Consider the following 57,807-nt stretch of genomic DNA (forward strand, 5'->3'; position numbering starts at 1 on the left):
TTGATCTAAGACACTTTAACAGTTATGTGGTCAAATTTAAGTTGAAGTATGAAGATCTTCGCTCTTTAACTCAAGTCTCGAGGAAGGCCACGGTTTTTTTACATGGGACCTTAAATTGGGGTAGAACCACGTGGGTATCTGTTTAGAGCATCAAGCGTTACCTCGGCTTTGCGTGGTCAATCGATAGCGTGTTCACTTTTTTTTGTGTGTGACAGTTTTGCCTTTCGGCCTTAGTGGCGCTTGTTATTGTTTTACCAAATTGTTGAGTCCGTTGATGAAATGCTGGCGTTTCACTGGGCATACCAGCTTTGTTTATCATGTCGACGGTTTTCAGTGGAAGCCAGCCGGATGTGAGTTCTGCTGTCGCGCCCGCAACTTATTCAGAACAAAGAGCTAGATTCTGCAGGCCTTCTTGTCAATGAAGAAAAGTCTACGTATGATGCACGATCCTCGCAGTTGAGAGCGCTATTTATGCAATAGCGAAATTCAGACCTGAAAAAAATCAGGCCTGTTCGGGATTCGAACCACTGACCTCTGCGATACCAGTGCAGCGTTCTACCAATTGAGCTAACAAGCCAACTGGGAGCAGGCCGTTAAGTTGATTCGTAAGAAACCCGTGAAAGTGATAAATCAGTTATGATGAATATATGAAGTTCATATGTTTTGAACTGCGGTTATAGATACGTATGATGCACGATCCTCGCAGTAGAGAGCGCTATTTATGCAATAGCGAAAATCAGACCTGAAAAAAATCAGGCCTATACGGGATTCGAACCACTGACCTCTGCGATACCAGTGCAGCGCTCTACCAATTGAGCTAGCAAGCCAACTGGGAGCAGGCCGTTAAGTTGATTCGTAATAAACCCGTGATGATAAATCAGATATGATGAATATATGAAGTTCATATATTTTGAACTGCGGTTATAGATACGTATGATGCACGATCCTCGCACTAGAGAGCGCTATTTATGTAATAGCGAGAATCAGACCTGAGAAAAATCAGACCTGAAAAAAATCAGGCCTGTACGGGATTCGAACCACTGACCTCTGCGATACCAGTGCAGCGTTCTACCAATTGAGCTAACAAGCCAACTGGGAGCAGGCCGTTAAGATGATTCGTAATAAACCCGTGATGAGAAATCAGATATGATGAATATATGAAGTTCATATATTTTGAACTGAGGTTATGGATACGTATGATGCACGATCCTCGCCTCACGGGTTTATTACGAATCAGCTTAACGGCCTGCTCCCAGCTGGCTTGCTAGCTCAGTTGGTAGAGCGCTGCACTGGTATCGCAGAGGTCAGTGGTTCGAATCTCGTACAGGCCTGAGCTATTCGCTCCGACGAAGGGCTAGCGCTCGAAACGTCAGCTTTTGTAATCGTTACGGTGGCCAATTTACCATTTCAACTTTGTTGACATATCCAAATGATTTTTTTCAGGTCTGATTTTCGCTGTTGCATAAATAGCGGTCTCTACTGCGAGGATCGTGCATCATACGTATCTATAACCGCAGTTCAAAATATATGAACTTCATATATTCATCATATCTGATTTGTCATCACGGGTTTATTAGGAATGAACTTAACGGCGTGCTCCCAGTTGGCTTGTTAGCTCAATTGGTAGAGCGCTGTACTGGTATCGCAGAGGTCAGTGGTTCGAATCCCGTACAGGCCTGATTTTTTTCAGGTCTGATTTTCGCTATTGCATAAATAGCGCTCTCTACTGCGAGGATCGTGCATCATACGTATCTATAACCGCAGTTCAAAATATATGAACTTCATATATTCATCATACCTGAAGAATAGTCTCTTTAGCAACCTATGCAGATAGGCGAATGGCTGAGTTTTGTAATCAATACAAATGCAATGACTTTTCAAATTCCAGAAAAGAAGGTCCTCAAGCATAAAAATCTTTTGGGCACCGCAATCACGGACGAGTAACTTTCATATCGCAAATTAGTCAGAATAGTGGGCTCCACAATTTCGGTTTCCATAGCAGGGAGTTCTATTTCATGTTTTTTCACTAGACAAATGCACCCGGCGATCGAGTCTCAGTCAGGATGGGATCACGCCTATCGTTTCCCTGCTGAGCACTTTTGGAAGAGTTGAAATTCTGGTACTCGAACATTGATTCATTTAATGGTTACTTTCTTCGACCTCCGGCTAATACGTCTACTGTGGACGCCCTAGTGCAAGACTGGAGTGGCGATAACAACTGGATATGTAGCTCAGTCAACCTCGTAGTCGATTCCGTCCATCATCTGACATAATGTGCCGGTTGCGGAACCTCGATCATTCCAGAATGGGCCTCGTCGTATTTTTGGCCTTTTCTACGCTAGGAATGTCAAGTTAAGCCGTTCGTGGTAGAAGCTTTCGCCCTCCCAGCGATAGAAGGGTAGAAGGGCCCGGACAGAGGAAAATTTATCTATCCGTCGGTCTTTCGCGGCTGACCAAAATTCAGAATGTTAGCACCACGTTTAGACTTTCGGTGAGTTTCCTTTCCTGTATCCACATAGCATGTAAACGTGTCTTAATTGGCGTGCTTTTATGATTTTTTTGCAGTTTTTGAAGCATGTGTGGGCCCTATTTGGTCTGTGTCCTCGGCCTGATTTGGCCTGTGTTGTTGGCCTGATTTGGCTGATGTTTTTGGCCTGATTTGGCCCATATTTGTAGCCTGATTTGGCCCGTGTATTTGTGACCTGATTTGGCCCCTGATTTTGGGCCTTGTTTGGCCCTAGTTTGGCCCATGTCTTTGGCCTAATTTGGCCCACGATTGTGGCCTGATTTGGCCCGAAGTTTGAGCTGGCGTGGTGTTAGCAACCTTGCTAGTTTGGCTCAGTGGCATGTTTTTTGAACGTTTGGGTATTTTTTTTCTCTGGCGTTGCATTTTATCGCGTCATTGTCTTCTTTGGGATTAGTGCGATATTGTTTTCTAAATGTTCATTGTTCTACTACATGTATTATTTATCATAATTTGCTGTTATTATCGATCGCCTGTTCAAATTAAATGGTTTTGAGACGGGAGTCTCGTTGTTTTTGTTTCAGACGTTCTTCTTTCCGGGATCTGGTATGAAGCATCAGGACCAATCGCTTCGTCGTTTGGTTCCAGGCCTTCTGCATTTGCAGCCAGGATCAAAGGCTCCATTAACTGTGTCAAAGTATAAGTCAGGCTGATTATGGGTGTTTCCCCCATTGAAGTTGCCCTCTACGGAATTAGATGGGGTCATACTACAACCGGAATGGAGTTGTGCCCCACTAGTCATCCACTCGTGAAGTCATCTGCCGAGGGAGCAAAAAGAAAGCTTGCTCGTCTACTGTAGCCCAAAGAGTCTTTGTCCGTCGAGACAGCGCAAGCTATCGCTGAAGTTAATGTTAGGAGTAATTCTCTCTTTTACGTCTGCTTTTTATTTACTTTGCTGATTGGATTTTAAGGATTTTCTCGTGTTGACGAGATCAAAAGTTTAAGTTTTAAGGACCATAATACTCCTATCATGTTTAAACTTCTCTGGCTACCGTAAAGCTATCGCATACATTTTAAGGTATTACTCTTGTGCACAAGCGCCTTAATGGCTTGGCACCAACTTATCTATCTGAACTTTTACACTACCATAATAGTCCACGTTTACTTTCGTTCTAGTTTTCAAAATCTTTTAGCTGTGCCTAGATCCAGGTTAAAGACGAATGGTGATAGAATTTTTTCTGTAGTTGCTCCTAGGATATGGAATCAGTTGCTTCTTGAAGTCAGGAGTGTTACCTCTACTGACCAGTTCAAGACGCAGTTGAAGACATACTTATTTACATTGGCTTATGATGGCTAGTTTTAAGTAGCGTAGTTTAGTTAATTTCATTATGATAATTAGTAGCTTTTGTAGATATGGTTTAACCATTGTTGTACAGCGCTTTGAGCAAGTAGTGGACTCAGCGCTCTATTAGTATTATCATTGTTATTATTATTAAGCTGTGTGAGGCGATAGCTACAATGGCAAAGACTCTATGTACTCATTACATAGATCCTTCGACCATAGAGCCATTATTAGCGAGTCGCCTCATCCCTCTAGATAAGGGAGAGGGTGCTTTGAGGCCAATAGGAGTCGGAGAAGTGATCAGGAGAATGTGCGAGAAATGCGTCATGATCATAGCCAAGCGGGACGTTGTTGAGGCAAGTGGCTCGTTACAATTGTGCGCGGGGGGCAGAAATCAGGGAGCGAGTCTGCAATACACACTATGCATAGAATCTTCGAAGCAGATGACACCGACGCGGTCCTGCTAATTGATGCGTCTAATGCATTTAATGCCCTTAATAGGGCAGCGACTCTACACAATATCCGCGTGCTTTGTCCTGTAATTGCATTCTACGCCATAAACACCTATCGCCATTCCGCCCGGTTATTTATCACCGGTGGTAAAGAGATAACATCAGCCTAGGGAACAACTTATTATTGCTATCATTGGTGATCACATGACAATTTATGTTGCTGAGCGCAAGAATGACCAATACCGAGGTCATACTTCCTATCATTCCAGATCAGCAGTCTACTTGTCCGGTTGCCATAACCGAAAAGCTCATTAAGCTCTTGCCGCAGTCGTGTGATTCCGGATATCTACTTGTGAGTCGTATAGATAAGGCTACGTCTCGCGAGTATTTCCACTCTAGCAAAAGGGTTTCGGTAACTACGCTTGGAGATTAATTTAAAAGCACATAGAGCCTTTCGTGGACGGTGTGTCCGAGTTTGGTATGCTTAGTATTTTAATACAAACATAAAAAGTTTGGTGCCGCGTCCGACATGTACTACTTTACTATATTCACGAGCTAAAAAATCGAAATTATGCTTCTCTCCAAGAGGGATTATCGTATTTAAAGCTTTTTCAGTTGTTTACTCTCTAATAATTAGCACACTGGTTAACGTGTTTGTAAATTAAATGACAAACTTTTTTGCAATAAACTTTTCTACAGGATTGCTTATGGTGGCTCAAGGCTCTGCTTGCCCTCTCACGTCTCGGTGGTTGCCTTTGAAAGGTCGAACATCTTTTTTCTGTGGATTTTGAAAAATAATTCAATACAATCAAAAAAATTGGACCTACCATAATTATCAAGAAATGTTGGCAAGAAATGTTGGCAAGAGCTGCTAAAGTCAGTAATACAGACATTATTGGCATAATCTTAGGGGAAGTAGTGCGGTTGACAATGTACGACTTCTTCCGGGTTTGGAGGACCCGAGTGATTTATAAAAGTTATTTCAGGCAAGGAGGCCCACGTCTATAGAGTCAGAGTCCCACTTTCATACAAAACTATTGTGGATGACGATATTAAAGCACAACAAACTAGCCAAATGAATTAAGGAGAGTGAGTCAAACCAGAGACTTTAAAAATTTCCTACAAAATCTTAAGTCGATTTCTAATAAGAACACATCACAGAAAATGTTGATGCACTCCACAAAAAACTTTACATGGAATGCAATATGTTGGCGCAGATTCCTTACCTGCACCCTTTCCCCCTTACACACACCTCTGACAATTACAACACAAATGAAAACTCATGAGAGAAATAAAAGTGACTAGACTGTCCATATTTTACAGACTGCAGAAACAAACAATTTACAATTAGTATTAACAAACCTGTCTTAAGCTCTGCAAAAAGACAATGTTGGTCGCAGAATTCAAAAGAAAAGAAAATAAGAATTACTCACCTCTCCATTGGAAGAAGATTTTGCTCTTACAGTCTCCAAACCCTCAAGCAATAAAAGTTCATCGTCATGAGCTGCACCTGAACTTAAGGGGACACTACGAGACAGAAGTGACGTCACTTCACCAGAAGACACGCCATTAGCAGCGCAGACAACCTTTAGCAATTTCTCTACTTTGTAGTCTTGCTTTGCCCAATCTCGTCTCCAAATCTGCTCCTCTCCTTCTCCCCCCTTGTGCTAGTATGCATGAAATAATGATCATAATAATTAAACTTACGGTTACTGTGAAACTTAGAAACATGAGAACACCACAGACAATATGGAATGTAGCTATCTTTCAAGTAAAAAAAAAAACAATCAGATGTTTGAATCAAATCAATGTATCAGTGATTTTATATGAAGTGTAATTTATTCGTGCAAAAATTCCTCTCCCCTGGAAAATCCCACCCCATAAATAATTTCAAAAATACCGACCAGTAAAATTCCTATAATGAAAAACTATTAAACAATTATTCCACTCGCGCTTGTTGGAGATGAGATGATAGATGGCCAAAGAGGCGCGTAGCGCCGAGTTGGCTATAATCATCTCATATCCAACAAGCGCTAGTGGAACAATTGTTTTATTAAAAACGCCCCCAAGATATTAAGCAAATCTTTATATTATACAAATTTTTTAGCTCCCTTTTAATTTTAAGCTGACGCGTACGCTTACCACATTTGTAGATTATGGTATATTGGTTCATATACCATAATGGCTAAGCCAATAAAAAGTCTTGAATTGCAGTATCCAATGATCCAGTTTTTAATAAAGACGATTATACTATATTATAGAAAGATTTGATCTTTGTATATATCTGCCTCATGTTTGAAGGGTAGAATTACGGTCTTTTCGTCCAGAAGTCTTTTCGTCCAAGTCTTTTCGTCCAAAAGTATTTTCACCTAAGTTTGTTCGTTTACTTGTTAAGTCTTTTCTCGAAGCAAATAAATAACTTTTAGAAGGCTAGACAAGGCTATAGAAAGAACTTGTTACGAGCTATTCACGTAGTGACGTTACACTTCGTTGACCTTTTACGCTCAATAGACGCTTAACAACAAGCCTACTATTCCCATTTCTTTCGCGCGAAATAATTAAACGGCAAGCAAGTCTTTACTTTCGCCACTATTTAATATAGTATTTTGCGTTACAACTTCATTCATTCTCTGTGTATATATCGTAAAATTCATGACGTTGAATTCGTAAACGAAGATTGGTGACTAAAGATATCGGTACCAAAATGGCGGCGGCTCGCAACAAGTTCTTTCTATAACCTTATCTAGCCTTCTAAAAGTTATTTATTTGCTTCGAGAAAAGACTTAACAAGTAAACGAACAGACTTAGGTAAAAATACTTTTGGACGAAAAGACTTGGACGAAAAGACCGGACACCGACGGAGAATTGAAGAGTAGCAGCTACAAATTTCAAGTTTAGACCATCATGTACATCAATGAACCTGGTTAAATTTCAAGAGGTCCCACCATTAAGGAATGAAAGAGAGAATTTTCCACCTTTCCTGTCTTACTCCACCAATCTGTATCTCTTTTCCTTTACTCTCTTCCTTCTATCATGGCTCTTGCAGACTCCACACTATTAAGCAATGTAAGAGTATCATTGTGAACAGTGTCTAACGATTCTGGACCACCAGGAGACAGAAATGGCAAGCCATTAGCAGAGCAGATAGACTGTAGCCAACCCTCTACTATTTCATAGGTCGATATATTAGTTGGTCTTAGGTCCTGACCTCCTTTTTTCTCTACCTCCTCAACAAGAAGGGTGCTTTTGCATTCAGAGCCTTGCCCTGAGGCTTCAAGCTGAGAGCTTGCAGTGGAATCCACAAGACTGGTATTGCATCTTGGGTCAGAGTACAACTCAGGTTCATCACCATGTGTACCACCATTGCCTTCAAAAAAAGAAAACAGCTTAGTGCCCCCAGATGATGCAAAAGAGGCCTTATTGAAATTTATAAATAAAAATGAAATGCCACCAAAATGGTTAAAAAAAAAAAAACAATAAGAAATGGGGAGTTCTAGACCCTCGTACTCTGCAATGGCAAAAACATGGTCAATATTATTCCACAAAAGCTGAATAAATAAAAAAAGAACTTCACTTAAAATAATTGAAACACATGACCACTGTGCAAATTAAATGTGTTAAACCATAAGTGGAGGTCAAATGTGTAGAATGAGCAAATCTGTAATAATATGGTAAGTATACATATGCATGTGAATAAAGGCTGATAGTTTCGAAAGAAACTGTTTGGGGCTGCGTCGGTGGGAGTAACGAAATAACTTGGATATATCAACAAAGTTGAAGTGGTAAATTGGCCACCGTAACGATTACAAAAGCTGACGTTTCGAGCGTTAGCCCTTAGTCGGAGCGAATAGAGGAATTGTGGGTTGTGTGTGCGTTACGGTGGCCAATTTACCACTTCAACTTTGTTGATATATCCAAGTTATATATATACATACATACCAAATGTCATTTCTTTTTCATGCTACGCTTTCCTTCACCTGTGTTCTTCTCTGACACTTCCCACTTTTTACACTAAAGTTCTTTTCTTGTGAAGGTACGTTTTTAATGTTTCACTTTTTTAAGCTGCTGCCATTTACAAATGTCCAAAATAATTGTTGAAAGGCTGCAAACAAGAACATTGAACTGATTTCTAGATAATTCTTTCAGTTGCTACATATATTGCTGAACTTTTTTTGGCAGGTTAAATGGACTAAGTTTTCAAGAAATAAGCTCTACCAAATTTTTTTTCACATCCCAAGCAGCAGTTTTTGGGATATTTATTCTTCACATACAGTTATTATAATTATTGTTTGTGTTTGGCAGAAATCCCTTACCATTGAATGATCCACCACAGTCCTTTGAATCAGACAGCGAGACACTGTCAAGGTGAGATGACTCGCGTGAAGAATTCTCTGCATCCGCAAAGTAGTTTTCTTCACTTTCTCTACAGAGTGCCAGATGATCATGTAGAAGAGTCTGCTCATATCCTGTAAAAGATGTAACAAATGAACTTCACATCAAAATTCAAGTGTCCAAGGAGACTCAGCACAAAGTTTTCACTTAGAATTATGAAAAAGAGATAGGAGTAAATGTACTTATCCACATAATTATTTTACGGTCAATTTAGAATCTAAAAACCTGCCAAGAAAATTGAATGTCCACTAGTTATGAATTTCAAATGGTGAGCATCTAAATAACAACCATCCAATCTAATATTGTAAATGATGGAAAAAGACCAAATGACATATTGCTGTTCAGATGAAACATTGCCACACATTGTGTCAAACATTGTGGGCCAAACATGCAATTCTAACTGGTGGCAATTTAAGAATTTTTCACAAGTGAAAATTTTGTTACTAAATTCACCACAGGTAACCCAACTTAAAGTATTGAATTATAAAATCAACACTAAGGTTATTTGTTTGAGGAACCATGAGTGGATTACAATGATGTAAGGTTCTTGTGAAGAAAAAGATACAGTTTTCTCATTGAGCACCACATCAACTTACCCAATTGTCCATATATCTTACAAAGAACTCTTGAAAGTTGTATCCACTTTTCTGGATAAGTGGAATGTTGGCTGCAGTTTTCTTCTAACAAACTGAAAATCAACATAAATGCGAGGAGACATTGAATCAAAATCTTTCAGCTTCTTAGGAATTTTGTTAATTTTAATCCACTACCAACTATCTCTGTCTAACAGACAGCTTCCCCATGTCTGTCTTTCTTCGTTCAACTGTCTTTTGGCTGGCTGTCAAACTAATTGGCATAAATTAAAGTAGTATAGTAGTAATCTTTAATGAGGATACCAACATCACAAAGTGGTTTACAGAGGGGTCCTCAAAAGAATACTAAGTTTAGATTAAGAACTAGTTAAATACATAAAAATGTAAAAGATTTATAAAAGTATATACAATCACCAAGCATCAAATATAACTAGTTAAAAATACAAGAATTTAAAAGATAAAAAGAATATACACCTGCTTGAGTGTCTCGTTGAGAAGAAAAAAATACCTGACTGCAACTTAAACTAATTTTTAAATTTTGACCCAAGCAACATTGTGGTGTGATCCATTTACTAACAGTTGTTTAGAGTAGTCATTTATCAATGAGAACCTATCAAAGCATCATTTATCACAAGTCAAAACATGTGTGGTTGAAATTAATTTACCATTTCATCAAATCAAAGAGCTGCATCAGGTCTTAAAACCCATAAGCCAATAGAGGGTCTTCAGCAAAAGGTTTGTCCTCACAGCCATCATTTAGAGCATCTGTTCCTTGTCCTGATAATGCTTCAAAGAACACAAATCACTTTACATAATACCTTAATGTAAAGTTTTCTTTATCTGTTCCACTCGGGAAAAATCACTATTAAGACTTTCACTCCAACTAAATGCAACAAGGAAATTCAGACCTATTCCCTGGCCCAGACCAGTTATGGGTTCCTCTTTAATAAGTAATTTCAGCCACTAATATCAATGCCATTGACAAACATCTGCTCCTCTTCGCCAATTGATGATTACATGTTAATTCAAATTATCTATATTCTCAAAGCAGAGAATGTAGTCCTTTCTAATGCATTCAAACCTCACTTTTTATTTTCTGGTATGTATTGTAAATGAAAATCTCTGTTTGTGACTAAAATCGAGACCTGATATCTGTAAGAAACAGCAAATAGAGGTTTAAACGTTTTTTATTAAAAAAATCACACTGCCAGCACGACCGAACTACGTGCTCTCCACGAATGACACAAGGTCCCCGCACATGCCCGGACAATGACGCATACAAAAGCTGATTGACAGAATCACAATAGAGCATTATAAAAAAGTCACGCAACTTGTCACATCTTCCCTTTTTCCTAAGAAACGTTAAACGAAACAACAACAACAAAAAAACATTAGGGAGTGACAAAGTCTTTGAACCAATGGGGTGGCTTCACTTCCCGTTGTGACCGCCTTGGTCCAACGTGAACTTCAGATGGAGGGCAGTTTCCGGGTGGGACAGTGGCCTCGGGCTCAGGGCTTGCTCCTGCTGACTGATCCGGAATAATAAGTTCTGGGACATCTTTGGGTTCCCCTGCGTCGATTAGCTGCCGTCGATTTCTCCTATACACCGTCTGTCCTACCTGTACCCTGTAGCTCCTTGGGCCAGCTGTAGCCGTGCATGTTCCTGAACTCCATGTTTTCTCACCAGGTAGTTTCATTCGCACTGTTTCTCCCACGCTGATTGGGTCTAAAGGTTTGGCTTGCTTGTTGTAGTAGTGCTGTTGTCTTTGCTTGGTTCCTATCAACTTGCGAGTGTCCTCCTCAGTGGGAAAGTTGGGCTGTAACAGTGAGCCTGCTACCGGCAGCAGTGTTTTACAACGGCGACCCATGAGGCGTTGGGCGGGGCTGGTGCCAATTCCTGCCGTAGGTGTGTTACGCCAGTCTAAGAGCGCCTGAAACTCTGATGCTCCAGACGCCTTGCACTTTGTAAACAAATTCTTAACTGTCCGAACTGCATTCTCTGCCTTTCCATTCGACTGAGGATAGGCCGGCGAGGATGTCTTGTGCTCGAACATCCAGGCCCTGGAGAAAACTGAAAACTCGGCGGACGAAAACTGTGGACCATTGTCTGTGACCAGAGTGTCTGGAACTCCAAATCTTGCAAACATGGCTTTCAGTTCCCTAATGATGGCTCGGGAAGTGATGCTGCTCACGCGGGCCACTTCAATAAAGTTGCTGTAGTAGTCGCAAACAACTAACAACACCCTGTTATCGAATTCACAGAGGTCATCGGCAATCTTTGCCCACGGGCGTGCAACGAACTCGTGTGACTGCATTGGCTCCTTTCCTTGCTCATTGCGATGGGATAGGCAGATATCGCACTTGGAAATATATTCTCTCAGTTCTGTGGCCATACGTGGCCAGTACAGGGTTTCTCTGGCCCGGCGCAGACATCCCTCAATACCAATGTGAGACGCGTGCTTCTTCTCCATGAGTTCCTTTCTCATCACTAAAGGAACAACAATCTGCTGACCTTTGAAGATAAGCTCGTCCTGGATAGTTAACTCATCGCGCACGTCAAAGTAAGGGCGAACACATTCGGGTGCTTGAGCTCTATTTTCCGGCCATCCGCCTCTGGTCACTTCCCGTAACTTCTGCTGTACTGGGTCATCTGCGGCTGCATTTTTCAGCTGTTGCCAGCGGTCAATGGTCACTGGGAGCCAGCTACGGTGGTCAACGTCTTCCAACTCTCTGGAGAACTCGGTGGCATTCACTTCTGGTAGGTAGGCGCGACTTAAGGTATCTGCCAGCAGCATTTCTCTTCCTTTCTTGTATTTCACTTTGAGACTGTACTTCTGCAGGCGCAGCAACATTCTCTGGAGTCGTTTGGGGGCTGATGCCAGTGATTTCATAAAGATCGCCTCCAGGGGTTTGTGATCCGTTTCTACATTCAACAGGTCTCGGCCATACACATAGGCGTCAAAACGATCGCAAGCAAAGACTATCGCCAGGAGTTCTTTCTCAATTTGGGCATAGCGTGTCTCGGCCGGTGTCAGGGCTCGTGAGGCGTATGCGACAGGCTGCCCATTCTGCATCAGAGCGGCTCCTAGGCCGGACTGGGATGCGTCGCACTGTAGTGTAACTTCTTCCTTGAGATTATAGTAACGCAGAACTGGGGTGCGCGTAACCATTTCCTTTAACTTCACAAATGCAGTCTGTTGAGGTTCATTCCAAACCCACTGTACGTCATTCTGTGTTAAGTCCCTTAGAGGCTTAGTTGTATCGGAGAGATGTGGAAGAAACTTGGCCAGGTACTGAGCCAGTCCCAGAAGACGTTGTACTCCTTGTTTGTCTGTAGGGGGTGGCATCTCAACGATAGCTCGGACTTTGGCGGGATCTATTCCCAGTCCCTAAGCAGTGGCCATGTGTCCAATGAAGAGTACTTGTGGCTGTCGCAGCTTGAGCTTTTCTAAGTTTAGGCGAATATTTCTTTCCTTGCATCTTTGGAGGAAGAGCAGAAGATTTTTGTCATGATCCTGAGCCGCTTCTTCAAACGTGTCACCGTAACCGACTGCAATAAAATCGTCTGCCACCACCTCAATACCCGTCATGCCTTCAATAAGCTCGTGCATTTTCCGTTGAAACACTTCCGGAGCTGATGAGATTCCGAATGGCATGCGCCTCCAGCGATACCGACCGAAGGGGGTCTGAAAGGTCGTCAGGTATGAAGATTCTTCATCAAGGTTGACGTGCCTGAACCCATTCCTGACATCCATAATTGTGAAGACCTTTGCTCCATGGAGGCGTGTCGCAATGTCCTCAACTGTCGGAAGCTGATAATTTTCTCTCTGTATTGCACGATTCAGATCTTTGGGGTCCAGACATATGCGCAACTTTCCATTCTTCTTTGGTACTGCGACAACGGAGTTTATCCACCTGGTGGGCGTGGTCACCGGAGCTACGACACCCTGTGCTTCTAAATCATCTAATGCTTCCTTAAGCTTGGGCCTTAATGCCACTGCGATGCGACGTGGAGCATGCTGTACTGGGGGGATCGTTTCATCTAACTTAATCTTGTATTCACCGTCCAGTTGGCCTAGGCCATCACCAAAAACGTCTGGGAACTTTGACATGAGCGCCTCTTTGCTTAAAGGTGAACGCGGGGCATCCACTAGAAAAACCGAAGCACTTCCAGTCTCAGGCCTGTGGATAAGGTCATTATCTTTGTACTGGATAATACCCATAGCTAAGCACGACTTGATGCCAAGGATAGGACGTAGTTTAGCGTTGTTGACTAAACGGCAGTCCAGACGGAATGACCTTTCGTTTCTCCAGACGCGGATGCTGACGCAACCAATGACCTTAACTTTCGAGCCCCCATAGGCGACAAGCGATGCCTCGGTGTGAGTTACCTTTTCAAGTGTTTCGTCTTTGGATGCCTTCTTATAAATATGTAGTGGCATCACGTCACACTGAGCGCCAGTGTCCGGCTGAAAACGAACGAAGTTACCCGACTCTAATTTCAATGTGACCAGTTGTGAATCATCAAGCTCCACGGCTGCTACGTCTGTTTGGTACATTTCGCTGGCCTCTTCGTCTTCTAAATCGGAGGCTTTGACCTCCTTGGACTTGCATTTCGCTATGAAGTGATTCCTCTTTCCACACTTCAGGCATTCCTTACCGAGTGCGGGACAGGATTCCAAGTTTTCCATATGTTGATATCCACAATTGTTACACTCTCTCCAGTTACGTCCGCGTTGACTTTGCTGTTGTCTTCTCCGCATATTCTTCTTTAGTTTTCTTACGTTAGAGGTACGCTCTTGATCTACTTTGTTGGTTTCCGATTCGGTGGCATCTCCAACAACTTTCATTTGGGCATGCATGCTTTCGGCGGCACGACAAATCTCGTCTGTTTTGGCTAAGGTGAGAGCAGCCTCGCGAAGTAATCTCTCCCGGACTTTTGTGTCGCGTATGCCAAAAATCAAACGGTCTCTGAGTATTTCGTCCGGAGTTATGGTATTGAATTCGCATCCCGCGGCGAGTTTACGAAGTGCGGTCTTGTACTGGTCATATGTTTCTCCTGCTTCTTGTGATCGGCGGTTGAATCGGTAGCGCTCAAAGGGGACATTTTTTCGCGGTTGGCAATATTCGGCAAACTTCGTCAAAACCGGGGCAATCTCGTTCTCGTCGCCCTCCTTGGTCCAATCTGTAAACGTGGAATAAACATCGCGAGCCTCTTCGCCTATGACTGTGAGGAGAGTAGCAACTTGGACTGGTTGGGCTTTCTTGTTAAGTTCCGTAGCCAGAGAATAGCTTGTCCATGCTAAGTGAAATTTCTTCCACTTCTCTGCGGCGTTTTGATCGTGAAGTTCTAGGGGTGCCGGCGGCGGTAAACTAAATCCTGATGCCATACTAGTAGTCTTCCGTCCGTATGGGTCCTGTGACCGCTGCCACCATGTAAGAAACAGCAAATAGAGGTTTAAACGTTTTTTATTAAAAAAATCACACTGCCAGAACGACCGAACTACGTGCTCTCCTCGAATGACACAAGGTCCCCGCACATGCCCGGACAATGACGCATACAAAAGCTGATTGACAGAATCACAGTAGAGCATTATAAAAAAGTCACGCAACTTGTCACAATATCCAAATCTAAAGGGCTGTACACGTGAGGAATGGTTAATATTCCTAAGGAATAACTTAATTAGCCCCAGGACTCCACGCCATTACCGGTTTGTCATTGACCGACGCGTCAGTGTCATATGATCATTTTGTTTCGCCCGTTCGGTCGTTCGAGTTGTTTTGTTCATTTCGTATCGATCCTGTTTTTACCTTCTTCTGCATGGCTTCTGCCGCCAGTAAACGCCAAGGCAAGGCACCTTCTTTACCGACGGGTTTTGGTTACGACCTACCTTCACTAAATCGGCCGCCTCACAGCGGGTAAAGCGTTCATGTTAGGTCCATATCATGTCCCAATAACTAATACACATCAATACTACGTATTATTACGTTCATGTATGTACCACGATATGTCCTACATAATCTTGTTCTATCAGTTACCTTTGCTCTCCCTCATTAACCCACACCTACCCTAATTTACCCATGTTCTACTACGTTCACCCCCATATACCCTTGATTAACCATGTTCTACCGAGTTCACCCTCATCTACCCTAGTTAACCCATTTTCTACCACGTTTACCCCCATCTACCCTTGTTTAGCCATGTTCTACCACGTTCACCCTCATCTACCCTAGTTAACCCATGTTCTACCACGTTAACCCCCATCTACCATAGGTAACCCATGTTCTACCACGTTCACCCTCATCTAGCCTACTTAACCCATGTTCTACCACGTTTACCCCCATCTACCCTTGTTTAGCCATGTTCTACGACGTTCACCCTCATTTACCATAGGTAACCCATGTTCTACTCCTTTTACCCTCATCTACCCTAGTTTAGCTTTGTTCTATCACGTTCACCCTCATCTACCCCAGGTAACCCATGTTCTACCCCCTTCTATTGCCATTTATCCTTGGTTAGCCATTTTTCTACCACGTTCACCCTCATCTACCCTAGGTAACCCATGTTCCTTATTTTGAAGCCGTGTTACACCTCGTAGGAATGATGGCTTATTACTTATCGAAGCCCAAAAAGTAATGGATTAAGAGGCGCATTGAAGAACAAGTCGACAGCCTATAAAGGTCACTTGGAATCTTGAAAAGGCTGAAGGGATCAGAATTACTATCGTCGACAGGAACTCTGCAAGTACGTGGAACAAGGACAAATTTTTATTCGTTGCTTTTTACAAGTGTAATCAAAGTTACAAATCTAACTGATGTTGAGCTATCTGCTGGAAACAGATACCTTATTAACCAAGCGCGAGGGCCCTACTGGGAGAATATCGGACCGAGGTCTTGAGAGTACGGACCAAGCGTAGCGAGGTCCGTACAAAATAGACCGAGGAACGATATTCTTCCAGTACGTTCCCGAGCAAGCTTGGTTAATACGAGATTTATTATATGACTGAAGTTCGAAGGGACACAAGTGCGGTATCATTAGGTACTATTCGGGAAAATGCCCTTCCAATACTGAGTGAATATTTACCGGCAATAGAGCATTTTGATTGTTTGATTTTAGTTATTGGCCCTCTGACTGCCCGAGTCTTGTAATAAATTTCCTTATTATACACTTTTGTAATTAGTTCAAAAGCATCATGACAAAAGCCCTTTAATCTTTCATCTGGATAAGCTGCACAGATAGCTGCCAAGTTGACGCACAAACCAAAAAACAATTCAGTGTACGCTCGTCTCAATTCGGGCTTACATAATAAGTGCTGTGCTCGATTGATTTTTCCGCTACGATGCCTCTATCTGCTACGTTCGGTTCATTTACAACCTTAAGAATGACCCCCTCGCACCACTTAAACTTTTGAAAATTGGGAAAAGAAGCGTTAAGTAGCGCTTCCAAAGTAGATTGAAAATCCCTTTACATATTCTTTCATTTTCCTCTGAATGGAAGGAGATAAAAGCCACGAGCAACCCTTCTAAAGCTGTACTTTATTCATACTGTTCCTATAGACTTAATGCTATCTTTTTCACCCTGTACATCTCCGTTGCTTCTTTCTCTCCAGCGTAACATCGCTCGTTTATCGTTTTATCTTGTAAAAAGTTCTTGAAGTAAAAATTTGCCTTGATTGTAATACGTTTCAGGTTTTGATGGACATTATAAGGGACTAGATATTCGATTGATTACGCACTTACAAAAGCATTGATTAATTTTTTTTCCGAGGAAAAGATGCCTACCTAAAGTGCATTAATTTCGCAAAAGTTTAGATAAGAAACCTCGGGAATGGTGACGGGGTTCTTAACGATAACAAAACTCCCACTTCGAGCATTTATGCAATTTACTTACCCAAGAGAGAAACGCCCCTGGTATCACGACGACTAAGTAAAGTTACAAAGTAAAGTAATGCAAGTTTTTATTATTAAAGTTACTGTTTCTAACTGAAGTCAATGGAAGAAGTCTTGGAGTGATATCCGTTAGGAAAAATCTAATCACCTAAAAGTATGACCTAACACAACAAAACTATTTAACTACGGGTCACTATTATAAGCCGGCCAGATCTTTTTTTCTTTTTTACAGAGGACATTTCGCCACCAATCAGAACTTTAAACCAGATCGATCATTTCTCAGGCGGTACTGTATGTTCTGGTAAAATGTTTTTAATTGTTAGTACAATATTTTGCAAAACGAAACGAAACGAAACCAGGCGAGATGTAACGAGATTAAAACTATAATGCAGATATATTTTCCAATAAGTGAAAGGTGACTTTCACGAGGATTTGGATTAATCTTCAATCAATGAGAAGGATTTTTATACATTTTGCAAAGCAATAAGATAAGAAGATTTACTATTTTTTGAAATCAACTATTTTCACCCTGCGGAGAAAACGTGACGCCTTTCATGTCACAAAAATACATTTAACCACGTCAAATCATTATTTTACCGAGGACTTTTGCCTTGGTTTTATTTCTTAAATCGTATCTAAGTAAATGCGAAATGTACCATTTTCACCCTTCAATAACAATCTCTTTCTATTCAGGTCATACAAATACGTTCAAAAGTCACTATCCGAGGGCAAATATGCTATTTTAAAAAACATCAAAATTCCAAGGGGCAACTATCAGACCGATAAACCCTCTATTGTCTTTATTGTTCACCACCAAATTTTCTTCCTCGCGGTAGTTGAAAAACAGCCAAAACCCACTAAATGCGGATCACTCAAATATGTATTCATGCGTACAGCCTATCACAAATTTCATTAATTCGCAACTTTACATTGGCTAAATAATACGTTATACCTGTCAGAATTGAAAAATAATTGTTTTACCGATCTGCCTAACTTCGCGGCCGTCAAAGCATTCAAATTTTTTTCACTGATTTTCCGCGGGCTACGGACCGATAGTGTCTCTCCACGGATTAACACTATTGCTTCTCATTATCAATTTAAACCAGTACGAATCGGATAACATTTAGTGGTGAACTTTAATTCCCCTCAGCGGGTAGTAACGATGTTGCCATTCTCGTTTACACGATAGGTTTTAATTAAACGCAATATCGAATTAAGAAAGATCTTGGCCATCTCCACCTGCATTAACGTTCAGTATCTTCATTCCCTATCAACAACAATAACAACAACAACGACAATCATTACTTCTACTCTTGTATTTGTCAAGTTAAAAAACAATATTGAAAAAAAAAAGAGTATTGGCTATCTGGAATAACCATAGGGACTAGCGGAGCCAGGTACTCAGTAGACAACAACATTGAATGAAAATGAATTACTGATCAGCAACAACATTATAGCATCAAATACATATTATACAAAATAATTTATATTAAGGCCTATAAAGGTCTACAGAATTTAACAAACAAATAACTAAGAAGATAATTTAGGAAAAGACAGAATTGCAATCTAAGATGATATAAATACATATCTCTGATAATAATTCAAAACGAGATCGTATTGCACTGATTCCTTGAATTTTGAAAGACTCTTCACTCATAGACTTCCATACTGTAGGACCTTTACATCTTATATTGAACATGTCATGCTTTGTTCTTGCTTCAGGTAAAGTTTTTGTACCTGATAGCAATCTTTTTGCGAACTCTTTTCGCGGGAAGGTCCTCAGTCGGAGTAAGCGCATCTCTTAACTTGTTCTTTCCCCTTCCTGAAGACAGGTTTGTGTCAGAAGGAAAAAAAAAGGAAACGGCACATATGACATTTCACAACGTAGGTTTTGAAAGATTATACCGAAGTTCTAAAATCTTTTTTTACACGTTTTTTGCATACCTTTGCGCTCTTTCATCTTTGATACTTGCCTTCTATCAGTTGCTGAAGAAAAGAAGAACTATATCATGTAACAAAAAATCTACTTCCTGCTTCTCATACAACAGAATCATTAGGCAATGATGAAAATGCAAAACCGACCGGTAGTTGACATGTACGAGTGAAACTTCCAGCAAACGTTCCAAGTTTGCACACCCTCTATGCGTGACTAGATTATATACTCAATGAAAAATGAATCTAGTTATTTTTATCTTTTCGTATACTTTCTGCTTTTCAACCTCCACATTCTAACGACAAACTATTCTTCAGCAATGAATTAAACCATGAAGTTTCCATCCTCCATAGTTAAATACTATGGATTTTTACCTGAAACTTTTGAAGACATCGGGTTCCCCACTTTCTATAAACAGTGGACAAAAACATCATTTGGTCACATCGTTTGTGCAGATATGGACTTTGAGAACAGCGATGATTAAATTGCTTTGATCTCACCTCACAGCAAAGTTGTAAAAGAAATGGTTTCTTCCCCTTTTTTCCATGGAATTCGTTTTTCGATTTACAGTAATTTTATAATAACAAAGATGCACTGACGTTTCTTGCAGGATATAAAAACGTATAAAAAAGAGATTAGATCTCCCGGAACAGGACACGTATTTTATGGGTGTACCATAACAAAAAAGAATACCTTTTCTTTCTTTTCAGTATCACGCACAATTATCACGTCTGAAAAAGATTAACAGATGTGTAACAATCAAAAGTATACATCATATAGAGATCGTGGAGCCAACGATAGATCTTCGCCAGTTTAATGGAGAACACCTTGCTTTGTGACCGTGTGAACATTATTATTGTTGCTTCTATATTTATGTTTAATATGGCTAATTTCAATTGAACAATCCATCAAATAATAAGGGGAGAAGGAGATCAAGTTCATCAAAATTCCTAAGAGTACTTTGCTCAGCATCTATTGATACATCACCTGAAGGAAAAGCTGACATAGCTAATAAGTGGCATGAAAAAACTACATCATTGTGAGGTTTATCGCATTACTTCAATCTCTCATTACTCAATAGCTAGATTTTTCGCTAGGTTTTTTCTGAAGTTTCAACGTGAGGAAGAACTTATAAAATGTTGTCATATTTAGACGATGCAGGTGTGCATGCTTTATAACCTTTACCATGGGGTTTTTAAGTGAGCTATTCATAACCCAAGGAACGTATGATTCTAGGGCACCCCGCACTGAATAAGAATATTGGAAAAAGCTTGCATAAAATAGATTCAAAACTTCATCCTGTGATTAAACAGATATCATACAAGTAACTTAACTGAAGGCAGGGAATACACTTGACGCTGAAAATTGTAACTTGCCTTGAATATCACTCGAGGAACTTGTCTCGCCTGTATCTGTTCCTGTTGGGGACTCAACTAGAAAAAGAAGCTTCTATAAGTATTCTTTCTTTCTTCATTTTACTTTTCAAACCCGCATTTTATTTTCAGTTGTATAACTTGCCCTGAAAATCGCTAGTTGAGCTTGTCTCGCCTTTATCTGTACCTGTTAAGGAATCAATTTAGAAAAAGGAGCGTCAATGAGTTATCTTTCTTCCTCTAGCGAATTTTTAATCCCAGGGTTATATTTCATCTGTTCGTTTAGTCAAAAGCTTCCTTTTGGATAGTTATTTAAACCAAATAAAACACTGCCCAGAAGACAATAAAAAACTTAAATTTTTTTGAAATTTTTTTAACGTACTTTCACTGATAACAAGTCTGGTTTAGTTGTTTTTATGGTAAAGTACTTGTACTTAGGTCATTAAATTCAATTGAGATGCACGTACTAGATGCGGTACTTGTAGTCAGTGATGAAAAAGCTGCAAAACAAGAAAATAAAGCAATGATTTGGCAAACCATAAATATCACAGAAGCGTAATGTACTTATGTACTTGTTGTGGTGTGTAGTCTTTAATAGTTTGGTCAAAGCAGTTTAATGAAAAGATTTTAAAAACATCAAAAAGGCCTTCAAGGTAACAATATTCTCTTAAACCAGCAATAGTCTTCTCAAGAAAAAAAGGTGACAACCGATATAAACTGGTAGAAAAGGAACAACAGTTGCCGACAAGGGCATTTCTCTTTCAGTTCTTCAGGGTATGGATCCTTTGATTTGAAAAATACCTGCATCGTCTATCACCCTTTAGATGAAAACAGAAAAGGTATAACTATATATTTTCAAATTGCAACGTTTTTTAAACGAGTGTATGTATTTTTTGGACATGGGTTAACTAGGGTAGCTGAGGGTGAACCTGGTAGAACATGGCTAAACAAGGGTAAATGGGGGTAAATGTGGTAAAACATGGGTTACCTATGGTACATCGGGGTGAACGTGGTAGAACATAGGTTAACTAGGGTAGATGAGGGTGAACGTGGTAGAACAGGGGTTACCTAGGGTAGATGAGGGTGAACGTGGTAGAACATGGCTAAACAAGGGAAAATGGGGGTAAACGTGGAAGAACATGGGTTAACTAGGGTAGATGAGGGTAAACGTGGTAGAACATGGGTTAACTAGCGTAGATGAGGGTGAACGTGGTAGAACAGGGGTTACCTAGGGTAGATGAGGGTGAACGTGGTAGAACATGGGTAAACTAGGATAAATGTGGCAGAACATGGGTTAACTAAGGTAGATGGGGGTAAACGTGGGAGAACATGGGTTAACTACGATAGATGAGGATGAAGGTGGTAGAATATGGCTAAACGAGGGTAGTTGGGGTAAACATGGTAGAACATGGGTTAACTAGGGTACAAGAGGGTGAACGTGATGGAACATGGCAAAACAAGGGTAGTCATTTACGACATTGTTAATATGACTCTCGAAGTTCCTGAAGACAAGTTGTCATGCGCCTCCGAACTTATTCTTTCTTTCTCTTTCTTTCTCCTCGGGCCCCGGAGGCCTCTCGTTTTGTTTTGTTTTGGTTTTTTTTATTAAAGATGCCCAAACATTTTCTGTCTCGTTTGTTTGTGTGTTGCGAGAGGGGTGTGGCAGGGGATAATTTGGTGCTTATTCTAGTAAATACAGTAATCAGATACTAGTTGGCACCTTGGTATGTGCCATGAATTATCAGAGTATAAATTGTTCTGATGCTGTTGATTAGTAAGGACCTTAAACTTAACAATGGGCAGAAAATCTTCAGAGTCCTCCTTCTAATGATATTACCACGATCACTGGCATATATGAACATAAAACTTACTCCTTAAAACTTGTAAATGTGCCTTAATTGTTATAAACTGGAGCATGTAAAAATTTTCTTAACACTAAATGATTATCATTTGCGAGAAGTAAACTTTAAAAAACATGTGAGATACCCACCTGGATTCTGCTTGACAGATGCACTCTGTTTCCACCAATCAATGCTGTGTTTTCCCATTAAACCATACAGCTTGGTAACCCCTTCAATACCATGCTGTACAGCCTCAGAGACAACCCTGTTCATCAGGTCTATATAACGGACTTCTGTTTCTCCCAGAAACGTTTCGGATTGTGAGTACACGCGTACTTTCACAATTCCAGGCTGGTGAGCAGCTGAAGTGAACACAATACAGAAATCAAAGGAGTTGTAAATCTGCATGTCAAGAATAAGACTAGTCCTATGCATAAGTCTTTATAAGTCTATGACAAGCCTTTAAGCATTTATTTATTCATTAATATTTTTGGTGGTTGGTTTTTTTTTTAAGACTTGACATGGCTTGCATCACTTGCGTGGGGGAATGGCCTCCAAAGGAAAACCTTTAAAATTTCCTTTTATATCTAATTGCAACCAAATTGTGAGGATCAAATTGCAATCACTGGCACAATTTAAATAAAATTTCATTCATACAGCTGTATATGACTAGTAAAAGTATGGATTCAGCTCTTTTTCAACTATAGTAGGGTAGATGCTACAGACGGTCTAGAGAGGCAGTTAGTAATCTCCTCAATAGCAAGGAGGTCACCATGGAAATTAAGCAATAGCCCACCTCAAGGCACCAGTTAACATGATACCAAAATACTGGTGTGTGGAATTGACACAATACCAGGGGAACAGAACAAGTAAAGCAGGTAAGAAACCAATCAAAAGCACACAGCAATAAAGCTGAAAATCTCCTTCCAGCTCGCCACATTTCATTGACGAAATTGCTGTACTGACTTGGTTTGAACCTTACCTTATAAAATTTTGTCCTCTTTTTTCCAATAACATACTTGTAATATTCAATCTATACCAATTTTCATAATTTACTTAATATAAAGATCCCACATGTTAAAGTGAATGTGACATGGTCTTTTGAACACAACTTTAAACATCCAACTTAAACTACAGACTGAGGCTGTTACATTTTTTATCTCATTCCTAAAACTTGAATTTTGCAAATACTTGCCAGGAATTATCCCAGTGAGGTTTAGAGTGTTTAATTTCTTCAACTCTACACGATGTTCTCCAAAATAAGCATAATTGATGTCCTCTAGCAGCACACCCCCCAATGCAATAAGGAATTCTGTTCCACCCTGCATGGATGTAACACGGAAGGTTATCAGAAAGTCTAGTTCAACTGTGTGGTGGCAATATCATTAGAGCTTCCTCAGATGATATTACAAAATTATTAAAATGCAAACCAAAGGGTCTGTAGGGTACTTTCAATATCGTAAAGAAAAGGTTGAGAAAAAAAAAGACTAAAACTAACTTCCAAAGCGCTTGATGAAGGGATCATCTTCTGCACCACTGTAATGAAACAATTATACATATTATTATCATAATATCACTGCCACCAAAATTGCATGAATTTCATTCACAGGGTTGCCACTGATCGGGTATGCAAAAGTTGCCAAATCTTGCCTTTCCTCAATAAAAATGATATAAAACGATTTCGGTTTATTACGAACCAACATAATGACAAGCTCCCCGCTGGCTCGTTGGCTCAGTTAGTAGAGCCCATACTGCACTGGTATTGCAGAAGTCATAGGTTCAAATCCTGTACAGGCCTGAATTTTTCTCAGGCCTTACTTTCACCAATGCTTAAGTAGCATTCATTACTGAAAAGATCCCTTTTATATTCCTTCCTTGCCTTTTCTCTCTCTCTCGAAAGAAACTCTTTGGGGCTGCGTCGGTGGAGTAACGAAATAATTTGGATATATCAACAAAGTTGAAATGGTAAATTGGCAACCGTAACGATTACAAAAGCTGACGTTTCGAGCGTTAGCCCTTCGTCGGAGCGAATAGAGGAATTGTGGGTTGTGTGTGCTTTTAAAGGCAGAAAATGGAGCTACGTTATTGGTGGGAACATGGCAACGAGAAAAACATGAATAAATTAGTGGATTGAAAAGCGTTCGTTGATCCCTGTGGGATTTAGACTGCCGGTTTGAAAGATGAGCTTTTGTTCAAGATTTTTACGGCTTTCCGTGCTACCTAAGTGCAAGGAAAGACCGCAGAATGCCATATGTTACTTGAATGATTAGGTAAATCTAAATCCCACAGGGATCAACGGACGCTTTTCATTCCACTAATTTATTCATGTTTTTCTCATTGCCATGTTTCCACCAATAACGTGGCCCCATTTTCTGCCTTTAAAAGCACACACAACCCACAACGTCAGCTTTAATTTGTAATCGTTACGGTGGCCAATTTACCATTTCAACTTTGTTGATATATCCAAATTATTTCTTTTGGAAACAACTGGTAGTTGTTTCTAACCGTTTGACTTTAAGAGCTCCTACAAGCATCATTTGATGATGAAAACTAAAGATGAGCATACAGTTTACATGTTCTTCACTGTTGATAGCCTCAGCACTTTCCAGTCTTGAATCACCTGCAAATATTAGAGTGAAACTGGTTAGAGACAGGCACTGAATGGCGTATGTAGTACTAGATTGTTGGAACATCAATTGAAAACAAAAGCTTACAGCTTTCTGGTACAGCATTGCTGTTTTCTTCCTCATTTTCCAGTATTGAATGAGCTATTCCATTTGGAATAAAATCTAAAAAAAATTGACATGAATTTAAGAACATGTTTTATGACAAGTATTTCCTTAGAATACTAATAAGACAAACAAACCAACATGTTGCCTGATCAACCCGACGAAATCCGAAATAGGCAAAGTGAGCAAAGAGATCCTCAACCGCATCAACACCAACATCGCAAGAAAAAGCAACTTCAACCTATGGAAAAACACCTCAGCCGTTATCAACTGGTTTCGATCTATAGACAACAAATACAACTCTAACTTCATCTGCTTCGACATAGAAGAATTCTACCCATCCATCAGCCTAGACCTCCTAAACAAAGCACTCAACTTCGCATCTGATTTTGACAACATCACCACCGACGAAAGGAACATTATTATTCATGCCAAAAGCTCGATTTTAATCCACAAACAGCAACCCTGACAAAAAAAAAAGGCAACACCACATTTGACGTAACCATGGGCAGCTTCGATGGCGCCGAAAGCTGTGAACTTGTCGGAAACTTCCTCCTGTCCCAGCTACAGAATCTCAACATAAACATTGGTCTATACCGAGATGACGGACTTGCCACAACCGACGCCACACCCAGGGACACTGAAAATATCAAAAAAGAGATATGCCGCATTTTTAACGCTAACGGACTCCACATCACCATATAAGCCAACAAACAAGTAATCAACTTCCTGGACGTCACATTTAACCTCAGCCAAAACACCTACCAGCCATATACCAAACCCAATACCACACTACAATACGTCCACCGCGAAAGCAACCATCCACCGTCCACCACGAAAAACATCCCCGCCGGCATCAACAGACACTTATCATCCCTCTCATCCGACAAAACCTCCTTCGACCAAGCCGCTCCTGCCTACCAGAAAGCATTAAACACCAGTGGTTACAGCTACACACTGCACTACGAACCAACGCACACACAAAGTCGTAAGAACCACCAACGCAACAACATCCTCTGGTACAACCCGCCTTTTACCCAGAACACCAGCACTAACATCGGACATAAATTCCTCGCACTGATTGAAAAACACTTCCCCAAAGATCATAAGCTCCGCACAATTTTCAACAGAAACACAATCAAAATTAGTTACAGCTGCATGGACAATACAAAACAAATCATCGACAACCACAACAAAAGAATCCTCACCTCCCACGTAAAGACTAACGCCACCACAACAACCGACACCTCTACCGCAAACAACAACAAGAAATGAAACTGCCGACAGAAAAACTCATGCCCTCTAGACGGAAACTGCCTCCAACAATCCGTCATATACAAAGCTACTATTACGCGTAAAGACAACAGCACGACAGACACATACATCGGGCTCACTGCAAGCAACTTTAAGTCGCGCTACAACAACCACACCTCATCATTCCGACTACATGCAGCCCAAGCCCACTACTAGAAAAGTGGATGTGACTCTTACCGTGTTGCGTAACGTTTTATATTTATAAAGGTTTGTATGGGATGTTATCGGTTTGCCTTAATGGGGTTAAACGTGGGGTAAACTTGGGAGAACATAGCTTAACTAGGGTAGATGAGGGTGAACGTGGTAGAACATGGCTAAACAAGGGAAAATGGGGGTAAACGTGGAAGAACATGGGTTAACTAGGGTAGATGAGGGTAAACGTGGTAGAACATGGGTTAACTAGCGTAGATGAGGGTGAACGTGGTAGAACAGGGGTTACCTAGGGTAGATGAGGGTGAACGTGGTAGAACATGGGTAAACTAGGATAAATGTGGCAGAACATGGGTTAACTAAGGTAGATGGGGGTAAACGTGGGAGAACATGGGTTAACTACGATAGATGAGGATGAAGGTGGTAGAATATGGCTAAACGAGGGTAGTTGGGGTAAACATGATAGAACATGGGTTAACTAGGGTACAAGAGGGTGAACGTGACGTAACATGGCGAAACAAGGGTAGTCATTTACGACATTGTTAATATGACTCTCGAAGTTCCTGAAGACAAGTTGTCATGCGCCTCCGAACTTATTCTTTCTTTCTCTTTCTTTCTCCTCGGGCCCCGGAGGCCTCTCGTTTTGTTTTTTTTTTTTTTATTAAAGATGCCCAAACATTTTCTGTCTCGTTTGTTTGTGTGTTGCGAGAGGGGTGTGGCAGGGGATAATTTGGTGCTTATTCTAGTAAATACAGTAATCAGATACTAGTTGGCACCTTGGTATGTGCCATGAATTATCAGAGTATAAATTGTTCTGATGCTGTTGATTAGTAAGGACCTTAAACTTAACAATGGGCAGAAAATCTTCAGAGTCCTCCTTCTAATGATATTACCACGATCACTGGCATATATGAACATAAAACTTACTCCTTAAAACTTGTAAATGTGCCTTAATTGTTATAAACTGGAGCATGTAAAAATTTTCTTGACACTAAATGATTATCATTTGCGAGAAGTAAACTTTAAAAAACATGTGAGATACCCACCTGGATTCTGCTTGACAGATGCACTCTGTTTCCACCAATCAATGCTGTGTTTTCCCATTAAACCATACAGCTTGGTAACCCCTTCAATACCATGCTGTACAGCCTCAGAGACAACCCTGTTCATCAGGTCTATATAACGGACTTCTGTTTCTCCCAGAAACGTTTCGGATTGTGAGTACACGCGTACTTTCACAATTCCAGGCTGGTGAGCAGCTGAAGTGAACACAATACAGAAATCAAAGGAGTTGTAAATCTGCATGTCAAGAATAAGACTAGTCCTATGCATAAGTCTTTATAAGTCTATGACAAGTCTTTAAGCACTTATTTATTCATTAATATTTTTGGTGGTTGGTTTTTTTTTTTTAAGACTTGACATGGCTTGCATCACTTGCGTGGGGGAATGGCCTCCAAAGGAAAACCTTTAAAATTTCCTTTTATATCTAATTGCAACCAAATTGTGAGGATCAAATTGCAAATAACAATCACTGGCACAATTTAAATAAAATTTCATTCATACAGCTGTATATGACTAGTAAAAGTATGGATTCAGCTCTTTTTCAACTATAGTAGGGTAGACGCTACAGACGGTCTAGAGAGGCAGTTAGTAATCTCCTCAATAGCAAGGAGGTCACCATGGAAATTAAGCAATAGCCCACCTCAAGGCACCAGTTAACATGATACCAAAATACTGGTGTGTGGAATTGACACAATACCAGGGGAACAGAACAAGTAAAGCAGGTAAGAAACCAATCAAAAGCACACAGCAATAAAGCTGAAAATCTCCTTCCAGCTCGCCACATTTCATTGACGAAATTGCTGTACTGACTTGGTTTGAACCTTACCTTATAAAATTTTGTCCTCTTTTTTCCAATAACATACTTGTAATATTCAATCTATACCAATTTTCATAATTTACTTAATATAGAGATCCCACATGTTAAAGTGAATGTGACATGGTCTTTTGAACACAACTTTAAACATCCAACTTAAACTACAGACTGAGGCTGTTACATTTTTTATCTCATTCCTAAAACTTGAATTTTGCAAATACTTGCCAGGAATTATCCCAGTGAGGTTTAGAGTGTTTAATTTCTTCAACTCTACACGATGTTCTCCAAAATAAGCATAATTGATGTCTTCTAGCAGCACACCCCCCAATGCAATAAGGAATTCTGTTCCACCCTGCATGGATGTAACACGGAAGGTTATCAGAAAGTCTAGTTCAACTGTGTGGTGGCAATATCATTAGAGCTTCCTCAGATGATATTACAAAATTATTAAAATGCAAACCAAAGGGTCTGTAGGGTACTTTCAATATCGTAAAGAAAAGGTTGAGAAAAAAAAAGACTAAAACTAACTTCCAAAGCGCTTGATGAAGGGATCATCTTCTGCACCACTGTAATGAAACAATTATACATATTATTATCATAATATCACTGCCAACAAAAATTGCGTGAATTTCATTCACAGGATTGCCACTGATCGGGTATGCAAAATTTACCAAACCTTGCCTTTCCTCAATAAAAATGATCTAAAACGATTTTGGTTTATTACGAACCAACATATGACAAGCTCCCCGCTGGCTCGTTGGCTCAGTTAGTAGAGCCCATACTGCACTGGTATTGCAGAAGTCATAGGTTCAAATCCTGTACAGGCCTGAATTTTTCTCAGGCCTTACTTTCACCAATGCTTAAGTAGCATTCATTACTGAAAAGATCCCTTTTATATTCCTTCCTTGCCTTTTCTCTCTCTCTCGAAAGAAACTCTTTGGGGCTGCGTCGGTGGAGTAACGAAATAATTTGGATATATCAACAAAGTTGAAATGGTAAATTGGCAACCGTAACGATTACAAAAGCTGACGTTTCGAGCGTTAGCCCTTCGTCGGAGCGAATAGAGGAATTGTGGGTTGTGTGTGCTTTTAAAGGCAGAAAATGGAGCTACGTTATTGGTGGGAACATGGCAACGAGAAAAACATGAATAAATTAGTGGATTGAAAAGCGTTCGTTGATCCCTGTGGGATTTAGACTGCCGGTTTGAAAGATGAGCTTTTGTTCAAGATTTTTACGGCTTTCCGTGCTACCTAAGTGCAAGGAAAGACCGCAGATTGCCATATGCTACTTTGAATGATTAGGTAAATCTAAATCCCACAGGGATCAACGGACGCTTTTCATTCCACTAATTTATTCATGTTTTTCTCATTGCCATGTTTCCACCAATAACGTGGCCCCATTTTCTGCCTTTAAAAGCACACACAGCCCACAATTCCTCTATTCGCTTCGACGAAGGGCTAACGCTCGAAACGTCAGCTTTAATTTGTAATCGTTACGGTGGCCAATTTACCATTTCAACTTTGTTGATATATCCAAATTATTTCCTTTGGAAACAACTGGTAGTTGTTTCTAACCGTTTGACTTTAAGAGCTCCTACAAGCATCATTTGATGATGAAAACTAAAGATGAGCATACAGTTTACATGTTCTTCACTGTTGATAGCCTCAGCACTTTCCAGTCTTGAATCACCTGCAAATATTAGAGTGAAACTGGTTAGAGACAGGCACTGAATGGCGTATGTAGTACTAGATTGTTGGAACATCAATTGAAAACAAAAGCTTACAGCTTTCTGGTACAGCATTGCTGTTTTCTTCCTCATTTTCCAATATTGAATGAGCTATTCCATTTGGAATAAAATCTAAAAAAAATTAATTGACATGAATTTAAGAACATGTTTTATGACAAGTATTTCCTTAGAATACTAATAAAACAAACACACCAACATGTTGCCTGATCAACCCGACGAAATCCGAAATAGGCAAAGTGAGCAAAGAGATCCTCAACCGCATCAACACCAACATCGCGAGAAAAAGCAACTTCAACCTATGGAAAAACACCTCAGCCGTTATCAACTGGTTTCGATCTATGGACAACAAATACAACTCTAACTTCATCTGCTTCGACATAGAAGAATTCTACCCATCCATCAGCCTAGACCTCCTAAACAAAGCACTCAACTTCGCATCTGATTTTGACAACATCACCACCGACAAAAGGAACATTATTATTCATGCCAAAAGCTCGATTTTAATCCACAAACAGCAACCCTGGCAAAAAAAAAAGGCAACACCACATTTGACGTAACCATGGGCAGCTTCGATGGCGCCGAAAGCTGTGAACTTGTCGGAAACTTCCTCCTGTCCCAGCTACAGAATCTCAACATAAACATTGGTCTATACCGAGATGACGGACTTGCCACAACCGACGCCACACCCAGGGACACTGAAAATATCAAAAAAGAGATATGCCGCATTTTTAACGCTAACGGACTCCACATCACCATATAAGCCAACAAACAAGTAATCAACTTCCTGGACGTCACGTTTAACCTCAGCCAAAACACCTACCAGCCATATACCAAACCCAATACCACACTACAATACGTCCACCGCGAAAGCAACCATCCACCGTCCACCACGAAAAACATCCCCGCCGGCATCAACAGACACTTATCATCCCTCTCATCCGACAAAACCTCCTTCGACCAAGCCGCTCCTGCCTACCAGAAAGCATTAAACACCAATGGTTACAGCTACACACTGCACTACGAACCAACGCACACACAAAGTCGTAAGAACCACCAACGCAACAACATCCTCTGGTACAACCCGCCTTTTACCCAGAACACCAGCACTAACATCGGACATAAATTCCTCGCACTGATTGACAAACACTTCCCCAAAGATCATAAGCTCCGCACAATTTTCAACAGAAACACAATCAAAATTAGTTACAGCTGCATGGACAATACAAAACAAATCATCGACAACCACAACAAAAGAATCCTCACCTCCCACGTAAAGACTAACGCCACCACAACAACCGACACCTCTACCGCAAACAACAACAAGAAATGAAACTGCCGACAGAAAAACTCATGCCCTCTAGACGGAAACTGCCTCCAACAATCCGTCATATACCAAGCTACTATTACGCGTAAAGACAACAGCACGACAGACACATACATCGGGCTCACTGCAAGCAACTTTAAGTCGCGTTACAACAACCACACCTCATCATTCCGACCACAGGTAGCCCAAGCTGACTACTAGAAAAGCGGACGTGACTCTTACCGTGTTGCGTAACGTTTTATATTTATAAAGGTTTGTATGGGATGTTATCGGTTTGCCTTAAAAGAGAGAAAAAAATGTCTTGTTTTAAAATAAAATGGGCTTACCTTATTGCCTTGTTGTTTTCTTTGTTGATTCCGAGCGTCTCAGGCCATTTTGAAGCGTTTTCGGCGAGTTAGCGCTATGTTAGTTGAACACCAACATAGCGCTAACTCGCCGAAAACGCTTCAAAATGGCCTGAGACGCTCGGAATCAACAAAGAAAACAACAAGGCAATAAGGTAAGGCCATTTTATCTCAAAACAAGACATTTTTTTCTCTCTTTTAAGGCAAACCGATAACATCCCATACAAAACGTTACGCAACACGGTAAGAGTCACGTCCGCTTTTCTAGTAGTGAGCTTGGGCTGCCTGCGTTCCGACACGCAAAACACCGCAACTCCACCGAACTCAGCAAACACATCTGGACAACAACATCAATTATTCCTTCACCTGGCGCATCCTATCTTTCCACCTGCCCTACAACAGCTCAAGCAAACGATGCAACCTATGCCTTAAGGGGAAATTCCTAATCATCTGCCACCCAGACCTATCAACACTCAACAAGCGTAACGAACTCGTCTCTTCGCACCGATCCAGAAACAAAGCACTCTTACGCAACAGCTGACTTGACACTTTTCACACTGCATAAACCATGTTAATTAGCAATTAGTGTAATATATAAGCGATGGTATCGCATTATTCTGCCATTAAAATCCCCTGATGAGTAGGCAACCACAAAACAGGTCTGTAGGGATGCATATGTAGTTGTTTTTTTCCGACTACCACATATTATATATATATATATAGTTTATGGTGGTTATGCTTTAAATTGAGTGTTAAATAATATTTAAGCAAAGGACATCCCAATGGTCTACTGTATGCTCTAGGAAATTGTACAGTTCAAAGCTTGTAAAGGAGTTTTGAAACATGGGATTTAATAAAAGCCACTTCTACAACAATGGATTTTCAGTTTCTGTTATGATTACTGTCATATCTAAACACATGACAGTCAATTAGCCACATTAGATTCAGGACACTTGCTTGGTTTCTGTTGTGAGAGTTTCAACAGACTTAAATCTTGACTACTTCCAAAAAAACAAAGAGATTAGTGAAATTAGTAACTTACTCCATTCTTGAGAGCTGGTTTGGTTGTTCCCCCCACTCTCTGCAACAGGGAAAGCTACAGAAATTGGAATAAAACAGATTAGTACCATGAAACCAAATAATGGTTGTAAGAAGAAATGTGTAATTTGCATGTCAATAGTTGACAAAGACCAAAAAGCAGCAGTAAATCCCCATCTATTGAAGGAGACGATGTAAACGGGCACTAGAAATATGGTTGTAGTGAAAATAAAGACCGGTACGCCAAGAGCTATTAAGACCCCAAAAAAAAAAGACCTGTAAATGAAGACCGAAAAACCAAGACCCTTTATATTCTATGTTGAACATGATCTTTTTTGGTTTCTCGTCAGCTCAAGTTTAATTCATTTTGAATGCATTAAAGCATGCAATAAAACATCAGTTTTATTTAAAAAGAGCCTAAAAACAAAGACCCAAAAACAAAGATCCCTAATTTTCAAAATAACATGCCAACTTTGAAAAGAGCAAGCTCTCCAGCTCGACCTCCAGATTAGTCCAAGATTGTGGCTGGCAAAAAATTTTCATTCACCAAGTTTGAAATCTTGGACAATATAAATAACTTCTGAATGAAGTTGTGATGTGTTCTCCATGGTGTTTGTGTGTGATTGCCAACACAGATTTCAAATTTTCAGGATTTATCTATAAAGCTCTGTTGAAGCTCTTTTGAAACTTCTATGAAAAAAAAATTGTTGCTAGTATAAATTGTGTTTCAGTTTGTAAAAATGCTACAAAGTAGTTAAAATCTTTTTATAGGCTTGTTCCATATTTAAGTGTGGAATTTTGAACGATCACCTTCGATCTTGTTTACCAGAATTTGGACGATCTAAAGCAGATCATAATCAATGATATGAATGATTGAGCTTTCCTTCGATCTACAATGTATTTTCCTCCAGTTTTTGTTTGACACTGATTCAGCTGGGAAAAGTCTTGCAAAGCCTTCAATTCTGTCTTTTAAAAAAACCTGAAATACATTGCCCATGTAACTACACCTCCTAACTCTGCCCAAAAAAACAGATTTTGTTGTGATCTAACAAGCCATATACTTTACAAGTTCTGGGTGGAATAGGTCAACAGTGAGAGGGCTTGCCTCTCAAAGTTATAATATGTTCAATTCCCAAACAAGATGTCATAAGTAGATTAGGTTTGTTCTTTGGTTTGGACCTTGTTGCTGTTGTTAAACCAATCATTAATTGTATTCTTTATCAATAACTGGTCTGTCTTAATTAACTTACTAGGAGTGACTGTCAAAGATGAGTGACAAAGATATTTACTGAACAACATCTCTTCAAGAGATGGCGCCTCTACCATGTCCCGCTTTATAGGGTAAAAGAGCTAAAAGACAAACACGGAAAGAAAATTTAAAACCATAATACTAAGCCTTCTAAAAAGTGTAATCCTTTTAGAATATAACTGTATGCCTTTCTTGAGTTTTTGCTTGTGAAAAGGCATTAAAGTTATACTGAGTTCATTCAATTTCATAAATGTAACCACAAGCCACATGAGTCGGTCACAGTCTTAAACCTATGTTAACTCAAGTAAACCAGACAAATTAATAAAATAATGCTTTAAATGTTGTAATATGCCATTACCACATGTACCTGTACATCATAATCTTCTCTGTTGTTGACAAGGAGTGGACCCCCTGAAGTTAATTCATGATAAGTAAGTAATAGACACAAAATAATACATTATTTTAACTGTCAAATTTATCATTTTATTTTTATTCATGTTTTTATTTTTTACATATCACACATAAGATTACAAAATTTAGTAAAAAAAAGAAAAATCATAAAAAATAGTAATATCAATAATAAAATACTAATAATAACAGATTAGTATTGTGAGAAAACCTAAGACAAATTATTTGGTTGACCAGTAAAAATTACAATTATATCATATTTTCATGATGCACTTCACAAGGGTCCAATTGTGAAGGTTTTCAATCACCAAAATGCAATCACAGGTCTGGAAATCCATAATGTTAAGTGCATTACAGCAACCAAGCAGAACAGGTGACTAAATGCATGTAGTTTCCTCATATTTAATTTAGTCATGTTTCTCTTTTCTCATCATATTTTTATCAAGCATAGAATCATGTTTGAGGATCAGGTTTTAGGCTGCATATAAAGAGGTTTTAGGAAATTGTGTTTCCTGAAAAGTCAAACTGCAGTGAGTGTCAATCAAAGACAATGTGCAAAAAGTTGAAGTAACATACCATCATTAGATGAATCTATGCCTGAGTCATAGGTATCTGAAGAATGTCCCTGTAAAATAAAATTTTGAAGCATTCAGTAAAATATGCATTCATTTTGGTTTAAAAATGTAGCACACTCTGTTGGCTTTCTTTCAAATAATTCTAAATGAAAATCATCATCATCATCATCATCACCACTACCTTAATCACAATCATTATGGAATAGATTTTCACAAAAAAGGCAGTTACATTCTCCCACAACAATAAAAACTAGTTGTTACCCTGGAATCAAGGATAATATATTCTGCCTAGTCTGCAGATTGAAAATGTCTCTGGAAAGCCCATTTTCAAAATAGTTTGGATATATCAACAAAGTTGAAATGATAAATTGGCCACCGTAACAATTACAAAAGCTGACGTTTCGAGCGTTAGCCCTTCGTCAGAGCGAATAGAGGAATTGTGGGTTGTGTGTGTTTTTAAAGGCAGAAAATGGAGCTACATTATCGGTGGGAACATGGCAACAAGAAATTAATTTATTCGTGTGCAACTTTGAAGACCTATGTATGACTAAAGAAAAATACTTTGTAAAAAATGAGTGTAGTTGATGAGTCAGCACATTAAGTGTGTATTTCAGCCAAAAAATAGTTGTAATAATAACAAAGATTATATAAGTTTAGTTCTACTTTAAAGTGGTTTACTCACCGCTACTATGCCATGAGAGCAGCCACCCCCTTCATCATGCTCCACTGGAACATTTGGTCTTACAACATGGACTTCATGTCCTTCTGAATCATTGCCTCTACGATCTTGTACCATTGACTCACTGAAGCTAAAAAAACAAAAAAAAAAACCAAAAACAAAAACAAAAACAAAAGACACAGAAAGATTAATGAATGTTTTCCTCTTCTGCACATTTTATTTGGTACATGCCTGTCTTAATTATCCAATTGAGCTACAGCCTGCTACTTTTATGCTTAAATTCTACTTAATGTAGTCACCAAAATACACTTATCATTTCCATGCCAAAGTCAAAAAGCATGGCAAATGGTAAAAAAATTCCAAACCTCCATATTGTGCTCAGAGATGCCCCAGATACCCCCAGATACCCCCAGATGCTGAGTTTTCAATCACAATATCACTATGGCAGTTTTGCCAAGATCTGCTCCTGAATTCTAGAATAGTCACCAAAACTGAAACAGACACTGATATCCATAATACAGAAGCAGATCTGGGTAAAAAAACCATATCACATTTCTAAGTTCTAGGGTAACTCCAATCAAAATATGAAAATTAAGTCAATTTTCTGCGACTTATTCTCTCATGCCTTCTAGAAACAAAGTTGCTTTAAGCTCTAATTTAGTTGTTAGGTAAATAATTTTATACAAATTCAATGGCAACTTAGGTTATTTAGACTTATGCTGTTGAAAAATAAAAATTGTGTACTTTACACCACATATTTTTCCCAAATATTTTAATTATTACTTGCCATTTTCATTCTACCACTGGAAAGTCATAAAAAGAATGAAAAACATCAACTAGCATATATTGTTTAACTTATTTACAAAACTATTCAAGCTGAAATTACAAGTAGGTTTGCAAAACAATAACAGATCATTACAATGAGAGACGACATACTTTTAATCACACTCCTCCGAAGCTTCTCTTACCTACCTGACATTCTGTACATTGTTCTGAGGGAGGTTTGGAACTCCATCAGATAACACAGCCTCAGTAGCAGGTAGGTGATCCAACAGCGATAAGTCTGTGGTATGCCTTGCCTAAAAGCTTGGAGGTATACCAGTTGCACATGTATATTGCTGGTTGACTTCAGAAACAGCTAACTGTGGATAACTTTGACTCCCTTTTGCTGTAAATGTCTCCATCAAAGCCTGTTTATGAGATGTCTTGTTCACTTCATCTTTCTCAGAGATTTTAACACTCTCAAATTGAGATATAAGAGTGGTAGTCCTTGTCTGCTCTTGTAAATCATCTACAGACAAAAATATCATATATTTAAGTTTATTTCAAAATATTTAATTTTTTTCTCCAATAACTGAATTTTCTTGAGCATGATGCATTACATTGACTTTTACCCATTTACTTCCTGATCAAAATGATCTTTTTATAGGCTACCAAAATATGAGCCTTTTGTACATTCATGTGTTTCTGACAACTCAAATAGAGTATCCATAACTAGTTCTGTTATCAGCAGTGTTCCCCTCTTTATACCCGTCATAAGTTTCATTAGAACATAGCTAGCAGAGTCTTGCAATCAAATTCATTATACGTGAGCGTGCCCAAAATCCCAATAGTGCACGCTAATAGCGTCAGCAAATCCAACTTCACCAGAAATTTTTCTTTTCGCGCAAGCGGCCATTGTTAGCGCGGGGAAAAATAATATATTTCGCGACAATAATGGTTACAAACAGAAACTCGGCCTACTAGTCCGAAAACGAAGACAATGTTTCGACCTTTTCCCTTGGGTTAGAGTTCTTAAATGAGGCAGAAAAAGAGAAAAACAAAGGAAAAGGAGACTCGGCATCAGCGCCGTCACGATTCGCTTCAACTGATATTGTTGTCCGTTTTTCGCGTCAGATTTGATGCACAATTCCACCGGCTATGTTCTAAATCAATTGGTTCATGCTTTCAGCTGTGCCCTATCGAGTTATGGAGCATGTGGGAAGTTTGGAGAGCACTCAAGAAGCTAGAGTTGCCCGAGGCTTTTGCCTCGGGCAACTCTTGCGCTTCTTCTTCTTTTTTTTTTGACCCACTATTTACTATGCAATAATTAAATACATGAGAAAACTTAATAAATAAGGGTGCAGGACATCCTAAAAAACCATAAGGGCTTGCCAGATAAAAATCCCATGCCAACTGATACCTCTCAACCAATTTCTCACACATTGCTAATGTTTAAACAGGACTGAAGTTTCAAATTATATGTTAGAGAACTACTTACATTCACTCATTATAGAGAAACTAATAAAGAGGAGAACATGAGGGGGGGAGGTTCAAAGTACTGCAAAACCACAAACAAAATAGAACAAACTGTTTATTAAACATTATCTGGTATGTAATGCTTATTTTGTTTGACGATTAACCACAGGTTATCAAAATGTAGTAAAGAACAAACTGCAACACCAGAAATGGTTTATTTCACTGAACACCATGAATTTGAAATTATAAACAATGCACACTGTAAGGTCTGAGATCACTGCAACACTTCAATGCGAGTTGTTCTTCACCTCAATACCTCATTCAAAAAGGGGTCAACACCACAACACCAAAAACCCCAATGTCCCCTCAATAAATTAAAGGTTGCAAGGGAAAAATGTGACTTATTGCACAATATTCCCATCTCTACTCTGTGAACCCAAGAACTGCTGAAAGCAACACTTCAGAGTGTTTGTTTAATGCCATGGGTGAGACACTTATGAAACAAGGGGCATAAATGGGTGAGTTGCTAGACAATAAAACACTAGTAACATTATAATCAACTTGTTGGAAGTGTTGGTTGCGGTGGTAATGGCAATGTCATTTGAACCAATTTTGTTAGATCACACTGGTGAAAGTGTAATACCTGCTCCTGACTGTCCTGAGTCTGTGGAGAACTGGCTGGTGTCTTGTATTTGGTCTTCCTGGAAAAAAATTGAAAAAAATATATAATTAGATTGTAGAGCATTTCTCCTTCTATCCTTAATCTTTTTTAACGAATCCCTGAGTCTAACAAAGTAGTCAGCTTATATTAAAAACTTGTTATATATATTACTGTTGCTGTAGTAATATAAGCTACTGTTATCAATGATGAAAAAGTCTCCTACCTAGAGCATGATTGTTTTAGTTTACTCTCATGTGATTTGCAAGGAAATAAATTTATCTCAAAAACCTTGTATGCATTATAATTTGTCAATAAAAGAAAATTTGATTGAGTGATGGTCGCAGAAAAAAATGGTCCAAATTTATAAGGTTTGTTTTTTAACAGAATATCATTATCAACTCAAAACAAGCAATTTTATTTATTTAAAAAACAGAAATGCTCTAGCTCTAAGCAGCAAAAGCTCAGGAGTTTTTTTTCTTATTTCACAATGGAATGACCCCAATTCCTATAGATAGGTAAATGGGAGACTTAGCCAAACCCAAGTCAAAGCTGCCAAATTAAAGAGTATATTTTTCAACTCCAGGCAGTCTCCATGTTAAGTTAGTATCTATATGCATGATGCACGATCCTTGCAGTAGATAGCGCTATTTGTGCAATAGCGAAAATCAGACCTGAAAAAAATCAGGCCTGTATGGGACTCGAACCACTGACCTCTGCGATACTAGTGCAGCGCTCTACCATTTGAGCTAATAAGCCAACTGGGAGCAGGCCGTTAAGTTGATTCATAATAAACCCGTGAAAGTGATAAATGAGATAGAATAAATATATGAAGTTCATATATTTTGAACTGCGGTCTTCAAAATACCTTTGTCTGAGGAAATTCTGAGTCTGAGGAGTAAAGGCCTGAGTCTTCACCTTTCTCTTCCTTAAAAACAAGTCAAAATGTCATTTACATAATCCTTATTTCCAGCAGTACATTCCACATATTTCATAAGGAAGCTCAAAATGGATTTTAAGAGGTACAGTTTATTTAAGTCGAACGATAATTCTGTAAAATTAAGTAACAACAGTGGAGGGCAGCAGGGAAGTCACCATGGCAACAAAGCCAAACTAACTTAGGTACCTGTCAAAACAAACACTAAAAAAGAGTCTGGAATCAATGCTTACCAATTAGTGGAAAGAATCGAAAGGGAGGGAAACAAAGCAAGCAAACCTAGAAACCAAGTAAAGGCACAGAAAGTTCCCCACAAACCTCCCTTGAGACCCCACATCTCACAAGTGAGACTGCTGCATTGACTTGGTTTTAACCTGGCCTAGGTTACAATTAGTCTTATTTACCATACTTATATCTACGCATGACATGCTAATTTAGGTGGCTCTGAACTGTATGTACAGATTTTTATAAAAGTTTGAAAGAACATGGAAAATGTGGTAACTATTTTGAAAAGAACAGCTCCCCTCCACCAACTGTGGGCCAACAAATAACTGACAGGCCACTACCAATTATGACCAACAGGTGATATGATGAGGGTTATTGGAACAAAACTTTGAATGTGCTGTATGTATCTTATTCTCAAAAAGCAAAGTATGTCAAATCACACCACAGTGCTTTGCAAATAACCTTTAGGGACATCATATGTCCCAAATGTGAAAATGGGTATTCCAGGAAATCTCCACCTGGTAAAGTGACACAACATTAACCAACATAAGGCATTAAATACAGAGCAAAGTAACACAAAGAACTACTTAAGACTTTGCAAAATGATGTACTGTCTGAGTAAGACGAACCTTATAATAGACATACAACACACTATCTCCCTTTATCATACTGTTTGTATATCTTCCACTCCAGATACCACACTCCTTGCCAAAGTCAAGTTTCGCTTGCCCAGTTGCCCTGGCAAAATAAAATCTGCAAAACAAAGTTAATTATAAGTAGAGAGGTCAACATAAGTTGTAATAGGTGAATCAAGGATGAGGCATCAAAATGTTTAGCTGCATGACTTAATGTAATGTGTACTCTCTTAAATTTATTTTCAGGTAGTGAAATAAATCACTTGTTCTGTACTTGAATGTTGAAGATAGAGATTGCCAGCCCTTGGGGACCTTGTAGTAGTTTTATGATTACAATTATTGTAACCGCCTCCCGGTTAGCTCAATAGGATAGAGCGCTGGACTGTTGTGCGGAAGGTCGAGGGTTCGAGCCCCGGCCGGACCAACGCTCAGGGTCTTAAAATAATTGAGAAGAATTTGCTGCCTTTCTATAACATCAAGAAATGGTTAGATATTCTAGTCTTCTCGGATAGGGACGAATAAATGGAGGTCCTGTCTCCTGCAGGGTTGGGGTAGGAGACGTTAATTTCCCACACACGAGATTACTGTGTGATGGATGTCCTCCCCTGGGGTGGGATGGGTGGGAGGGTGGACTAGCACGAATGGTTCCTATGTTCCTTTCTAGTCCTTCCCCACTGCAAAATTAATGCAGTGAAAATGGACTAAATTAAATTAAATTAAATTAAAATTAAATTAATTACAAGTACCCTATATTGGTAATTGTGAAGAAGAGCTCCCCAAAAAACCTGTCGGCCGACAGTCGGCCGACTGTCGGCCGACTGTTGACCGACAGGCGGCCGACAGTCTACCGACAGGTTAAGAAAAAAGAAAAATTGTGTAAAAAACGAACAGTTAACGTGACATAACTTCGTGGCGATAGCAGAATTGAAAAAGGTCGCCTCGAGGGAACTGGACCTCGTCCTCCGCGACCAAGAAGTTCAATCCGTGCGAGATCTGGAGGTTGCCTGTCGCAAAAGACTTCGGCGCTACATCCCGGTCATGAGCAACATGAGGAGAGAGGGGCAGCTGTTGCCAATGAAGTTCGCGGCACGATTTTACGAGTGAAATATCTTGTATATTTCACCACGCACAAAACGGCTCCTTTAGGAGCCACCAAATCTTGAAAGTCAATTGTCAACGTATTAAACATGTTGGATGTTGTATCAAGCGAGGCACGATTCTACGAGTGAAATATCGGATCACTCAACGTTTCTGGTAAACCAGACCAAAAACTCTTGATCTAAAACGACCACGATACCTCGTTTTGCCACTCTGCGACAAACGCAAATTAAAAAATTAATAATTTAAACCCATATGCTTTTGTAACGGCAAACTTAGAATCCCTAACATTGTGTGATCGTTTCACGGACAAGCTACCGACAAGGTACCGACAGGTTACCGACACATTACCAACAGTCGGCCGACTGTCGGCCGACTGGCGGCCGACAGGTAGCCTATATTTCAGGCAAAACCTGTCGGCCGACAGACGACCAACTGTCGGCCGACAGACGACCAACTGTCGGCCGACAGACGACCAACTGTCGGCCGACAGTCGGCCGACAGTTGGTCGTCTGTCGGCCGACTGTCGGCCGACAGGTTTTTTGGGGAGCTCTTCTTCACAATTACCCCTATATTTGCAGCCTATTAACCATGGATTATCTCCTAATTTATCAGTGAGCAACTGTTAATTGCTATAGGTAATAGGGCATGGTCATGCTAAAATGCAGACTGCCGACTACAGACTGCAGACTGTGCAGATCATACTGAGTGGGGAATTATTAAGAATTACTTATTCATTTGATAATTAACCTTCCAGTCCAGTACACCTATCATTGTCCCTGAAAAACTTAGTGGACAATGCAAGCTTCTAATATTAAGGACTTTTAACTCTCATGACAACAAAATATTACCTTTCAGTGCCAGCAAGAATTGGGAAACTATCCCTGAGCTTCTGTTCCATTTCTTCTTGTGTTGAGCTTACTGTAAATAACACTTGCCCGCGTTTTGTTTTATCTTTCTTTATCTTTGCCAAAGTTATTGTTCTTGGCATCCATACTTCGCTTGATCCAGGCTTTCTATTGACATCCTCCTCTGTTATGAGCGTTACAGACTTTTCGATGACATCACCAGCAGCTTTCCTCTTCCTCTTTTTAGGAGGACATTCGCACTGATTTGTAGCCATATCCTTTTGAAAAATGAAATTTAATTAACTGAAACAGTAAAATAGGGCATGTCTCAGCCCAACCCAGCTTGTCAAAGAATGAAAAATCTGTATTCACAATTCTAAACCAAACATTTCTAATATTTGGTGAACCCAAACATGGCAACAAGAAATTAATTTATTCGTGTGCAACTTTGAAGACCTATGTATGACTAAGGAAAAATACTTTGTAAAAAATGACTGTAGTTGATGAGTCAGCACATTAAGTGTGTATTTCAGCCAAAAAATAGTTGTAATAATAACAAAGATTATATAAGTTTAGTTCTACTTTAAAGTGGTTTACCCACCGCTAGTACGCCAGGAGAGCAGCCACCCCCTTCATCATGCTCCACTGGTGCCTTTCGTCTTGTAACATGTAGTGCATGTGGTGGAGACTCATTGGCAATGAGCACTGGCACACTGAAGCAAAAAAAGAAAAAAAACGCAAAAACGAAAGACACAGAAAGATTAATGAATGTTTTCCTCTTCTGCACATTTTATTTGGTACATGCCTGTCTTAATTATCCAATTGAGCTACAGCCTGCTACTTTTGAGCTTAAATTCTACTTAATGTAGTCACCAAAATACACTTATCATTTCCATGCCAAAGTCAAAAAGCATGGCAAATGGTAAAAATTGTGCTCAGAGATACCCCAGATACCCCCAGATGCTGAGTTTTCAATCACAATATCACTATGGCAGTTTTGCCAAGATCTGCTCCTGAATTCTAGAATAGTCACCAAAACTGAAACAGACACTGATATCCATAATACAGAAGCAGATCTGGGTAAAAAAACCATATCACATTTCTAAGTTCTAGGGTAACTCCAATCAAAATATGAAAATTAAGTCAATTCTCTGTGACTTATTCTCTCATGCCTTCTAGAAACAAAGTTGCTTTAAGCTCTAATTTAGTTGTTAGGTAAATAATTTTATACAAATTCAATGGCAACTTAGGTTATTTAGACTTATGCTGTTGAAAAATAAAAATTGTGTACTTTACACCACATATTTTTCCCAAATATTTTAATTATTACTTGCCATTTTCATTCTACCACTGAAAAGTCATAAAAAGAATGAAAAACATCAACTAGCATATACTGTTTAACTTATTTACAAAACTATTCAAGCTGAAATTACAAGTAGGTTTGCAAAACAATAACAGATCATTACAATGAGAGACGACATACTTTTAATCACACTCCTCCGAAGCTTCTCTTACCTACCTGACATTCTGTACATTGTTCTGAGGGAGGTTTGGAACTCCATCAGATAACACAGCCTCAGTAGCAGGTAGGTGATCCAACAGCGATAAGTCTGTGGTATGCCTTGCCAAAAAGCTTGGAGGTATACCAGTTGCACATGTATATTGCTGGTTGACTTCAGAAACAGCTAACTGTGGATAACTTTGACTCCCTTTTGCTGTAAATGTCTCCATCAAAGCCTGTTTATGAGATGTCTTGTTCACTTCATCTTTCTCAGAGATTTTAACACTCTCAAATTGAGATATAAGAGTGGTAGTCCTTGTCTGCTCTTGTAAATCATCTACAGACAAAAATATCATATATTTAAGTTTATTTCAAAATATTTAATTTTTTTCTCCAATAACTGAATTTTCTTGAGCATGATGCATTACATTGACTTTTACCCATTTACTTCCTGATCAAAATGATCTTTTTATAGGCTACCAAATAATGAGCCTTTTGTACATTCATGTGTTTCTGACAACTCAAATAGAGTATCCATAACTAGTTCTGTTATCAGCAGTGTTCCCCTCTTTATACCCGTCATAAGTTTCATTAGAACATAGCTAGCAGAGTCTTGCAATCAAATTCATTATACGTGAGCGTGCCCAAAATCCCAATAGTGCACGCTAATAGCGTCAGCAAATCCAACTTCACCAGAAATTTTTCTTTTCGCGCAAGCGGCCATTGTTAGCGCGGGGAAAAATAATATATTTCGCGACAATAATGGTTACAAACAGAAACTCGGCCTACTAGTCCGAAAACGAAGACAATGTTTCGACCTTTTCCCTTGGGTTAGAGTTCTTAAATGAGGCAGAAAAAGAGAAAAACAAAGGAAAAGGAGACTCGGCATCAGCGCCGTCACGATTCGCTTCAACTGATATTGTTGTCCGTTTTTCGCGTCAGATTTGATGCACAATTCCACCGGCTATGTTCTAAATCAATTGGTTCATGCTTTCAGCTGTGCCCTATCGAGTTATGGAGCACGTGGGAAGTTTGGAGAGCACTCAAGAAGCTAGAGTTGCCCGAGGCTTTTGCCTCGGGCAACTCTTACGCTTCTTTCGTGCTCTCCAAACTTCCAGCGTGCTCCATAACTCGATAGTGCACACTAAAGCATGAACCAATTGTTAAGTATTACATGGCTGTAATCAGCTTCACTTGTGCAAAATCAATTTTCATGGAGAGTGGACAATACCTTGCTGTTTATATTGTCTCCTAGCTATGGGTTACCTTTTTAATAATAATAATAATAATAATAATAATAATAATAACAATAATAATAAAAAGTCTTTATTCTATCATAAGATAAAACTACATATCTTATGTTACAATGAATCTGGAAAAACTACAGAAATCTACATACATATTATGAATTAAAAAGTATGTCATTACAATAAATGGAGCTTAAAATAATATCAACCTATTTACAAAGGTGTTCATAAAGCGCTGTCTATTAATTTTTGGGCGCTCGCAGCCTTTTTTCCAAAGATTGTGTACCTATATCTTTTGGACACGAATGATGTCTTTCAGGGGGTGGCAATCCGTTGATTTTAGTTTCTTCAAAATGTTTCGGTCTTGTTTGTTTAAAAGGTTCCTGATTTAAACTGGAAATGAGAAAAAACCGCATTTATGACATCGGTCGAAAAAATTTTGTACAACTGTGTATCATATATTTGATCATATATTTGATCCCAAGACAATTTTTTTTTTGACCCACTATTTACTATGCAATAATTAAATACATGAGAAAACTTAATAAATAAGGGTGCAGGACATCCTAAAAAACCATAAGGGCTTGCCAGATAAAAATCCCATGCCAACTGATACCTCTCAACCAATTTCTCACACATTGCTAATGTTTAAACAGGACTGAAGTTTCAAATTATATGTTAAAGAACTACTTACATTCACTCATTATAGAGAAACTAATAAAGAGGAGAACATGAGGGGAGGGGAGGTTCAAAGTACTGCAAAACCACAAACAAAATAGAACAAACTGTTTATTAACCATTATCTGGTATGTAATGCTTATTTTGTTTGACAATTAACCACAGGTTATTAAAATGTAGTAAAGAACAGACTGCAACGCCAGAAATGGTTTATTTCACTGAACACCATGAATTTGAAATTATAAACAATGCACACTGTAAGGTCTGAGATCACTGCAACACTTCAATGCGAGTTGTTCTTCACCTCAATACCTCATTCAAAAAGGGGTCAACACCACAACACCAAAAACCCCAATGTCCCCTCAATAAATTAAAGGTTGCAAGGGAAAAATGTGACTTATTGCACAATATTTCCATCTCTACTCTGTGAACCCAAGAACTGCTGAAAGCAACACTTCAGAATGTTTGTTTAATGCCATGGGTGAGACACTTATGAAACAAGGGGCATAATGGTGAGTTGCTACACATTAAAACACTAGTAACATTATAATCAACTTGTCGGAAGTGTTGGTTGCGGTGGTAATGGCAATGTCATTTGAACCAATTTTGTTAGATCACACTGGTGAAAGTGTAATACCTGCTCCTGACTGTCCTGAGTCTGTGGAGAACTGGTTGGAGTCTTGTATTTGGTCTTCCTGGAAAAAAATTGAAAAAAATATATAATCAGATTGTAGAGCATTTCTCCTTCTATCCTTAATCTTTTTTAACAAATCCCTGAGTCTAACAGATTAGTCAGCTTATATTAGGAACTTGTTATATATATTACTGTTGCTGTAGTAATATAAGCTACTGTTATCAATGATGAAAAAGTCTCCTACCTAGAGCATGTTTTAGTTTACTCTCATGTGATTTGCAAGGAAATAAAATTTATCTCAAAAACCTTGTATGCATTATAATTTGTCAATAAAAGAAAATTTGATTGAGTGATGGTTGCAGAAAAAAATGGTCCAAATTTATAAGGTTTGTTTTTTAACAGAATATCATTATCAACTCAAAAAACAAGCAATTTTATTTATTTAAAAAACAGAAATGCTCTAGCTCTAAGCAGCAAAAGCTCAGGAGTTTTTTTTCTTATTTCACAATGGAATGACCCCAATTCCTATAGATAGGTAAATGGGAGACTTAGCCAAACCCAAGTCAAAGCTGCCAAATTAAAGAGTATATTTTTCAACTCCAGGCAGTCTCCATGTTAAGTTAGTATCTATATGCATGATGCACGATCCTCGCAGTAGATAGCGCTATTTGTGCAATAGCGAAAATCAGACCTGAAAAAAATCAGGCCTGTACAGGACTCGAACCACTGACCTCTGCGATACTAGTGCAGCGCTCTACCAATTGAGCTAATAAGCCAACTGGGAGCAGGCCGTTAAGTCGATTCATAATAAACCCGTGAAAGTGATAAATGAGATAGAATAAATATATGAAGTTCATATATTTTGAACTGCGGTCTTCAAAATACCTTTGTCAGAGGAAATTCTGAGTCTGAGGAGTAAAGGCCTGAGTCTTCACCTTTCTCTTCCTTAAAAACAAGTCAAAATGTCATTTACATAATCCTTATTTCAAGCAGTACATTCCACATATTTCATAAGGAAGCTTAAAATGGATTTTAAGAGGTACAGTTTATTTAAGTCGAACGATAATTCTGTAAAATTAAGTAACAACAGTGGAGGGCAGCAGGGAAGTCACCATGGCAACAAAGCCAAACTAACTTAGGTACCTGTCAAAACAAACACTGAAAAAGAGTCTGGAATCAATGCTTACCAATTAGTGGAAAGAATCGAAAGGGAGGGAAACAAAGCAAGCAAACCTAGAAACCAAGTAAAGGCACAGAAAGTTCCCCACAAACCTCCCTTGAGACCCCACATCTCACAAGTGAGACTGCTGCATTGACTTGGTTTTAACCTGGCCTAGGCTACAATTAGTCTTATTTACCATACTTATATCTACGCATGACATGCTAATTTAGGTGGCTCTGAACTGTATGTACAGATTTTTATAAAAGTTTGAAGGAACATGCAAAATGTGGTAACTATTTTGTAAAGAACAGCTCCCCTCCATCAACTGTGGGCCAACAAATAACTGACAGGCCATTACCAATTATGACCGACAGGTGATACGATGAGGGTTATTGGAACAAAACTTTGAATGTGCTGTATGTATCTTATTCTCAAAAAGCAAAGTATGTCAAATCACACCACAGTGCTTTGCAAATGACCTTTAGGGCCATTATATGTCCCAAATGTGAAAATGGATATTCCAGTAAATCTCCACCTGGTAAAGTGACACAACATTAACCAACATAAGGCATTAAATACAGAGCAAAGTAACACAAAGAACTACTTAAGACTTTGCAAAATGATGTACTGTCTGAGTAAGACGAACCTTATAATAGACATACAACACACTATCTCCCTTTATCATACTGTTTGTATATCTTCCACTCCAGATACCACACTCCTTGCCAAAGTCAAGTTTCGCTTGCCCAGTTGCCCTGGCAAAATAAAATCTGCAAAACAAAGTTAATTATAAGTAGAGAGGTCAACATAAGTTGTAATAGGTGAATCAAGGATGAGGCATCAAAATGTTTAGCTGCATGACTTAATGTAATGTGTACTCTCTTAAATTTATTTTCAGGTAGTGAAATAAATCACTTGTTCTGTACTTGAATGTTGAAGATAGAGATTGCCAGCCCTTGGGGACCTTGTAGTAGTTTTATGATTACAATTATTGTAATTACAAGTACCCTATATTTCCAGCTTATTAACCATGGATTATCTCCTAATTTATCAGTGAGCAACTGTTAATTGCTATAGGTAATAGGGCGTGGTAAAATGCAGACTGCAGACTACAGACTGCAGACTGTGCAGATCATACTGAGTGGGGAATTATTAAGAATTACTTATTCATTTGATAATTAACCTTCCAGTCCAGTACACCTATCATTGTCCCTGAAAAACTTAGTGGACAATGCAAGCTTCTAATATTAAGGACTTTTAACTCTCATGACAACAAAATATTACCTTTCAGTGCAGGCAAGAATTGGGAAAGTAACCCTGAGCTTCTGCTCCATTTCTTCTTTTGTTGAGCTTACTGTAAATAAGATTTTCCCGCGTTTTGTCTTATCTTTCTTTATCTTTGCCAAAGTTATTGTTGTTGGCATCCATACTTCACTTGATCCAGGCTTTCTATTGACATCCTCCTCTGTTATGAGCGTTACAGACTTTTCAATGACATCACCAGCAGCTTTCCTCTTCCTCTTTTTAGGAGGACATTCGCACTGATTTGTAGCCATATCCTTTTGAAAAATGAAATTTAATTAACTGAAACAGTAAAATAGGGCATGTCTCAGCCCAACCCAGCTTGTCAAAGAACGAAAAATCCTTATTTACAATTTTAAACCAAAGATTTCTAATATTTGGTGAACCCTTGCCTAGCAAAGGCAGAACAGTCTACTCTAAATCAGTATGAAGGAATGATGCTATTTCTTTCTCTGGGAAGATATCAGATAAAATCATCCAGAGACTTTGGGTGTTTTCTCATATAGAAAGGAATTGAAATATCTGGAGGTAATAAAGAGAAATGGACTACTAAAGCTTACAGAGGGGTCAGTAAATAGAACCACTGACTAGATACCCTTTGTACCAGCATTCTCTATATACACCTCAACAATTTGAATAAAAACATTTAGCTACATTTCTTAACATCTCACTAAAGAAGAAACTCTCACCTCCTCTTATATCCTGGGCAGGCAGTGTTTCAAACTTCTGCTTTCTATAGATTGCTCTTTTTAGGAGCAAAGTGTGTTTGGGCTTCCACAGATCTAGTTTAGGCACAAATGGTTAGTTATTTAGACGTCAACGCCTTGCATTTGAGTATTCTCTATAAAAGGGTTGATTTCATTAAATTCATATCCTTCCACTGTTAACTGTGCAGATAACAAGTTCCCCTAAAATGAGGATTAAACTTTGTTTAAATAAGGGGCATAAATGAAGTTTTCAACCACTACATTTTACCAACAACTAAATTGATCCCAGTTTGGGCTTTCCACACATTGGAGAGTAACTTGTTGATGACAACAGCTAGTGTAGAGCAGGCCAGCAGCCCTTAGAAATCAAAATCCAGGCCTGAAGTCTAATTGTCCAGTCAAACCTATATTTTCTCAGACACAACCCCATTTTGGCCAGAAAAACATCCATTGCATCTTATCACTATAAAAGTGCCCTCCTTGACATGATATTTAAATACATTTAAATATGAAACAAGTAAATTTTCAGAGCATTTTCTGAATGTACATGAGCATCCATCTCAATGCAGGAAAAGTGGTACAACCAAAACAGTCTGTGAAATCAGTATTACATCTACATCTTTTATATGGTTAAATTTTCATACTTACCTAGGTTATGAAGTTAATGAAATTAACTCAGGCTTGCAAACTAATTGATTCTCAAAGTAATACAAGCTAAACAAAGTTTATTTACTGCGACAGAAACACAAATAGCATCCTTGTCCGCTGATTTGACATAATTTGAGCTCAGAATGACTAAGCTTAAGCATCACATTGTTTCACTGCTACATCTTATTGAAAGGGGCAAAGCAAAAATGTGCAATCACATACAGCCAGAAATCTTACAACCAATACAAATCCCTTATTAAAACTTCTTGGTCTGGTACTTAAGTATCTGTCTTCTTCTCAAGTCTTTGAACCTTAAAATATTAATACTTGAAACTCTACATATTTTCCTTACCATTATAAATGACTGGAATTGTCAATCATCTAAGGACTGGACAAAAACTTTTTTTGACTGGACGTTGTTCATTACGCAGCTCTGAATGGGCCCTTACATGAAGAAAGCTCAAACCCCCCCCCAAACAAAAACAGTTTAGGGCCATTGAAGAAACAAATGCCAAGGAATTTTTCAAAACATTTTTTCCTATGCAGAACAATTACATCTCCTTTTCAAAAAGTAAGGGAAACACTGCCTACCAACCAAAAACCAAGAGGCACGTGAACTGCAAATAAAGAAATTGAATTGCAGAAAAAGTAACACAATGTACTACTCAACTGGCACCTTAAGTAGGCACAGGCTCGAAAACCCCGTCCAAAACTGAATTTTTAGAGGCTTCTTTTTCTACAATTTGTTAAATTTCATTTTACCTAGAAGGACTGTTTTGTCAGGTCTTGCGAGAGTTGAATGATTTATTCATTGGCTTGAGACGTAACTGAAAAGTTCACATTCAGTTAACTTTAGCATCTCTCAGTCACTGTAATTGTGTTGAAGTTGTAAAAACGTTTTAGCTTTAGTCTTTAAAAAAATAAATGTTAATTTGCAACCGTTGATTACACCTCTAAAATTCGATCCGAAAAAATTTCTCTCCTTCCTTCTGTTTTACTGAAACCAAGCAGTTAATAAGCACGGTGAAAATTTTTAGAACAACGTTACGACGCTTATATAAGAGCACAAAGGGGCCATACAATAGTTATTATGCAATACAGGACGCCATATTGGATGAGAACTCGTGTGTCTTTATTGAGTAGTCCAGAGTGCATCGCGCACCCTAACATCTCCCTTCCTTCTTTTTTTTTTTTTTTTTTTTTGAAACTATAACTGAACAAAACAGTCAGTGACGGGTCGGCGAAAAAAAAAAGTCTCCGCCACAGCTAGGGGGAAACAACAATGCCCCCAAATGAAGAGTGTCTTTACGCACATCGAGCAACGAAGGGGGAAGGAAAAAAAGAAAAAAGAAAAAATAGAGGGAAAAAAAACAAGGTTAAACTGAACGGTAATAAAATGAATCTCCAACAGCAACAGTGTCATTGATGATTAGTCGGGGAGGTAGTTATAAGTTCAAGCGGATAGGGGGTTTGCAAACACGGCCCGAACGAGTTTTTGTGACAGGTTTGTTTGTGTGGCTCTCCTCGGCGATGGGGCTTGGGCGATGGCATAAGCTTGGTTCGTCGGTGATAGGTGCTAATGGTATTGGAATAGGGTGGTCGGGTGCTTCCACTTCAGCAGTCGGCACTGGCATGGCACTTGAGGTAGGTGGTTGCATTGTGGGTGAAAGAGGTGGTGGGTGGGCTGGTTGAGTAATGTGTGAGACGGGTGGTTGGCATGGTGGGGATTCTGCCGCCGGCGTAGGACTAGGAGGTAGCTTATCTAACCACGACCTTGGGACTAGAGCACCAGGAGGTGGTGGCGCCGCAGGGCGCAGGTGTGCTCGGTTCCGTCTGGTTAACCCTGCGGGTGTTTCCACAATGTAGGAGCGTGGGGCCGGAATGGCGGTCACCAGACCGTAGAGCCAAGGGCCAGACTTGTGATGGGGGGACGGTTTGGCGTAGACAAAGTCACCGATATTTAATGAAGGTAGAGGGTTACTAGCAGTTATGTCATAATGTTGTTTAGCCCTAGTTCGCTTAGCCGCGATGGCTCCCTGGACTATGTCAGTAGTATGGTCGCTGGGTAGTAAGAGCTCCGTAGATATAGGTAGGAGTCCGCGGATGCGGCGTCCCATACTCCTTTGTGCTGGACTCAAGAGATGGCCCTCTTGGGGGGTGTTTCTGTATACAAGAAGGGCTTCATGCAGGCCGGTTTTTCCAGACTTTTTCAGGATGCGTTTTACGATTTTTACTGATGCCTCTGATTTTCCATTCCCCTTGGGCCAGTAAGGTGAGCTTGTGACATGGTTTGTTTGGTATCTGTGGCAGAGCCGCTCAAAATCGGATGCAATAAATTGTGGTCCATTATCAGTTAAAATCGTTTCTGGAACACCATGTCGAGCAAAATGTGCTTCAGTTTTGGCCACAATAGTGGTAGATAAGGTGTTTTCCAGTTCATCAACCTCGATGAAGTCTGAATAGTGATCGGTTGTGACGAGGTAGGTGCTCGACTCAAACGCACAAAGATCTTGACTGATAAACTGCCAAGGGTACTCTGGTATAGGCTGGGACTTCATGGGTTCCTTGGCATTCTGTAATTGGAACTGTGCGCATTTCCCACATGAACGGCATGTTTCGCGAATATCAGACTTCATGCCTGGCCAGAAGACAGTGTCCTTACAGAGACGGATGTTTGATTCCGCTCCAAAGTGGGCAGCGTGAGCCTTTTGTAGGATGGCGTTTCTTTTTGCCAGCGGGATAAGTACTTGCGTTCCTTTGTAGATGACCCCATCTTGATGGGTTAGTTCTTCCCTGAAGTTCCAATAGGGGTGTAAGCTGTGGGTAAGTTCCGATTTTCTTGAAGGCCAGCCTGTGGTTATGACCCTGATCAGGTGACAGAGGGTGGGGTCATTCGCAGTTGCAGATATGATGTCATTCAGAGTCTCAGAAGTGACCCTGGGGTTTTTGATGTCGCTGTCGATGTTAAGTCTGAAGATCTCAAAATTGGTCTGTTTTGAGTCGTTGATGGTGGGGAGAGGGGCCCTCGAGAGAGTGTCCGCCAGCATGAGTGACGTGCCTTTCTTGTATGTGGCTTTGATTTTGTACCGTTGTAGCCGCATCAGCATTTTCTGGAGGCGGCGAGGTGCTGAGTGTAGAGGCTTCTTGAATATTGTTTCTAAGGGTTGGTGGTCTGTGTGGACGTTCACTTCGCGGCCGTAAATCCAGAGGTCCCACTTGTCACAGGCCGACACTATAGCAAGGCATTCTTTTTCAATTTGAGCCCAGAGTTCTTCATTGGGGCGAAGGGTGCAGGATGTGTAAGCGACTGGTTGAAGGTCTCCGGAATCATTAGGCTGGAGGAGGGCTCCCCCAAGCCCTCCTTGTGAGGCATCCACTTGGAGGGTGACTGGCCTGTTGTTGTCAAAGTAAGCGAGGCATGGGGCACTGGTAATGAGACGCTTTGCTTGGGCAAAAGCTTCCTGGTGTATGTCTGACCAGATGAAGTCACGATCCTGCTTTGTGAGGTCAAACAGGGGCTTGATCACAGGAGACAAGTTAGGGCAGAAAGTATTCAAGTAGTTCACCATGCCACAGAATCGCATCACTCCCTGCTTATCTGTAGGGGCCGGCATAGCAGAGATGGCCTTGACTTTGTTGGGGTCTGGTGTCACACCCAGGTTGGATATCACATGGCCCATAAAGGTGATCTGTGATAGTTTAAACTGAATTTTTTGCGGGTTGAACTTCAGGTGCTTGTCTCGAGCGCGCTTCATTAGGGCAAGAACATTGAGATCATGATTTCTGTTTGCTTCCTCAACTGTGTCGCCTTGGCCCACGACGAGGATGTCATCAGCTATGCAATACACATCGTGCAGACCCTCAAGGGCCTCATGCATTCGTAACTGAAATTCCTCTGGGGCACAACTAACGCCATAAGGGAGGCGGAGCCAACAGTATCGACCCCAGGGGGTGTGCATGGTGGTGAGCAGACTGGATTCATCTGTGAGCGCAACTTGAGTGAAGCCATCGAGGGCATCGAATATGGAGAATGTTTTATGCTTTTTCCTTGATAAGCGTGGAAGTATTTCCTGTATAGTAGGAATCTGGTAGCGCGGAATTATGATGGCTTTATTCAGCGTTTGGCTGGGATCTAAGCATAAGCGTATTTTGGTGGTGCCATCGGGGCGGGTCTTTTCTCTGACCGTCATGTTACTACACCAGTTTGTTGGTTGGTCCACCTTCTTGAGTTTTCCACATTTCACCATGGCGTCAAGTTGTGCTTTCACTTTTTCGAGTTTCGCCACCGGTACTCGATGGATGCCTGCATGGCAGGGTGTGACTTTAGGGTCCAAAGTCAGATGGACTGGCTGACCCACATTTCCCAGACCCTCAAAGTTGTCTTTGTATGATGTAACCAATTGGGTCTGCTGGAGGTGGCCTGGGTGCAAGTCGGTTGTAGTTGCTGACTGGGGAGGTGTTGTCTGATCTGTGGAGGCCAGATGAATGCGGGGTAGTTTGATGTCTGACGTTGGGGAGGAGAACACTCTGTCTTTGTGAAATTTCAGTAGACCGAGACGTTTGCTGTCTCTACCACTTATGAGGGCGGGTTTGCCTGGGATGCATGCCGAGTCTATTACTTGAAATTCTAGTGTTTCGAAGTGGGAGACGCCCTCGCAGGCTAGACTGACTTTGCCCAATGGGCGAATAGGTTCTCCAGAGTAAGGAAATATCTTGACATGCGAGGGGCGTAGCGGGGCAGTTGCCGATATCTTCCTGAAAACTGATGATGGTAAGGTGTTACAGGATGCGGCAGAGTCTACTTGCATTAGCACTTTTATGTTCTTTTCAGGGCTAACGGAGACTGGGAGCCAGGTGAAGTATTTGTCGTCCTCCATGTCGTCACAAAGAGCAAAAGCTGAGAAAGAGTGGACGACGTAGTCATCATCATCATCAAGATACGTTGCAGATGCATCGTTCCCTTGAGAGAAGTGGTGAACAGTGTCTGAGCGCCGAGGGGGAGGGTGCTTGGCTTGTTTTCTTTGTTTCTTTTCAAAATCCAACTTGAACTTGTCTTTGGGGGATCTGCAGACCTTGGCAAGATGGTTCTCAGTCATATAACAATTGGTGCAGTAGGTACCTGGTTTGGTCGCTGGACAGTCCTTGCGGGGATGTCTAAGGCCTCCGCACCAACCACAGTTTCCACGACGGGGTGGTGTCGGTTTCGTTGCCAATTGATTGACTTGCTCTTCGAGGTTCGGGTTGGTAGAGTGCATAATGGCTAGGTTGGTGTTGTGAGCTGCTTCCCAGGACTTTGCACGAGCAAGTTGTTCATCGAATGTGTAGGGTGTTTTCCCGTCTTCCTTGTAGTGATGAAGGAGTAGTTCTCTAAGGTCTTTGTTGTGGACTCCTGTGCATAAGCGGTCGCGCATGAGCTCCTGGAGGGGGTCTGTCATCTCGGAATATTTGGATTTTTGGGCAATGCTTCTGATTCGGGTTTCAAAATCTGTGACGGATTCGTTAGGTTTTTGTGTGCAATTGAAGAAAGCTAGTCGTTGGGGCATGACGTTGTCTTGACCGACAAAATGACCCTCTAAACGCTGCTGATATGTCCATGGCTGTTTTTTCTCTTCTGTTGTCATTTTCGGAAGGATTGTGGTATCAAAAATTTCCAAGACATCATCCGGGAGGGCGAGAAAGAAAGCCGCTATTTCGGATTGAGCCTTTTCTGGGACCCAGTGCTCTGGAGTCGTTGGGCTTTTGCTGGCGTCCCTCCATTTTCGCTGTAGCAGGCACCAGGCATTGAATTTCCTGCGCCAAATTCTTACACTGGCTGCTTTGTCTTCGCGGAACGAAAGGTTTGGTGGCTTGCCTTCGGCCATATTTGGTTCTTACGAGGTCGTTTCTCGGTCAGAGGTCGTCGAGAGTGTACGTCTGAATTGAAACCTCGTAGATTCCGTCGCTTGAAGGAGTTAAGGCAAGGGATGGGGCGTAAAGGCAATCCCACTCCTGACACCAAGTTATTATGCAATACAGGACGCCATATTGGATGAGAACTCGTGTGTCTTTATTGAGTAGTCCAGAGTGCATCGCGCACCCTAACACAATCTGTTTGTGTAGCCGACTGTTGTTTTATCGTGAATGTACCAGATTTACCGTTTGCCTCACCTATAGTGATATACTGCTGACTATGTAAATAAATCAATGATAAATAAACGTTGAATTACTTTACCTGCTGTGTATAGTCCTTTTGCCTCAAAAATGTTTTTTTTAGCGATTTTGAAAAAGTCTGTAACGACGAACTCAGACTTTTTCACTCAGCAGACAATTTTATCTTTTTGCAGCGGTAGTAACCACTGAAATTCTAACAACTTATTTTATATGTGGAGGGAAAAACCCCTTCATCAATGTAACAACTTAAAAGTGCAATCATGTTCCTAAGCTCTTCAACGCTTTGGTTGCAATTATGAAAGGCACTTACCGCGCCAGTAATCATATCTAGCTTGAAGCATAAACATGCACTAATAAAATGGACACGTGATCAGTGCTACGAGAACGCATGTAACATCCGCATGACCCCTGCTGGCAGAGGATTTGATAGTAACACAAGCAGACAACAATTTAGCAGCATTACGGAGCCGTGATTAACTTGAACTGGTGGGCAACAACCAGGGAAATTTAACCAAAACTCGAGTATGTGCGTAAACATCAATCAAGTAATGTCATATGCTCTCTTCAACTTCGACATGAATCCTACGATGAGATTGTGTTTTCCACCTCTATTCCATACGCGTCAATATGATAAAATTATCGTGACGAACATTTTTGCTGAACAAATCACAAGAGTCAACACCCTGTCTCATAGTCTTTGTCTGTGATACTCTGAAATTACAGCTCTAAAACTTCGCAGAATTTGTGTTTGAAACTTACCATTGCGGCCGGGCTAAATCCTCACTTAGCGTACAGATACAAGAATCGAATCTGGCCTAAAATAAGGACGTTATCTAATGCCAGGCAATTCTAAACACGTCTGCGAGGAAAATCGATAAGTACTTCCGTCTAAAACATTTTGAAAATGTTTCTTAAGGTATCGATCCGCTCTATGAATTCTGATCGAAATTGATGAAAAACCCCTACAACACTGCTCACGTAGCCAGTCTACAACATTTGCGTGACTTTTGTTATGTGACGAGCAGCGGATAATTTAGAAAATATGAATGATCACATGACCAACCTATAACAAGAAGCGGACAAAAGAGATTTTATCAGTTGTTACTCTTGGTATTTCAGTTTATCAAGGCTAGCAGCTTGGTGTTTCACCATTTTTTTGAGATCATTCACCACTTTTAAGGTTACCGTGCACCTTCAGGGGTCTCCCGCGTGCAAGCGACGTAGTGCGTCCGGTTTATAGGACTGGCTGGCTATCAAACTATACCAAAACTTTTGAAAAAAAATTAATTATCGAATTTTTCAATACTTCTAAATGCGAGCGCCCGAATCACCTTTTAAGAGCTGAAAGTCAAAGGGAATTTGTTTGATTTCTCTCAAATTTTGACAGTAGCTAGTTTTACATATAAACAACAAACAGATGTCTCCG

General features: G+C 39.9%; 2 protein-coding genes, 1 long non-coding RNA gene and 2 pseudogenes across 8 annotated transcripts; all 5 read right to left on the reverse strand.

The window, feature by feature from the left end:
• Nucleotides 1-4,687: 4,687 nt before the first annotated feature.
• Nucleotides 4,688-10,045, reverse strand: LOC148724917 (uncharacterized; annotated as a pseudogene). Its single transcript, XR_015991090.1, has 6 exons — nucleotides 9,909-10,045; nucleotides 9,247-9,338; nucleotides 8,568-8,724; nucleotides 7,234-7,633; nucleotides 5,692-5,925; nucleotides 4,688-5,036 (listed from the first exon to the last, which is right to left on the reverse strand). The product of XR_015991090.1 is annotated as an uncharacterized LOC148724917 (transcript).
• A 3,843-nt stretch (nucleotides 10,046-13,888) lies between these two features.
• On the reverse strand, nucleotides 13,889-14,684 carry LOC148724918 (uncharacterized; annotated as a pseudogene).
• Nucleotides 14,685-17,184: 2,500 nt separating this feature from the next.
• LOC148724919 (uncharacterized) lies at nucleotides 17,185-36,826 on the reverse strand. 4 transcript variants are annotated; one of them, XM_088731210.1, is made up of 24 exons: nucleotides 36,686-36,826; nucleotides 35,717-35,843; nucleotides 35,036-35,084; nucleotides 34,419-34,462; nucleotides 34,053-34,152; nucleotides 32,807-32,860; nucleotides 30,133-30,207; nucleotides 29,985-30,038; nucleotides 28,878-28,915; nucleotides 28,575-28,701; nucleotides 27,520-27,732; nucleotides 24,995-25,069; nucleotides 24,847-24,900; nucleotides 23,779-23,816; nucleotides 23,476-23,602; nucleotides 22,430-22,642; nucleotides 20,907-20,939; nucleotides 20,585-20,626; nucleotides 20,443-20,499; nucleotides 19,760-19,797; nucleotides 19,441-19,474; nucleotides 19,107-19,119; nucleotides 18,871-18,955; nucleotides 17,185-18,400 (listed from the first exon to the last, which is right to left on the reverse strand). In XM_088731210.1, the coding sequence occupies exons 2-23, from the start codon at nucleotides 35,828-35,830 to the stop codon at nucleotides 18,913-18,915; spliced, it is 1,635 nt and encodes a 544-aa protein (XP_088587336.1). In that variant the 5' UTR covers nucleotides 35,831-35,843; nucleotides 36,686-36,826; the 3' UTR covers nucleotides 17,185-18,400; nucleotides 18,871-18,912. The 4 variants fall into 4 exon arrangements, with proteins under 4 accessions (XP_088587336.1, XP_088587334.1, XP_088587337.1 ...); XM_088731208.1 differs by having other exon boundaries at nucleotides 19,078-19,119; XM_088731211.1 differs by lacking the exon at nucleotides 18,871-18,955.
• On the reverse strand, nucleotides 36,773-41,974 carry LOC148724920 (uncharacterized). Of its 2 annotated transcripts, XR_015991032.1 has the most exons (5): nucleotides 41,313-41,974; nucleotides 40,401-40,524; nucleotides 39,478-39,537; nucleotides 38,595-38,652; nucleotides 36,773-37,004 (listed from the first exon to the last, which is right to left on the reverse strand). It is a non-coding gene; the product is annotated as an uncharacterized LOC148724920 (long non-coding RNA). The 2 variants fall into 2 exon arrangements; XR_015991031.1 differs by having other exon boundaries at nucleotides 40,401-41,974.
• Nucleotides 41,975-43,516: 1,542 nt separating this feature from the next.
• LOC148724921 (uncharacterized) lies at nucleotides 43,517-57,376 on the reverse strand. Its single transcript, XM_088731247.1, has 6 exons — nucleotides 57,141-57,376; nucleotides 48,859-49,133; nucleotides 48,221-48,344; nucleotides 47,298-47,357; nucleotides 46,416-46,473; nucleotides 43,517-44,190 (listed from the first exon to the last, which is right to left on the reverse strand). The coding sequence occupies exons 1-6, from the start codon at nucleotides 57,141-57,143 to the stop codon at nucleotides 43,868-43,870; spliced, it is 843 nt and encodes a 280-aa protein (XP_088587373.1). The 5' UTR covers nucleotides 57,144-57,376; the 3' UTR covers nucleotides 43,517-43,867.
• Nucleotides 57,377-57,807: the final 431 nt, after the last annotated feature.

The sequence above is a fragment of the Stylophora pistillata genome, chromosome 8 (assembly GCF_964205215.1).
Source record: "Stylophora pistillata chromosome 8, jaStyPist1.2, whole genome shotgun sequence".
In the NCBI taxonomy this organism is placed as follows: Eukaryota; Metazoa; Cnidaria; class Anthozoa; order Scleractinia; family Pocilloporidae; genus Stylophora; species Stylophora pistillata.

What these genes read in the sequence shown, in the direction of transcription:
- LOC148724919 (XM_088731208.1), bottom strand. Translation starts at nt 35,830, where the DNA reads ATGGTACAAGATCGTAGAGGCAATGATTCAGAAGGACATGAAGTCCAT. An exon ending in CCTCACTGGGATAATTCCTG is followed by an intron (nt 22,643 to 23,475) that starts GCAAGTATTTGC and finishes TGTTCACTTCAG; the next exon opens with CTGCTCACCAGCCTGGAATT. An exon ending in ATACTGAAAAGAAAGAAAAG is followed by an intron (nt 19,475 to 19,759) that starts GTATTCTTTTTT and finishes CACTGTTTATAG; the next exon opens with AAAGTGGGGAACCCGATGTC.
- LOC148724921 (XM_088731247.1), bottom strand. An exon ending in TGTTGTATGTCTATTATAAG is followed by an intron (nt 47,358 to 48,220) that starts GTTCGTCTTACT and finishes CTTGTTTTTAAG; the next exon opens with GAAGAGAAAGGTGAAGACTC. An exon ending in CTCAGGACAGTCAGGAGCAG is followed by an intron (nt 44,191 to 46,415) that starts GTATTACACTTT and finishes TTTTGTCTGTAG; the next exon opens with ATGATTTACAAGAGCAGACA.